General features: G+C 60.4%; 1 protein-coding gene across 1 annotated transcript; it reads left to right on the top strand.

The window, feature by feature from the left end:
- The first annotated feature begins 22957 nt into the window (after window positions 1-22957).
- Lpcat1 (lysophosphatidylcholine acyltransferase 1) lies at window positions 22958-67618 on the top strand. The gene is made up of 14 exons (XM_047555871.1): window positions 22958-23197; window positions 40721-40863; window positions 43037-43251; window positions 48568-48680; window positions 49746-49806; window positions 52686-52744; window positions 54741-54775; window positions 55903-55957; window positions 58265-58347; window positions 60979-61104; window positions 61497-61650; window positions 63268-63366; window positions 64558-64699; window positions 65859-67618. Exons 1-14 carry the CDS (start codon window positions 23063-23065, stop codon window positions 66041-66043), a joined length of 1605 nt encoding a protein of 534 aa, XP_047411827.1. The 5' UTR covers window positions 22958-23062; the 3' UTR covers window positions 66044-67618.
- Window positions 67619-68939: the final 1321 nt, after the last annotated feature.

Genomic DNA, 68939 nt, shown 5'->3' with positions numbered 1-68939 from the left:
TCTGCGGAGGGTCACAGCCTCCCACAGAGACGCGTGGCATGTGTGGGAGGCAGGCGGAGTCTCCAGGCCGTGTGCCTTGAGACGCGCCCATCACCTCAGCTGCAGGCATCCCAGGGTTTCTGCCTGGACACGCCTTGGCACAAGCCCCCATGCCCAGCCAACTAGCACCCACCATGGAGTCCCTGGGGGCTGCCCTGTCCTCAGCCTCAGCCCTGCCCTCCTGGACCGCTGCCCTGATCCCTGCCTCGGTCCCAGCTTTTCCTGGAGACAGAAACCCGGACCAGACCAGAGGCCAAGTCAGATAGCCAGAAACAGCTGCGTCAGGAGAGCCTGGGCCTGCTGCACGCAGGGACCTGAGTCCCACCCCTTCCCAACGGCGTCAGCCTGGAGGCTCCCTCGGCATCTCCCAGCAGACGTTACCCAGCCCCCACTGGCAGAACCCAATGGCCCTGCTCAGCACCGCCCCGGCCAGCAGGCCACGTCCCTCCCACCTCAGGCCCATCCTCCTCATCCAAGCCTCACTCCAAGGGGCCCTCCGGAGCCCAGCATCTTGGACACGCTTCCCCAAGCACATAGGAAATCCAGGATAGGATGCTGATGGCCAGACGCTCCTCGGGTGGACAGTGCTGGCCGCCCCCCCACGCGCAGGCAGGGCAGGTGCAGTCTGCTGTTCCCACACAGCCACACTCACACACTCCTGAAGTCAGAGGAGCTCTGCCAATGACGCGTGGCCAGAGACACTGTCCAGTGGGCGAGGGATGACATCCCACACCACGGAGACCCGGGGCCAGCCCAGCCCAGCTGTGTCTCCCTAATGGCAGAGGAACTGCACGTTGCGCTAACTCCAGGAGCTTCGTCCAGAGAGAACCCGTGGCCTGGCCCAGCAGCAGTACCCGGCAGCCCCCGCGCGGCTCCCCTTCCTGTGCACAGCGGAGTCGGGCTCTGTGTCAGAGCCCCTGGAGGACATTCCAGAGCCATGGCGCAGGGACTGCCCCCTTCCCCCAGAAACACCGAGGGAGCCCTAGGGCCTCCCAGCCTCCCTGGCCCTGCCTCTTCCTACCAAGCTGGTGACAGTTGGCCTGCAGGCCATGCTGGCAGCTGTGGTCTGGCCTGCAGCCCATCTGGACACGGTTCTCCAGACCTCTCTGCCCTCCATCAGGTTCCCATGGGCCGAAACTCCAGGCTGGAGCCCTGGGCTGTGGGCAGCCATCCTGACTCCATGGCTTCTGGGAGGCTGAGGCACTTTGCTGCATCTTAAAGGACTCCTGTGGTGCCCACCAGAGGGACGCGCAGTGCCCGTCAGCACCACAGGGAAGAGGCACCCTGTCTGCTGCTGGCTGCTGGCCCTCCCGGGTGGCTCCAGCCATCTGGAGAGCCAGTTCTGCCAGCTCATGAGTTCTCAGGGTCCAAAGAACAAAAATAAGTTCTCCAGGAAAGGCAACAGAGAGTGGCTGGGGAGCAGAGCTGTCCTGGGCCGCAGGACCCCCGCTGGTCTCCAGAGCACCCACCACACCTCTCCACAGGCAGGCATGGGGAGAAAGGCCAGGCTGAGGGCCGGGGCCTGTGCCTCCCTGGGGGCGTCCCCCTTCACCCAGCCCTACGCAAGAGCAGCCCTCCGCGCTCCTGGCTGCAGGCACCACCCTGTCCATTCTTTGGAATTGTACTTTCTTCCTGGGGAATCCAGAAGGGGGCTGCACAAAATCTGGTACAATTTCATATCGACAATCGTGTGACTTTCCTGTGGGTGTGTGGTGGTGTCCGGGACCCCAGTGCCGCGTCAGCACTGCTGCCTGAGACGGGAAGCAGGTCGGGCTGCGTCTTACCCCTGGATGCCTGAACGGTGTGATGAACATGCTGTTCAGACCAGGTCGGAGCTGTGGAAGGCCAAGTCTGTTACACACCAGGGGCCCCAGGAGTGTGCATGCGTGTGTGTGTGTGTGTGTGTGAGAGAGAGAGAGACAGACAGATGAGAAGGGAAGACCTGAAAGGAATTCACACCAGTGAGGCTCCCATGGACAATGCCCCTGCTCTGAGGGCTGAGCAGGCCTTGCTTCAGGCCCAGGAGCTTCAGGCCCAGGAGTAGGAGCCCTGAGGCCCCAGGGAGCTGAGGGGCTGGCTCACCCCAAGACCTTTGTCAGCCCAGGTCCCCAGCCTGCAGGAACCCAGTGAAGGAGGCCAGGTGAAGGAGACACAGGTCCACACAGCAGGGTGGGTCAGCCCTGGGGAAGCCCACAAGAAGGGAACAGACCCACTCTGTCCACGTGGAGGGCAGCTCGGCCACAGGGGCCACTGTTTGCACGAAGCAGAGGCATGTGTCCAGGAATGAGCTGGGGAGGACCCCGTGACGAGCTGTCAGGGAGCCTTCCCTCCCATAGTGGTCGTGGCTCTGCACCACGCCTCTGTGCTGGGAGCCAGGAGGGCTCCTGCCCGCACAGGTCCTCAGGGCACCAGCGCAACGTCAGCCAGACCCAGAGCTCTGCCGGTCAAATCGTCCAGCCCATGTTCTGCGGCCAACAGACACTGCGGTTGGTGAGCTTCTGAGGCCTCGCCAGGCAGGCCGCCGACCTGGGTGGCCCCTCCCGCGGGGCTTGCCTCGGGCGTCCCACCGCACATCCGCAGGTTCGTGGTTCCCCGTGGTGCACTTCTGCTCAGGGCCCCTGCCCCGTCTCGCTCCACACAGCGCTTGCACAGCTGCCCCTCCAGATGCCTCCCCCTCCGGCCGTGTGGACACTTCCCATCTTCTCATCTCAGCAGGACAAAGTCCTCCACAGGCCCTTGACCGGGCACAGCCTTGCAGGTGGCTTACTGAGGAGAGAGTCTGGGAGAAGTCCAGAGGGGAGACAGAGGACAGGGAAGGCAAGGGGCAGGACAGGGCAGGGGAGGTCCAGAGTCGGCCTGGCCCCGGGGATCTGCAGTGTGAACTGCATCCCAAACTGGTCAAGCTCAGGCCAGGGGCCAGCATCTTCCTGGCACCATCAGTCCCTGCCTTGGGCTGCCCCAGATAAGAACCGTGACCCCCAGGCATCTCCCAGAGGGGCACTTAGCCCAGCAGCGGGATCCAGGTCTGGGTTGTGCGTGCTGGCAACATCCTCCACAAGCCCTCCGTCCAGCCCAGGCAACCTGTCCAGCACTAGCCTACCTGCACTGTCCAGCAGCTGGCTCTCGAAGTGCAGGGCACACCGACAAGCTGGGCACCAGTGGCCCAGGAGTCTCAGAGGGAGTAGAGGAGGGCAGGCCACACCACTCCGTGAGGCTCAGCGGGGTTGAGGCCAGTCCCGGGCAGCAGGCTGGGACGAGGCACCCTGCGGTGGGGGCACGTTGACGGGAGCTCTGTTGCCAGGCCTTGGCCAGCACCATCCCCTTCCTGGAGCTTTTCCTAGTAAGTGAGGGACTCCAGGGACTCGGGGGTGTGGGAAGCTGAGAGCCCAAGGCCTGGAGGCAGAGTCCAGAGTTCAGGGCTGGTTCTGCCCATTCCCGCCGCCTCCGCTTGGATCGAAGCACATCTCAGCCCCAAGCTTCCCATCTGCAAGATGGGAGACCTGACCTGACGTGTCTGGGAGGATGTGGGCACTCTGGGCCTGTGAGTCAGACCTCAGAGGTCCTTGCAGGGACTTGACACTCCCATATTCTGCCCGTCCACTGTTTAGGACAAGCCAGGTTGCTTGTGCTGGCAGATGAGGGCTGGGGGTGAACAGGGCCTTTTCAGTTGCACGGACGTGGCGTAGACCAGGGAACTCCCGCCATGAGGCTCTCCACACCCCAGCGGCCTCCTCACCCCCTGCACCTAAAAAGCCCCAGCCGACCCTTTGAACAAGTGAAACCCTAGGTTGAGCAACAGTGGGATGAAGAACGAGAGCCCAGCACGTGTATTTACAGAAGAGAGAGTTCACGGAAAACCAAAGGTGTTTTCGGAAGCTGACCGTGTTTACGGAGGGGTGAAGTGGGGAGGAGAGCGGACGCCTCTTATCCAGAACTCTAGGGCCCTCCAGGAAGGACCTGCAGGCACCATGGCTAGCAAGTGTTGACCCAGCACCGAGCACCCAGGGCCGGATGCTGAGAGGGCCGGATGCCGAGAGGGCCGGATGCCGAGAGAGCCGGATGCAGGCATGGCTGCTCTCTGGGGCTGGAGAGACGCCTGGCCACTTGCAGCACCCAACAAGCTTCCCTCCCTGGGCACAGCCCTCCTGGCTCTCAGGAAAACACACCTCCCTGCAGGGTCCAGCTGGAGACCAGACTGCCCACCTTCAGGACAGCTGCCCTTCACTACCGAGCTAAGCGACGTGGTGGAGCCAGAGCCTGCCACTGTGAGCCCGGCCCCTTCCTGCCCTGCCCACGTTACAGCAGGTTCAGAGAGCAGAGGCCAGGCAGCAGCATGCCCACCGAGCATGGTGGGGAAGGCTTTGTGAGCAGATGTGGTTCAGCACTGAGAAAGGCACTCGGTGACGAAGCAGAGTCTCTGGGGCAGCTGTGGGTAGAGCGCCTACCTGGCATACATGAGGGCACCAGGCTCAGTCCCAGCACCATAAACCAGGACAAAGAAGCCTTATGGGACGACATCTGCTGGGTCGAATATCCTCCTTCTAACACCAAGTCTGCCTGACACGTGGCCACAGGGAGCACCACAACAGGTCGCACGGCAGCGGACGGGACAGTCAACCGTGCTGCTGCCTCGCGCGTGCCCGCTCAGCCTGCTCGTTTGACCTGGACTCTGGCACATTGCCTTCAGGCCGAGACTGGGACCCACGTGTGTCCTCAGCGGCTTTGTGCACAGTGTTTAGAATTCAGTCACCTCAGGCTGGGAGACCAAACCCTGCCCTTTGCAGAGAGGAGGCTGAGGTCCTGGGCACCTGACACCTTCATCACACTCAGGTGGTGACCGCAACCAGTACAGGTCCCCTGACCTCGCCTGCCCTGTGCTGACGTCCCATGCGGGTGGGCCTGCCCTCCGCCGCTCACCTCCAGAAGGCGCTGCCCTTGCACCCCGCCTCCGGCGCCCAAGTTCCTGTGGGCACCCACACACGAGGCGGTCCCCCCCAGAGCCACCTGACAGGTGCACATGGACCCAGGTGCCCTCCCCAGGGCCTGGCTGCCCTCTGCATGGGGCCTCCTTCCCTCAGCACCCGTCGCCCGGTGCATCTGCACCAGCCCTGGCCCTTCGCTCTCTCCTCACTGCACGTGAGAGGGGCTGCCTAAGACAGGGGTAGAAGCAGGGGGCAACACATGGCAGAGCTGAGGGTCCTTGCACGGCCCTCTGCACCCACGTCTCCTGGTGCTCACACTCAGGGCCAAGGGTGAGAGTCTGCACCTGCTATCCTCAAAACCAGCTGGCCTCTGAGTGAGGAGGCTGGGCCAAGAACCCAGAGGCCACCCACACGGGAGCCACAGCCTACTCCACCACCAGCCTAGCCTCTGCTGTGGGGTCTGGCCAAGGAGGACTGTGTCCAGGAAGGAGGGGAAACACCTACGCCCTTCTGCCTTACTGGTTTCCACAAATGGAGCCCAGCAGCTTCCTGACACAGTGCCTTAGCACCGTCACTGAATGAGAACATCAGGGTGCCTGCTTGAATAGTGGCCAAACTAAGAAGGCAGATGGTATCACGGCCAGCAGAACCCTGCACTGTGAGGCGGCAGTGTCCAGTGTGCCACCTTCGCAGAGCTGCAGCGTCTGAGGCCTGGCTGCGGCCCAGGGACGGCTGCCACGTGAAGGCTCCCCATCAGCAGACCAGCTTCTCCCTGCCAGTTCCCAGGTCCTGACCAGCTCCAGAAGGTTCAGAGAAGCCGTCACATCCTCCCAAGGGAACCAGAAGTCACGGCCCTCCTGCCACTGGGAAGCCTCCCAGCCCAGCTGGCTCAGACCCTCCCCAGTGCAGGCCTGTGTGGCCCGCGTGGCTGCATGGTATGTCTTCCACCCCCAGATGTGAGTCTGTGTGACTTCATCTGCTGTCCATCTCTCTGACCAGTACCATATGCTGGGCACTGGCCATCTTGCACTATGAGGGCAAGGGGCACTTTACTTACCAACAGGGTGAAGAGGCAGTGGTCAGAGAGCCCCTCCATCTGAAGGCCAGGCTCACAGACCAGCAGAGTGGCACTGGATGGCTTCTCTCTTCATGACTTCAGGGGTCCCACTGACCTTCCTCATGGGAACCAGCCCAACAGCCCAGGTCCGAAGCCACAGAAAGCCAGGCACTGAGCAGCCCTGCCCCACAACGGCAGCCCTCCCAAGGTTCCAGGTGTGGGTCACCTCTGGGCCTCACTGGCAGCAGGACTAAGGCTTGGGCCTACTGGATGACCAGGAGTAGGTGCCATGCACCTCAGGAAGTGAAGGAAGAGGGCCTCGTGGCCAGCCAGCAAGGTCAGGGGACAGGGGCTGCCAGGGGCTCCCTCCCCCAGGCCCACGGGCACCTCTTTCCCTGCAGAGGTAGAAGCACGGCTCCACCCAGTGGCTGACCCAATTACAGAGCTGCCTCCCCAGGCGCCCATCTGTGTGTCCATGGTGCAGGCCACATGGGGGGCGGGGGGGCTTCCTGGCTAAAGCAGGTCAGCCTGGAACAGAGGGTTTTTGTCACACTGACACTTTCAGGGCTGAGCTGGCTCTGACTGCATTGGCTAGGGCGCCTGGCCAGCGTCCAGCCTGGGACAGAGGGATCTGTGTGTGGTGTTGGGTCAACATCAGCACAGCCACGGCGGGAAAGTAGGGTGGCCGTTCATAAGCTCTGACTTGTCTGAATGAGGCTGATTTTCCCAGAGCAGCTACGGCGTCAGCCGCGCTGATCGCTGCCCACCCAGTGATTGTGTTTGGATTTCAAATGAAAGTATCAGAACCAGAGGCTTTGCTAACTCTCCCGTGCTCTCTCGCCTCCTTTAACAACGCTACAGAATAATTGGGATAAAATCCTACTCTTCAAAAATGCATTTGGCTGAGCACATCTGTGCCAAGTGCCATCCTGAAATAATCCTTTGCTGACATTACAAGCTCTACAAAGTCCGCCTGTCACAGAGGTGCTGACGCCCCCAGATGCCCAGAGGCAACCATCAGCATCATCCTGAAAGGGCTCAGCCACCACCTTGAGCTCCAGCCAGACGCCTGTCCTGACTGGTGGTCAGGGTGGAAGTTCTGTTCTCAAATAGAAAATGAGATCGAAAAAACTGAATTTAAAAATCAAATAAAATACAGCTACACCCCTGCAGGACTCTCTCAGCATGGCACCCCTCAGTGCCAGACCCCACCCTCCACTGGTGAGACTCCAGCAGGACCCCAGCCTCGCGTGGGGTGCACAGCCCTGGAGTCCACCAGGAAGAGGGGCCGGCTGGTAAGTCCTAGCAAGTCTCATTCTGAGCCCACAGGGTCTGGGTGGCCATCATTATAGAGAGAAGGAGGGACCAGACAGGAGATGCTGGGCAGAGGACCAGGTCAGTGGCCACGTTCCTGACAGCAGCTGGGTGGGGAGGGAAGGACGCCATGATGCAGTTCTCACCACCCCATTTCACCAACCAGGACAGAGACCCCAGAAAGGATCAGTCCATGGCCACCATGTTGGAAAGTTGAAAAGCCACTGGGTTCGGCCATATCTGCGAGAGGCTCTGGACGCAGGAGAGTGAGGGTCCAGTCCTATCTTGCCTCAGCTGCGACCTGTGGTGCTGATCGGATCACTTCCCAGGACCTGCTCCTCCTGGGAAGGACCCTGCATCAGCCGAGACCTGAACCCGCTTTCACGCTCTTGCCACCAGGACGTGGGCCCTTTGTGTGACTCGAACCTGGCTTCTGGGCAGGAACCAGCCCTGGCACCATCCCAACTGTGTCTTCACAGATGTGACCGGCAGTTCTGACCTCTGGGGGTGTCTGAGGGCCATCTTGGTGGGAGCTGGGGGTTCCTCGCGTGGGCGTGAGGCATGCCCAGTCAGAGCGGGTTCTCTGTGACTTTGAGAGTAAGAAGGAAGTAAGGCTGCAGGGTGGACTTCTGGCCCATCAGGAGTCCCGGGACAAGCAGGAGGGCCAGGGCAAGGCACACTCTGCAATCCCATCTGGGACTCCTTAGGGTAGCTGTGTCCCTTGCCCCACACACAAACTCAGCAGTCCCAGTGCCAGGGAGGAGCCAAGCGTCCTGGCCAGCTGTGGGCTACATTGACTGCGCTCGTCCACCCAGGGTGAGCGGTTGAGGTAGGCAGGTACAAGCTGGCCTCCCCACACTGCAAGTCTCATGCTGGGCCCATCCAGCCCTGTCCTAACCTGGCCACTCAGGTAATCCCACCATTGCCAGCTTTACTCCGAGTCTGCTCTCTGGTTCAGAACTCCCTCTGTGGCCCCTGACCTCTGACCTCTGAACTCTGTGGATGCCTATCCACCCTTGGGGAGAAATTCCCCCAGGACTCCTCTGCAGGACCTGGGTGCTCCTCCTTTCAGAGGATGCCAGTCAGCAAATGAGCTAAGAACTCAAGAGAAGGTGGTCACTCCACCATAGCCTCTTGCATGCTGGTCCACAGCCCTGGGGCCTGGCGACTTCTTCAAGACCAGGGGTGCACTGCCACCAGTGCCGCATGGCCGTGAGCTGGCGTCTCTATTCCAGACGAGATGGCGGCGAGGGTCTCAAGGCTGCGCCTTCTGCTGGACAGAAGAGCCTCCATTGCCACTCTGCCCAGGGCCAGCCTGGGCCCCCCGCACTGCCTCCGCTGCACTCGCACAGCAGGGCAGAGGCCCGCCGCTTGCCTGCCCGTGGGTCTGGGCAGACAGGTTGTGGGCCTGACGCCTCCGGAGGCGTCCTCCTGCCTAGAGCCAGCTCACCCTCAGAGCGAGCACAGCTTCGCCTCTGCGAGCCGCAATCCTGCGGCACTGGCCTCGTCCCTCTACCCTGCCCCTCGGCCAGGTCCCGGCAGGAAGCACACACTGGGCCCTTCTCCTGGGGTGCAGAGTCCATGTGGCAGATGGAACTGGGCACCAGGGCTACAGTGGGGAGGCAGGTCCTGCAGCCCAGGACCGCCAGGGAGAGGGTCCCTCCCAGACTGGAGCAGCTCAGGCCTCCTGTGGAGCCCCGCGAGGGATGGGCAGAGCTCAGGGGAGTCGGCCTGGGGTCTGCGAGAGGAGAGGGCACGGCCCTTCAGTGCTGCGTCTCCCTGGGACACCGGGACAGGTGCTCCAGGTGGGGGTGTGTCCGGAGCTCTCCGTGACGAGCCAGCGGGTAAGCATGACAAAGCCCGCCAAGGCGGGTGTGTCTCTTTCCACTCTGACGGAGGGTGTGGACTTCATGGTCAAGGACAGGACACTTCGAATGTACGTGCTGTGAATTACCCATGCCTACCTGAGACTCCCTGCCAGACGTCGGGTCTGGGGAAGCGTGGACGCCCCAGGCCAAGCACGTGGTTAGCTGTCCAAGAGGAGGAGCCAGGACTCACTTCACCTGGCTCTGGCACCCCTGGGCACTGCTCCTCCTGCACGCCGAGTGCAGGGAACGGCGATCCCAGACCCTCGTTTGAAGCTGCCACGGCCCCCAGCCCCTGGGCTGCCCAGCAACGGCCTCCTGGTCCTAGAAGCTGGTCCCTCATGCTGTGGCCAGCTGAGATGTGGCCCCTCATGGCAGGGCCACTGGCCACCAGCCAGGGGAGCAGCCGCTGCTGCAGCCTTTCTCTCCCTGCAAATGCCCTTGGACCCCACCTTCCACGAGGGGCACCCGCCCCTGCCAGCGGCCACCTGGTTCCCGGCTCTGCTTTCTCCTCCGTCCCTCTGCGCCAGCTCAGCCTCGCTCCTGCCTGGTCCCCGAGCAGTGCTGGCACCTCAGGTGTCCCTTGCACATTTGCTGGACAGAAAGCAAGTTTGCTTAGAGGATCTGAAAGGGAACTCTGCCAGAGCAAGTCGCCGCGCTCGCCAGCAGTAACCAAAGCCATGTTCTCACGCTCCAGAGGGAACTGAGATCAGAAGGCGCCAGAGAGGCGTGGATCTAAGAGACGCTCTGGGAGCCAGTGGTCAAGGACGCAGGGTCCACAGGCCCATCCAGTGACACCGTGGCCTCAGCTTCCATCTACTACAGGATTGTCTGTTAGGAACTTCCTCACTGAGTACAGAAAACATAACGAAGGAACAGAAGTCAGAGAGAACGATGGAGTCGGAGCACAGGCGGCTACACAGGGCGCTGTGGCCGCGTTTCCTGAGAGCTCCAGAGTCCCAGGCAGAACCCTATCCTAAGAAGGATGTTTCTGGAAGGACTTTGTGGAAGGTGTCGTGGCTCCATGTCTTCAGCACAGCAGAGGGAGCCTCAGCCACCGCGGGCAGCGTGCCAGCCCGTGCTCTGCTCCTGCAGCAAACGTCGAGGTGCTCGACCTGCAGAAAGAAGAGGGTCGCTCTGGCTGGCGGCCAGGAAGCCTTCAGTCCGTGACCCGCAGCCCCACTGCTCTGGGCCTCTGTCGGGTGGTGCGTGCTGGTGGGGGCACATGGCAGAGAAAACCCCTCACTTCACAGCCAGGGACGCGAAGGAAAGAGGAAGGGGTCAGGGACGCCAAGACCTGAGGACAGCCCACCAGACCCGTCTCACGAAGACGCCCCTCCTCTTGGTGACTATCCCAGGGGCCAAGCCTTTCACTCCTGGCCTCTGGGGGAGCCTTCATCCAGACTAGAGCCTAGTCCAACAGGCGATCCTGAACAGGAATTTCACGGATCCAGTCAACCTGGAAAGCTCTCCCCAGGGTGCCTCTTTGCTGAGCCTCACCCCAAAACACAGTTGCACGAGACAAGCACATACGCCTCGGCAGTGGGGTAGAAATGTGCTCACAGCCCTTTGGGGCCACCCGCCCGTTGCCAAATGTGAGTTTGTACAGGAGCCCTCCACCTACCTTCTGCAGCAGCTAGGTGCAATCTGGCTGCAGAAACTGGGAGCCTTATAAAAGAGCCCCTGCTTCCTGGCCAGCTAGGTCACATCACAGCTGTCTGCTTGTCACAGGGTCTGCACAATTCCGGGAAAGGGCCTATCTCACCTCCTGCTTGAAGAGCACACCGCAGAACTGGCCCTCGGGTCAGCAAGGCGCACTCCTGGAGGACCCTTGCAGAACAGCAGGGCATGAACTGCGCACTTGGATTCTGAGGATGCTGTTGTTCTGAGGAGTGACAGCTACACACGCCGTGTGCTGAAAACCCCTGCTCACATGTCCCTCCCAGACGCGGACTCCAGCGTCCTGCCGACGTTAAGCAGGGAGGCCCTCTCCATCGGCACAGAAGGAAAAGCCTCCAGCCCAGGAAGAGTTCTGGGTTTCGTCAGCTCTCACGGGAAATGGGCATGAGGGTCAGCTCGGACAAGTGCCTCAACGCAAGGGCCCAGACCAGGGGACCCTGAGCATCTGTCCTCAGATCAAGTGCTTCCACTCAGCCGACCTGAATTTGCTGAAGCATGAGCGACCTGTGCAGAACTGACCCTGGGCCACCACAGCTTGGGTGTCAGTGCACAGCGTGCAAGAACAAGACAGGGGTGTGTGCAGGTGTGTGTGCACAGGAGGAGGGTGTGGAGGCACAGGGGTGTGCACAGGGAGGAGTGTGCAGGTGCAGGTGCATGTGCACAGGAGGGTGTGCAGGTGCCGGTGTGCGTGCAGTCGTGTGCAGGTGCAGGTGTGTACACAGGCATGTGTAGCACACATGTGTGCATGTGCACATGAGGAGCACATGTATAGGGGCAAGTGTGTGCAGGTGCAGGTACAGGTGTGCGTGCAGGTGTGTGCACAGTGAGGAGGGCGTGGAGGTCCAAGTGTGTGCACAGGAGGAGGGTGTGCAGATGCTGGTGTGCACATAGGTGTGTGTAGGTGCAGGCGTGTGCACGGGGAGGAGCATGTGTGTAGGTGCAGTTTGCATGAAGGTGTGTGCAGGTGTGTGCACAGGAGGAGGTGAGCTCTTGCCCCGTCCCATGCTTCCCTGTGTCCTCGCCAGCCCCTCTTGACTGTCCCAGGGACCTCCTGACCATCCTAGTGGTTACTTCTGTCTTCCTGGAGCCCGGGGCCCACCCGCACACTGGAGCGTCACTCTCCAGCCTGCACCCAGCCTGAGATGGCCCAGTCAGAAAGGTCAGTCAGACATTGATGAAAACGCAGACTTCCGTAACAGTCCTGGGGAGTAAATTCTCTGATTCGCCAAGTGAGTCTGCCTTCTTTCTTTCCTCAGTGACTGCTGGGCAAACAAAGTGTCCTGGTAGTTCAGCACCCGAAGCTGACCGCTAAAGAACTGGCTGCTGATCCTTGGTGTGTCGGTGCGGTCCAGGGAGTTCTGCTGGACGGCCCAGGAGACCGTGAGAGCGGCAGGCTCCACGGGTCAGGACCAGTCGCAGGGCACGAACACTGAGCAGAGAGGAGGGCAGAACCCTGGGAGGGGCAACGATCCACACAGCCATTGGGAGGGCAAGGGCCAGGGGCCCACAGACAGTGGGATGAGAAGTCACCACGGGGCTGCAGAAAGCTGCAAACAGAGCTCAGAGGGACCCGGCGGATTTTCTAAATCCATTCATTATGCAAAGACAGCACCATATGGGCTCAGGCTTTGCTCTTCCAGCCTGTCACCCCCCCACCCGTGGCCTAAATATTCATTCAGATTAAGTTCACTTGCAAGTAGCAGGAAACTCTGAAACAATAACAACCTAAACAGGATAGAATTGCACTTCTCCCTCACTCAGAAAGGCCAGAGGCAACTGGTCCAGGGCTGAGAGGGCCCTACCTGCGCCAGGACCCAGACACCTCTGTGATTATTCCTCTGGCATGAGAGCTTTCATTCCTAAACATGTCTCGTGGCCCAAGATGGATGCTACAGCTCTAACTATCACATCTTCCTTCCAGCTAGGAAGAAGACATTCTCCCTTTAAAGGCATTTCCTAGAAGGTCCAGAAAACTTGTGCTCATATCTCATTCACTACCAGAACTTGGTTACATGACACTCAGATGGCAGACAGACTGGGAAATGCAGTCCATTCTGGGTAGCATTACTCCACTAAAATGTGTCTGTTGTATCACAGGAAGAGGGTGAGGATGGTGTCAGGAGGGAGCAGGCTTGCATGGCCTCACCACTGGCCCTTCCTTGCCGGAACTTCCTCCTTCAGAAGTTCACTTGCCTCCCACCAAGACAGTTCTGTCTCTAAACTTTGAGAAATGTCTTCTACGTTGAATTCCCTAGGACAGGGAACGCTATACTCAACCACATCTGATTTTTAGATAATACAAGAAAGTGTTCATTTAAAACAGGAAACTCTGGGCTGGGCTGGGTTCAGTGGTGGAGCGCTTGCCTAGCACACGTGAGGCACCAGGTTCAGTCCTCCGCACCATGTGAAAATAAATAAAATAAGGTATTGTGCCCATCTACAACTAAAATACATATATTTTTAGTTTGGTTAAATATATATATTTTTTCACATATATATATATATATATATATATGAAAACAGGAAACTCTCCTTCCTCATTCAGCAACAGGTGCTGGGACTCGGAAAGGGAGGTGCCCTGTGTTCAAGACCAGGGCCCCGGGCAGGGCGTCCTGACAGCCCCCTCCCTGTGTGCTGGGGTGGCTGAGGCCTCAAGCCACCTGCAGTCGCCACAGGGGATCCCTGAGAGTACTTGTTTCATGATTTTGCATTTCTGACATTTTCGGTAGCAAAGATACATGCAAACACTTGTGCAAATCAGAAGTGTGAGGGAGAAGCCCCCAGCTCTGCCTTCCCACCTGTGGGCACGAAGACCCCAGGAGCCTGCCTCAGCTGTGTCCGTGACGAGGGTCACTTCTCTACGCCCAGTGGTGATGCTCCACGCCACTGACTTTACCTTGGCACCTCGCAGGTGGCTGGTACTTACTGGAGTATTAAATGAGATCAAAACCTCCCAACAAAATATAAGAAGAGGTCTCGTGTTGGGTGCCTGTTCCATGACAAATGTCCACACTTGGGCTTGCGAAGCTGGACTAGCTAGTGTGTGACCACAAGGCAGTGACCACTAGGGCATCCTCATGCGTAAGCAGAAAGGTCAGCTCCTGGTGGAGGTGACAGCCGAGTCCTTCACTGGTGCTGGAGTGGCCTTGGCTGCAGCATCCCTGCCTCAGTTTCCCATCTAGGAAATTCTCCTGCTCACACGCACCAGGAGCCCTAAGGAAGTGGAACTCAACCTAGGTTGTGCAGAGTGCGCGGGGGTGTCCAGAGCTGGCCCCTCAGGGCTGAGAGCAGCAGGGCCGGGCTCATCAACCTGACACCCAAAGGAAGTGGTGGGGCTGAGGAATGGAGCGCTGAGGCCGAGCTATCCCGCCCTGGGAGCATTGGAGGGGAGGAGGCAGAGGGCCAGCCAGGTCTCTGACCCTTGCTGCTGGCAGCTTGTAGGAGGCCCATCCCACTTAGATCCAGAGGACCCCATGGCTGCAGGAGTGAAGAGCCTCTGGTCAAAAGAAGAGACCAGCAGGAAACTGAGCTCTCAGTGGTCAGGAGGGTGCTGGGCAGTGGGGCCTGGGGCACAGGTCCTGCGAGGCACTGGGGCTGCACTGTGATGTCTGGGGACTTCCTGCCCCTCTGGGCACCACCTCTCCCAGGCCTGGCCAGTTCCCAGAGACCAGGCAGCTTGCCTGTGAGTCCACCTGTCTCACCAGCTGCCCAGAGTCCTCCTCCAGGGGCCCCACACTCCTTCCAGGCCTGAGACCTGCCTCTGTACCAGAGCCAGTGCCAGAGGGCGAGGATCGTGCAGATTCTGGGGGTCCATGCTTCAGGCCTGCTGTGGGTTGATTGACGGAGTCCTTAAGAGTGCCACCCACATCCTCAAAGAGGGCCCAGGGAGCCGCCCTGCTCGTGGGACCACGAGCTGGCAGAGCCAGGAGGCCTGCTGTGGACCAGGATCGGCCCCCAGGCACCCGTCCTGCAGCACCTGGACGCCTGAGCTCCTCTGCGACGCTGGCCCTAGCAGACCAAGGCAGACTGAAACAGCTCCCTGAGCACATCAGCCCCTGCACGGGCACTCGGCGAGAAGGGCCGCTGGGGAGCACGGAGCTGCTCAGGTTCCAGCTACCTCAAGGAGCCACGGCTGATGTGAGTTCCTCGGCACAGACGGCAGTTCCTCTGGGTTTCCTGATGTGATCGTGTGCCTCAAAACCAAGTGGACAGAAAATGACCTGCTGCCTACTGGACAAAGCCCGCTGGGTGTCGTTGCCCCGTGTGATCATCCCCAACTGGTTAACAACGTGGTAACCTGACATTTTGCCATGGTGAAGCCCCTCTTTTTCCCAAAGCGCATCTGCGTTCAGTGGAGTGAGGAGCAGACAGAGCCTGTCACGCCGTCGACATCCTTTCCCTTGGGAAACCATGCTCCTTCGGTCCCTGGGGAGGCAGGGGTTTCCCTCAACTGCGGTGGGCCCTGGGGAGTGAGGGACGCAGCCAGGAACTGCCCTCTGCAAAGTGTCAGGGACACTGCTCCGGGCGGTGCACCAAGCCCACCAGGGACAGCGGGCCCTGGGCAGCAGGCCCTGGGGTCGTCCCCCCAGAGCCCCTAACCTGCAGCCCGGGAGAAGACAGAGTCTGCAGCAAACTGGCCATTTGGGCATTTTACGGCCAGAGTTGCACAGAACATTTCCACGGAGAGACTGCCAAGCTCAGGTGTCAAGGACACCGCAGACCCACAGCAAGGGGCAGGCGTGAGGGGAATGCCAGGCGCAGGGCTGTGGTCAGGAGTTCGCACGGTGTGCCAGCGCAGCTTGCTTGGCTGCTTTCTGGAAGTGGGCACGAGGCTCAGCTTCTCCCTCCAACAGTCGGACAGCTTCTTCCGGGACGGCCCAGCCTGGGAGGGAGGGAGCCCAGAACTGGCCTCGACGGCATGGCATGGGGCAGCAAAGGACCGCGTGGTGCCGACGGGGACTGCGCTGGCCTTTAGCTTCTGTTCATCTATCTGCCTAAGGCATCCAACACTTGATGGTGGGCTGAACTGTACCCTCTAAAAAGATCTGTGCCAGTCCCAGCCCCTGGTCCCTGGGCGGGTGATCTCAGTTGGAAAGCAGTTTGTGCAGATGTGATTAAGACAAGGCCATTAGTCAGACCATGCTGCATTTATAGAGGCCTTAGATCCAGTGACTGGTGTCCTCACAGAGAAAGGAGAGAGCAATCAGAGGACACTGACCTGAGAGAGGTGGCCACAGGCAGGGAGAAGAGGGCAGCGCACTGTGCCTGAGCCCAGGAACACTGGACTAAGTGCCCAGAAGCAGGAGACAGGCCTGCAGGCTGCTGGCCGAGAGGCTAGCCCAAGCTTGTACTCAAGGACACTCACAGGACACCAGGCCCAAGGAGGGCAGCACGCATTCTGAACAAGTCCACCAAAACATTCACCAAGGCAGACCACGTGCTGGACACAAACCCAGTCTGTCTCCATCACCTGGAAGATCTGAGTCGTACACAGTCGGTCCTCTCACCACCATGGAACCAAGCCAGCAGTCAAGAGGGGACTCTGGAAAACCCCCAAATACAGAGAAACCAAAAGATGGTTCTAAATCAGCTATGGGTCAACAAGTAAGTCGAAACAAAAACCAGAATTCACAGTGAACTAAATAAAAATAGTGATACCACCTGTCCCAGTCTGTGAGCGCAGGCAAGTGTGTAGCACTAAATGCCTACGTTACAAAAGGAAGAGCGTCCTCAAGTAAGTGACCATAGCACTCAGCTTAGGAAACCAGACGACAGAGAGCAAATTAAGCCCAAGGAGGTCAGAAGAAAGGAAGAGGTTAAGATCCGAGAAGAGGAGGCTGGTGGACCTCCACAGAACCAGGCACGTCTCTGAGACCACTGTAGCAGTCAGGGATGAGACGTCAGCTCACATCATCAACAATGGGAATCCAGAACACGTCTGCCAACCACCAGTACGCTGGACACTTACCCGAGAGGGACTAATCCTAGAAAGACACAAACGGCAGACCTCACTCCAGAGGAAACATAATCAGGAAACTGTCTATCAAACAGTTTGAATTTTAAGTTAGGTGTTTCCACAAAGGAAACTGCACGCTCACACGACTTCGCTGAAACAAACAGTCCCAATTCCACACAGACCATCCAGGAAGTTCAAAGAGGAAGGAGAAGTGGCCACCAGGTTTCACCTTAGGAGAAGGAAGGAGCCGCACTGTCCCTCACGAGGGCACAAGTGCAGGTTCTCGGGCATGTGCAGGGAGACATTGGGCAGAAAGGCCGCTTGTGCAGAGTGGGAGGGCATGGGGCTCGGCCTGGCCATGCCGGCCACAGGACGCTGGGCATGAGGGGGAGGAAAGGCTTCCCGCTGGAGAGGAAGCAGAACACTCACCCAGTGCTGCCCAGCATTCAGAACCCAGGAGAGGCCGCTAGAGCCTGCAAGGGGCTGCCCAGCAAGGCTCCAAGGCACCAAAGCAAGTTGCGTTTCTCTGTCTAGCAATAAACAATCACAGTTGAAAATTTAAAACTAGCATTTACAGTAGACCAAGATATTACATATTAGTGATAATCTGGTGAAGGAGGTGCAGGATTTGTACACTAAAGCTTCAAAACCTCATTGAGAGGAAAGAAAGAAATCACAGGTGGATTGGGAGATACGCATGGGAATGAAAGGAAAGACTCAGTATTGTTAAGATGCTCCAAAATTTCTGCATGGAGTAAACATAATCCCAACCAAAATGGCAAGCTTCTCACGAGGAAACCCCAAACCAGCGCCATGATTCACGTGCGAATGGCAAACACCTAGAATCACCCGGAATGACTTTCAAAAGGAAAACCAAGCTTGACGACCAACACGTCTGATCTCCAAACACATAGGAGAACTAGCAACCGCAAGGCACAGAATTCACAGCAAGGGGGACAGCGCTGCAGACGGAACAGGAGCACGCAGAGCAGACAAAGACAGCTCCGTGCAGGAAGACGCATCCTCACGACAAGCAGAGGGGACCACTGCATGTCCACGGGCAAAATCCAAAGCTCCCGTCTGTAGCCTCACAGTGGGCTGCAGATGCAGATGTGCAGTATGAAATACAGACACCTTGAAGAAACAGGGGAAAACACTGTGGCCTTGGGAGAAGCAAAGCAGCCTGGCTATGACACCAAAAGCACATGCCTTTAAAAAGGATAAACTGAACTTTGCAAAAATGAAGAACCGCTCCTCTCTGAAAAATATCTTAGCTGATCATGTTGATGTTAGCCTGAGGTCCCCACAGCTCCGAAGGCTGAGCCCAAGAGTTCAGGGTCAGCCTGTGCAACAAAGAGACCCTTTCTCAAAAAGAGAAAGAGGAAGGGAGGGAGGAAAGGTGAAGAGAAGAGAAAGAAAAACCCTGTTATGACAGCAAGAAGACAGACATCAGATGGCAAAAAGTATTTGCAGATCATATACATTAAACAAGAATTATATTCAGAATATATAAAATATTTCCAGATCCACTAATATGAAAAAATAAATGATTAAAATTTTTTTGGTACCAGGGATTGAACCCAGGGGTGCTTAACCACTAAGCAACATCCCTGCCCTTTTATTTTTTATTTTGAGACAGGGTCTTGCTAAATTGCTGAGGCTGCCTTTGAACTTGGAATCCTCCTGCCTCAGCCTCCCTAGCCACTGGGATTACAGGCATGCACCAATGCCCAGAATGAATAAACATTTTAATAAGAGAAACACTTGGACAGATCCTTGAAGATTTATGGATGGTGAATGGGAATATGATAAAATGCTCTCCAGCAGTACTCATTTGGGAATGCAAATTTAGGTCATAATCAAATACCTCTACACGCATCCTAGATTGTCTAAAATTAAAAAGTCTAAACATACCAACTATTGGCAGGAATGTGAAAGACCCACTGAAGCAAACAAAACACAAGCAGAATACAAACTTGTTTTAGAATTCTACGTGCATCAGGAAAAGTGCTACAAACACGAAGGCAAAACGGAAACCGCCAGACTACACGTCCAAGAGAGGAGCCACACTTCAAGAGTGTCAGTGAGACTTCTCTGGGAGAAAGGAAAACAGCAGGAGAAGAAAACTCAGCTCTAAACAGAGCAAAGGACATTCTGGAAATGGCAACTATACAGCAAATGCAAAAGCCTTCCCAGACGGATGTTTCTACTCTGGGGAAAAGTGACTGCTCAAAGCAAAAACAGTAACATTGTTTTGAGGAGTCTGCAGCATATGCAAAACTAAAATACACGGAAACAATAGCACAACCAGGCACAGGAATCCCAGTGACTTGGGAGGCTGAGGCAGGAGGATTGCACGTTCGAGGTCAGTCTGGGCAATTTAGTGAGACCCTGTCTCAAAATGAAACTTAAAACGAGCTGGGGTTGGGGCTCAGCAGTGGAGCACTCGCCTGGCATTGGCGGGCTCCACCCCAGCAAGCAAGGAACAGAAAAGAAAGCCGACCCGCGCAGAGGGGCTGTGACGGTGTTCATGGTGCTCACCGTGAGGGGCTTGGGCTCCGCGGGAAGCGGCGAGACAAGCCGACAGCTCTGGACACACACTCGTGGAGCCCTGAAGCAGACGCTAACTACTCTAAAGGGAGGACAGCCGACAGGCCAAACGCAGAGACAGTGACAACAGATCAAGTGGGTCCACAAGAAAGCCACACGGAGAGAGCCACCTGCGATGGCCAGGAAAGACAGGCGAGCAAGCAGGAGGGAAGGCCGAAGCCCACATGTGGGACCGTGGGAGGCCCTCGGGCCCATCCCCTCCTGTCAGCGCACTGCAGAGGAAGGGAAGCAAGGCGTGTCCCCACGCTGGCTACTGGAAACCCTCCTGAAGATACGGCCACAAAAAGATGTGACGCCCGAGGACAGGAATCATGCCACAGAGACTCTAAACTCAGGCAGCTGAGGTGACCATGCCAGGGTCAGAAGCCGCAGATTTCAGGATGGGACGTGCCACCAAGGTCCAAGCAGCATCAGGGTAACAGTGGGCTCACCCAGAAAACGTAGCTGCTCTAAATTCACGCACACCCAAGAACACAGCCTGAGAACACACGAGGCAGACACTAACAGGGCTCTGGTCAGAGTTGGTCTGTTGCTAACAGAACAGGCAACAGAAGTGATGAAGATACGGAAGCTTCAAGAAAAACTGACCAGCTGATCTGGATGGCATCACAGACCCTCCACCCAGACAGAGCACACACTTTTAACTGATGTGTAACTAGAGGCCACAGGAGGACTGAGCTCAGGAGACACTGTGCTGAGACCACAAAGGAATGCATTGAAGTCGACAGCAGAAATGTGTCTGGAACACCTCCAAATATCTGGACATAATATGCAACCACGCAACACCTGGGGCAAAGAAGAAACCCTACGGGGAGCAGAGTAAAGACTGATGGAAGTGAAAAACATCTGTGGAATCCAGGCAGAGCTGGCGGAGCAGGAAATGTCCAGCAAGAAATAAGAGCAGCCTGAAGTCACTCCCACCGTGAGAGGAGGAATTAAGAGCGGCCCCAGCCTGAAGGAGGGAAAGGACAGGAAAGAACTGCAGCTGCTGTCAAAAGGCTGTGAGGTGAGGCCCTGTCCTCGCTCGGCCACGTGAAGACATGGTGCTCCGGGGCCGTCTTGGAAGCAGGCATCAGCCACTCACCAGACCCATTCTTGCTTTGGTCTTGGACTTCCCAGGCTCCAGAACTGGGGGAACACACTTCTGTTCCTTACCCACCACCCAGTCTCGGGTGTTTTGCTACAGCAACACAAGCAGACTAAAACAGAGGACTTGCCCGTGTCACCCGTGGCATGCCCATCTCTGGGGATCTGAGTGACACGCATCTTCCTCAGGACACGCACTTCCTATCCGTGTGTCTTGTCACACCTGACTGGAACAAATTGCCTTCTTTAGCCTCCTCCAAAAGGATCCTCCTGACCCAAGGATCCATGCAGTCCACACCCAGCCTCACTTCCCATGGTGGCTCCAACAAAGGCTAATGGGGCAGGCAGCTGAAGGCCCTTTCCCAGGAGATGGGGCTTCTCTGCATGTGGCCCAAGGACACTGCCAGAGGACACCACCTGGCCTGCTAAGCCAGCTTAGCCTGCAGGGCAGGGCAGTGCCACTCACAGGCACTCTTGGAGACTACTGGGGCTCCCAACAGATGCCCACAAACTGGGAAGAAGCAGCAGCTTCGCAGACTCGGTTCTAACGCCAAAAGTCCAGACCAGGGGACCTCGGGGCCTCCTCTGCAGTCTCCAGGCAGCGGTTCTCCAGATCTCTAGTTTCCAGTGACTAATCAGCTTGTGGCAGCACAACTCCGGTCTTAGCATGGCTTTCATCCTGGGAATGTGTGGCCCTAGCCAGATTTCCCCAGTCATACTGGATAGGGCCCGTGGATTTCATCAACTGCAAAGACCCTACTTCCAGTAAGTGGACATCCGCAGGTCCTGCGCTGAGCACTCCAGCATCTCTGTGGGCTTGCAACCCAGCCCGACACACAGACAGCTCTCCAGGCTACTCAGATCCGCCCCGCCGCCAACAGTCATCTCTCTGTGTGCACGTGCCCAGGTCAATTCAGTGCCATCCCGGCCTCTGCAACTAGAAGGACCCTGACATTGGCACCAGCTTTTCTGTTTGCCAAGACCCAGTTCCGAGACTGCAGTACCCCCGGAACTGGGATGCCCAGGCCTCTCCGCCTGGGGGACCATGAGCCAGACTGTTTTGCCTGGGCAGGTGGGGGGGCGGGCAGCCCTGCCAGGGTGAGAGGCTTTTGTGCCCTGGCGCTTTCCTGACTCTCACATTTGGATGAGAAGCTGCTCCTTAGGTACTGGGATCTTGTTGCCAGAGAGTGGGGCAAGTGGCCACTGAAAGCCCCGAGGTCAGTGGGATGCTGACGGCCAGGCCACAGCACGACTGAAACAGACCCCATCAGCAGCAAGGTTCGTCCAGGCCCCAAGGGCTCCCCTGCCTCTCTTGGTGCACAGGGAGGGCACTGCTGTGTGGGTTTCATTTTACAGATGGAGATCCTAAGCTAAGGTCACTTGCTGAGGTCAAGAGTGAGGTTTTGAAGTGGTTGAACCAGCAGGTACCCTTCCCCTCTGAACACTGTAGGGTGCCATAGACCCTCACCTGCAGTTCTGTTTCTCTCTCCCCATCCAGGCCTGGAAACAGAAGGGCCTCAGAAGGGCCCACTGCCTGGCCACAGGTCTGTTTTGTTCAGCCAGCATATTAGCCAGTTAGCAGAGGGCTCAGGCCACCCCCTGAACAGCTGCCTAGGAAAGACATGGCTGGGGATCCTCAGAGCACTGATGTCCCCAGAAGCTTCCAGACCTTGGGGTCTCTGTGGGGGCTGGAGTACAGGGAGAGCTCTGGTTCGTTCCTCCTGCTTTCTGGTGTCAGTGTATGTTGGGGGCGGTGGGCTAGGAAGAGGGGGTGTCTGAGCCCCTCTTCACCCACAGCTTGCTGTGTGCAGTGGCACCGACAGGGGCACAGAGAAATTCAGCTGATGTTCTTGTAAACAATGTGCAATGGATTTTTCAAATTTATAGATTTTGACCAGAAAGCTATTTCGCTTTCGCTCTAGTTAATAATGAGTCACAAATTAGGGATCCCCAAATCCCCCCCCCCCCGCCGCACCCTCGGAGGTAACTGCAGGAATTCTAGGAGTCCAAGAAAAACTCTCGCCTCCCAGGACCCTCTGCAACCACTGGACCCGCTTGGAGCTGCCGCCTTGGACCGTGCCTCGGGGTAGGGGCGCGGCCGGGTGGGCGAGGACCCAGGAGGAAAGAAGGCTGCGCAGACGTCGCGGAGCTGGGCGGCAGGGCCCGCGGGGTCCCTCCACCAACCAACCGTCCCATGTTCCCTCTGTTCCCGGGCTCCGCACCCAGCGCCCCGGGAGCGCGCGTGCCCGCCACTTCCTCGGCCCCGCGCGGCCGCGCTGGCCGCCGCCCGAGCCCGCGCAGCCGCGGGCAGGCCTGGGCGCTGGGCCGGCGCGCAGGGAGGCGGAGGCGGAGGCGGACCCGCCGCCCCGCCCGGGCCGCCCGCCGCCCACGTCACACCGCCGCCCCTCCCGCGCCTGCGCCGCCCGCCCGCCGCGCATCCTCAGCCCGCCGCGCGTCCTCGGCCGCTGCTGCCGCTCTCCGCCAGCTCGGCGCCCAGCTCCGCGCCCGGTTCCCTAGCGGCGGGCGGGCGGCCATGAGGCTGCGGGGACGCGGGACGCGGGCCGCCCCCGCCTCCGGCGTAGCGGCGGGCGACGCGCGACGACTGGCGCCCCCGGGGCGCAACCCCTTCGTGCACGAGCTGCGGCTGAGCGCCCTGCAGAAGGCCCAGGTGGGTGTCCCGCGACGCACGCCGCGGACCCGGCGGGATGCGGGCCCGGGAGGCGCGGCCGCCGGTGGGGCTGGGGAGGGTCCAGGGACGCCGCCCCTCCCTCGCCGACCCTCGTCCGGTGGCCCCTACACTTCCCTGCGACGTGCCGCTCGATCCCCGGCAACCAGCTTCCAGCCGCCCTCACCCTGATCCCTGGGCCCCTGGCACCCGGTTTCCCGCAGCCCGCACCCTGATGCTGACCCCGCACCCCCTTTGCCTGCTGCCCGATCCCCGCCCCGCATCTCGGTCCCCGCTGCTCCTCCCAGACCCAGGCGGTTGCTCCCGCCGGCTGCAGGCCCCGCGCCGCCCGCAGAGCGGGCATCCCCTCCACGCGGCTAATCTCAGCGCGGGAGGCCGACTTTGAGTCTCCGTAGCCTCGTGTGCGGGACTTTGCCTGGTCATTTGAATCCGTGCCTGAGAGAGTGGGCGCATGGGGCGGACGGGCCAAGTGGGCAGGGGGATTTCCGCCTGTGTGTCTGCAAACAGTTTCCTGGCGCGTGTGCATCTTCACAGTAAGGAGGCTCCCCAGGGGCATCTGACCCAAGTCAACTTTGTGCGACCTGGTTCCCACGTGGGAGGGAAGGGTGTGTGGAGGCTTCCCTAAAGGTTTTGCTGGCCAGGTGGGTGGTGAGTGGGGACCTGGTCCAGGCAGGAAGGGACACTTGCCCCTTTTGTTCTTGTGGCTCTCCCTGTGGAACATGTCCCTTGCCGCGTTGGCACTCCAGTGTGACTCTGGGGCCAGTCCTTCACGTTCTGAGGACGCTCACCCAGGCCTCTCTGGTAGGAGGACTGCGTGCTGTCAGGGCTTAAGGAGGTGTGTTTCTGCGGTGAGGAAACTTCTGTGGGCAGAGGGAGTTTGTTCTTAATGTGTAAAGTAACTCGTCTGATACCACATCAGGGGGAGAAGTTGTGGGGTCCTGGTCACAGGTGAGGCTTTCCCAGGATGTCTGTCTTTCTTCAAGCCCTGGGTGGCATTGATTGTCACCTGTGGAAGGAAGTGGTGGGCAAAAGACTGAGCGCAGAGAGGGCAAAGGCAATGTTGTCCCCAGCTGGGCCCCCAGGCCCTGTTCCTGCACGTGTGGAGGCAGGCTTGGGGACCAGCCGTGCTGCTGTGGGGCTCTGCCTGGAACCTCCCTCTGCAACCTTCACCTCACCTGCCAGCTGCTGTGCCTGCAGGAGAAGGACACAGTCCCCTCTCCTTCACTCCCCACTGCCTCCCAGCCACTCCCTGGCCAGTACTCCTTCCTCTCCCCCTCCTGCTGCCACTCTGCTGCTTAGAAGCCCTCCCTGGACACAGACCCTGGGATGGAGCCCATCCTGTGGTTTTCTAGGGCCTTCCCTGCTTCACCTCAGCCTGGTCACCCTCTGCACCCTCCCCTACCCATCCTGATCATGCTGCCCCTGCCCTGGTCCTCCTGTTGGCCCTACTTCTCCCTGACCCTTCCCTCTGGCCTCACTGCTTCTCCCTCCAGTCTTGGTGAAGCATCCCTCTTCTAGGAAGCTAGTGCCTCCCTCCCTTTGTGTCCTGCCAGAGTCGCAGCCCCCTTAGGAGGAAAAGTCAGGGCCAGGTCCTCTGCCCTACAGGAAGTAGGGCAGAGGCCCCTGACCTGGGGAGAATCAGGTTGGGTTAGAGTGCCACCCCCAGCCTGCTTTTTGCTCCTGGAACTCATGCACCTCCATCCCAACTGCTCTCAGCAGGGACCATGGAGAAGCTTCGATCACTGTTGGGCTTCCCCAGGGCTGATTTTCGGAGGGCCCTGCCCTGCCGAGGCCTGGTCCTGGATATGGGTAGCCAGCGGGGCTGGCCTTCGGCAGGAACAGGTGTGTGTGTGCTCCAGCCTCCCAGGAGGTCCTGTGCACTCATGCTGCCAGGCTGCGGCGCCCTCAGGGTCTTCAGGGTACTTGGGACGGTTGTACCTGCTCTGGTGCGGCTGAGGGTTGCAGCCTGTGAATGCCCTCAGATTCTCGGTGGAAACGTTGGCTTTCACCAAGCCCTGGCCCGTGAAGCTCTTACCTCTAGGCTAGGCATGGCCAAACATTCTCTACAGGTGAGTGGCCTGTCTTCCAAGCAGAGAAAGTGTGCTTCCTGGATAAAGAAAGGCCCATTACCAAACACGAGGTGCTCGGAAACTCCCGTACCAGAACCCAGGTGTGTCCCTCCTGGGAGCCTGCTGCGTTGGCCTGGTGCCGGGTGGGCCACCTTGACCCCCATGGCAGTCCTTCTGGCGTTCACGGATCTGGTGAGGAGCGTAAGCCTCTCTGTGGTCAGAAAGCAACATGTGAGGGTCTGAAAGAGGGCCCGGGACTATTGGGGTCTATGAAACCTGCGGGGTACCCGGGCTGAAGCCAGGATCTGGGACTGGGGGTGATTGGTGTGTCACTGGGTCCCCAGCCCTGAACCTTGGTTCCTCCTAGTTGCCTGCTCATGAGGTGGTTTTTCATCTCCTGGGGTTTTGGGGAACTTCCCATGGATTCTGTGATGTGAGCACGTCCCCATCCCCAGCTCTGATGGGTTTTTCCTTTTCTGAAGTCCCTGCCTGTAACCAGCCTCTTGAGAGGTCACTTCCTGGAAAGCAGAGCCACTCCCTCTAGCCCTGGAGCTGAGTGCCGGCCGGGTCAGTGTTGGGCCCAGAGCAGGAGACTCTGGCCAACTGCCCGCTGCCTAGTCTGACCTGCAAAAGACAATAAGTGTGGATGGCCTAGCATCTGATGGGCCATCTCTGCCAGTGCATGTGGCCCAGGAGAGGCCGGGGGCCACTTCCCAGCCCCCTCACCTCTGTTCACTGCCAGCTGCAGCCCTGGGAGGCGATGGGAGGCAGGTGAGGTGTCCCAGTGTTGCTGACACGCTGTGGGGACCAGTGCCATGCTGTCCCTGACTCTGAGCCTGTGGGTCTGGCTCAGTGTAGAAGCTGACCTGGCCTCAGGCCTGAGGCCTTCCGTAACCCCTCCTGCCTCTCTGGAAAGGCAGGCACAGAAAGCTTGGTTGTGATTGAGTGGAACAGCAGGATCAGGGATTTGAGGCTGAGAAGGACCATTCATTGGTTCATGGCCTTCTGAGCTAAACACAAAGGTGTACACGTGTATGGTGTGTACACGGTATGGGTGCATAGTGTGCACAGTTTTATTTTACAGCTGCGAGCAACATGTAGTCAGTTTCGTGCATCCGTCACATGTCTTAGACTGACATTGAATCTTAGAATCGTTGTAAGTGTGCTGTGAATGCCCTGTGCTCGCACTGTTGATGGGGAACAGGTCCCTCAGTGTCTCCACAGCAGAGTCACGTGCTGATTTCTGAATGTCCTTTGCAGATTGCTAACAGGTCTCCATCCCAGGCCCCGAGGCTCATTTTCCTCTCTGATCTTTGGTGTTAGCAGCAGGAGCTGGCTCCTGTCCCACCCGTGACTGCTCTGCATGAACACCCTGGGCCCCGACCAGCCGGAGTTGGGCAATACCTTCCCTGATAGAGCAGCCTTGGAGAGTCTCTGTCCAGGGCTCTGGTCTGGGTTCTGGAATTCTAATCGAGATCATATTTTTACAGATTTGAATCTGACTCTGGCCTCTGCCTGGCTGGTCCCCAGGCTGCTGTTGACTTTGGGAGCCACGCTGTCCTCAGTGGGAACTAGCCACACTGTCCTAACCGCCCAGGTTAGGGAACTGAACTGGGTTCCGTTCAGTGCTGGTGGCTGTTGAGTTCTTCCAGCCTCGCTGGCATTGATGTATCAGGAAAAGAGCTTCCACTGGCGTCTCACATTCAGCTGTGTTGTTTTTTTTACAGTCCTTCCCTGCTTGGGCCTTTAGTCTACAGGGAACCTCACCTTTACTCTCTGTGAGGCCCCCAGAGTGGGCTGGCCCAAGCCCTTGACCTTTTGCATGAGGGACAGTGGCCCGTGCTCACCCTGTGAGGCATGCTGTCAGGAGCTGGACTTGCAGGAGGCTGCTGAATGTGCTGTGGGGACAGCAGTCCCTTGCAGGTTTGTGTCTTTGCTCTTGTGACCGAGCGGCCCGGGAGACTGGGACACCCACTAGCCAGCTTCACACTGGAGCCCGAAACTTTGCAGCACGAGCTCAACTCACTGCATTCAGGGTGCCTCCCGAGCACCACGTGCATTCAGGGTGCCTCCCGAGCACCACGTGCCCTGTACCGACCAGTGGTCCAGAAGATGTCGCGCCATCGTCCAAGTAAAGCTGGCCAGCTTTCATTTAAACGTGTTCTGCCTAACATTGGTGAGCTAGATATTTTTGCAATTGAATTATCTATTTCTCATTTTCAAAAGATCAGGGATTTGGGACCTGGAACAGTGGGTATCCTGCTGCAGAAACCTGGCATCAGGACTTGCCTGCTGTGCTTGCTGGGCATCCAGTGGTCCTGTACCTGTCCCCACACGCAGCAGAGTGACCTCAAGCCTGTGGTCCTTCCTGCCCTGCATTTCACTACAGGGGAGTGTTCAAGTAAGGCATCTACCAGGTCACTTTGCAGAAAGTCCCCTCCCTTCCCACCTGTCCCAGAGACCTCCCTGCTGTCTGTGTCTCTCCAGTTTCTGTTCCCAGACCCTTCTCCAAACAGCCCAGGATGAAAGAGCCCCACCCACATGACCAGGGCAGCAGTGGCTCCTCACCCAGGTCCTACAGGTCTGAACCGGGGGTTATTTTGAAACGAGCCCAGAGGGCAGGGCACAGTGCCGTGTGTGTGTGTGTGTGTGTGTGTGTGTGTGTGTGTGCGTGTCAGTACGTGGTTCTCACTGTGACCATGGTGTGCTTCTGTGGCCTCCGGCACGTCATGCCCCCTCTGCTCCTTCCCGCAGGCTCAAAGCCCACCAGTGCGTCCCAGGCTCCCCTGCTGCTGTGCTGGGTCTGGTGCTCTGGACATGCCTCTGTGCTGCTCTCAAGCTCACACCAAGCCAGTTCTCACTTCCCTGGGGCATGGTGTTGCCACTGCCCCTGTGTTTGGTGACCCCGGAATGCAGCCAGGACCATCGTGGGTGCAGACTGGTGGCCCAGCTTGTTCTGCTGGAGCATGGGCCATCGAAGCCTGGGGTGGCCCTTCTCTGAGCCCCTTGAGGGTCAGGTGTCCACCTTAGAGTTGAAGGGGTGATTTATTTTTCCCAAAACCTTATTTGCCTTATATAAGTAGCTCTTTAAAAAAGAAAATTCATAGTTTTAAGTATTTCAAGCCCTCCAGATAGCCATGGAGCTGGGCTGACCTGAGCCTCAGCAGCATCCTGAGGCCCGCAAGGCAAGGACAGGCATTGGCCATGAGGCAAGGCTCTGCTCTCCGTGTGTGTCCAGTCCCCCGGTAGAGCCCAGGGCTGGTGCTGGTCTGAGCACAGTGGGAACCCCACTGCCCTGAGGGTGGGGAGCACTGGGGCTGGGACTGTTTGGATCAGGCACTGACTGTCCCTTTGGGCTGTCTTGTGGAGGTCAGTTTGCTCCCCCAGGCCCCTGGGATAGAGCAGGCCACACACCAGTCAATCTGTCTTCCTCACCCACAGGACGGGTCACAGCCACTGTGGCCTGTGAACTGCTTTCGGGACATCTTCACAGCCCAGGGTTGGCTCAGCTTCTCCCCAGCTGGGCCCTCCTGCCCTCCACAGCAGGGTCTCTTCATTTTGCTGGTCAGTGGCCTTGAGATCACCCATGGCAGGAGGGTGCGGGAGCCCTGCCTCATACAGCCGTCTCCTGCCTCCCTCCATCTTCAGCTGTCCATCCTTCCCCACGCCGAGGAATGACCGCTTTTACCAGGGACACAGCACTGTCCGCTCCTGCTGTCCCTCTGACCAGCTGGGGAGCGGAGCCAGGATGCCCTGGGTGCTCCACGATCTGCGGGTGGCCTGGGTCAGGCCTGTGGGGTGGGAATGCTCTTGTCTCCCTGCAATCAGGCTGGAGCGCTCAGGGCAGGCCAGGACTGGGGTGCCCACAGTGGGCCTGGGGCTACCCTCTTAGCTCAGCGCCTGCAGCTTCCTGCAGGTGTTTACTGAGCAAATGAGGCTGTTAGGAATGCCGCTGATCTTGCGTTTCGGGATTCCTTGACTTAGGCAGCAGGCTGCTGAGGTTGTCCCAGAGTGGGGTTTGGAGGGTCTGCCTCCAGGCTCAGCATGCTGACTCCTGCCTCTCTCTGCATGTATTGGGACCACGGTGGCCCCTGCTCCCTGAGGCCCCTCCCCTGCCATATCGTCTGTCCCCCTCCCACGTTTTGCTGGGACAAAACTGAGTGCTACTGCCAACCTTGCCCCTCCTGGAGGTAACCCTTCCAAGTTAAAAAGAGACCAAATTACCACTAGGCTCACAATAAGCCCGAGGGCAGGGATCCTGCCATGCCCTGGACCCAGCCTGGAGCTGCGAGTGAGTAGTGGTTAATGAGCAGGTCACTTTGCTCTCTCTTGCTTGGGATAGCCCTTGTTCAGAGAGGACCCCACAGTGCAGGAACCTGTGGCCCTAGTGGACCACACCACCTGCAGGGGCGGCTCTGCCCACCCAGGCCCTTCACCCAGCGCTGTCCTCCGAGTCTCCTGTGCCCTGGGGCAGAGCTGCTACTAACAGGACAGCTGGGCCTCCTCGGGTGTGGCCCTGCTGTGTGCTGCTGCTGACCTTGGGCAGCTGCTGGTGGTGCTGCTCTGTGCCCCAGGGCTGCCCGTTGGCCACACTCCCATCCAGGCTTCTGCTCCCAGGCCTCCTGGGCTGTGCCCACACGTGGGCTCTCAGGGCTTTGAAAGCTGGCTTTCTGAGGAACATGATTACAGGGTGTCCTGCCCACAGGTGAGACGCCTGTGGAAGTAGGTCAGCTGCAACTGAGCCCTGCAGCTCTGAGTAGGGACTTGGGGCTGTGTCTACTTGGGGAGCCGTGCCTGGTTCCAGAGTGTGTCTATCCCCCACCACACACACCTTCTAGGTTTTCTGCTTCTGCCTCTGCAACTGCTTCTGCTGAACACCTTCTGTGAATCAGGTCCTGAGCCCTCGGGGTGCCACGCAGCCCTGGCAAGGCCCCCTCCAGGCCCCAGGGAGTACAGGGTGGCCCTGCAGGGCCTCTGGCTGTAGTTTGGCCTGTCGAGGTACTTCACATCTGGGGCTATGGGTTGGAATTGTGGGAGCCACAATTTGTGGTCCCTGGACAAAGGACCCCAAAAGCTCAGGAGAGATTTGTATAGAACTGAGTGGCTTAGGAGGACTGAGGAGAGTCCAGGCTTTTGGCAGTGTCCAGAGGTTCTGGGCCAGGACACAGGGAGAGGTACCCAGCCTGTGTCCACCAGGTGGGGTAGACCCTGGGTGAGCACCCAGACCCAGGCCCAGAGCAGTGGGTCCGCATGGCACTGCAGGGACGGCCTTGGGCCAAATGGTGGGTGCTGGGTAGAGGTCAAGGCCTCCCTGGGTACGTGAGGCATCTCCAAGGCGTGTGTGAGGCTGGTGAAGCCCAGGGGTCTGGTCCTGGGTGGAGGTGGCAGACCGTAAGCTAGGGCTTTCCCCGTGCCTGCTGTGCACGCTCAGGGCTGATGCGCTGTGCGGCCCTGGGAGCCCCAGCAGGACCCACAGTCCCCTCTTCATCTTCAGGTGAAGCCACTGAGGGCAGGGCTGCCCAGGTGGGCGAGGAGTGCCCCACCCCAGCCTCACAGTGCTGCCTTGAGCTCGTTCCCTGCAGCACGGGGGCAGCACCCGCCCCGACCAGGCTCCCAGCCCTCATTTAGCTCCTGGTGCTCCTGTCCTGATGGCCCCTGGGAGCCCTTTGGACTGTGAGGCTGCCCACGTTGTCCAGCCACCTCCCCTGCCCCATGTCCGCCGTGGGAGTTTCCCTGGTCCTGGAGTGCAGTGGCCGGGGCTCTGGGGGCTCTTGGTGCTCACGTGTGCGCTGAGTCGGCGACTGAAGTCCCTGATTTCAGCTTCTCTGGCTTTGTGAGCATGCCTTTGGATGTCCTGGACCTGGAAATGACCTTCTGTGTGTCCTGCGAGGAACTGTGCAACACGTAGGATCAGAAGCGAGTCCTCCCTGGCACAGGGTGGGCCTGTGCCAGGAAGGGGGTGCTTAGCCACACCTAGCTTCCCAGGGCCGGCTAGGCCATCAACTCCTGAGGGGACACGGTCTCCAAGTGCTGCTGGACCTCGTAAGCAGCAGTGTGAACGGCTGTCCAGCAGGGGTCTAGCCCCGCAGCTGACTGCAGGAACCCTGCGTGGTGGTCACAGCACTGCATATGGGCACCCAGGGAAAGGCTTGTGCTGGCCCGAGCATGTAGCCATGTGACTGTCACAGGTCCCTGCTCACATCTGTCCCAGGGCTTTAGAGCCGTCTCGGGCTGGGTAGTCTCAGGCCAGCCCTTCAGATGCCGATAGAGGACGCTCTGGGGGAGGGAGGAGCCCTGTCCTTTGCTCTCGTGTCCCAACAATGCCAGCAGCAGTGTGGGGAGCCAGCGTAGAGGACACTAGCCCTTCATCCACTCATGCTGCAAGCCCCTCTGAGGCCTCGCCTGACCCAGGGCCCTCTCCTACCTCTGCGGTCACTGCCAGTGTCCCCAGGATCCACTACAGATGCCCAGGCCGTGCTGCATCCCCCTGAGGATGCCACCCCAGTGAATCCATCGTGTGTCAGCATGGAGGCATTGGACGCAGACCCAAGCCCAGGCCCAGCCCATACAGTCTCTGGCAGCCTAGAACTGTCTGGAAAGGCAGGCGGGGAGGAGCCCTCGTCTGACGTGGAGTGCTCCTGGTGGGCTCCCATGGTTGCAGGGGTCCTGGTTTAGGCTTGCCTTAGACCAGCGTGGTTTTGGTCCCACAGAACCGGGAGTAGCAGCCACATCGACTCAGGGTGTCATTGCAAAGACAGCCAGGAGAGCTCTCCGCCGCAGTTTCCTGTGCTGACTGCAGGTAGGTCTGCAGATTCAGAGCCCGTCGCTGAGCCTCACTGCAGGAGAAGCCATACGTGCTCAGACTGCCTTCCAGGGCTCTCTGGCAGGTGGCAGGGACTGGGGAGGTGGGACTGGCTGAGGATTTGAGAGAAGAAATAGCTCGGTGTTAGGAAAGCGGTACTTAATTTTAGATTTGAGTGGGAGCGCTAAGAAGTGACTTATAGAGAGCAGCAAGCTCGGACTTGGCCACGTTCCCACTGGAGGCGAGGCCGTGATGGTGTTGAGATCTAAGGCCAAGGAGAGGCGGATGTCCACCTGTTAGTGGGAAGCAGGCGAACCCAGCTTGAAGTCCAGCAAAGCATTTATGTAAACAGCAGCTCACGCAGAAAGTAACAAAGCACCCAAATGTAAAACGTCTGCAGAGCTGCGCTGCAGATGTGGCCTGTGCCCGTCCTTGGTCCAGGCGGGGCTGCGCCCAGCAGACCATGCTCTGCGGTGTGTCTGTGTAAAGGGCCTGGGGCCAGAGCCTGTTTGAAGATGGCCGTGAGAAGGTAAAGCCACCACCAGAGCTGAAACGCCTGTATTGGTCACTCCTGGCCACGTGATGCCCTCTGCCACGTAACATAGCAAGATGGCCTTTGCCAGGTGTGGCCCTCCACGTCTGCCCGCCCCAGAGCAAGCCCGATGAACACGGGCTCTCCCACCAAGGCCCGCACACAGACCCAGATCTGGCCCACCACCTCTTTGTGGTCATGAGCTTTACATGATTTTTAAAAGAAAATTTTATGACGTGGAAATGGTGAAGTTCATGCTTCCACATTTCAAAATAAAGTTATGTTTGGAACACAGCAACAGCGAAGAAAGGGCCAGCACTCTCTGTGCCTCTTTTGCTTCTGGTGCTTCAACTCTTAGCATTGATTCTGGAAACCACTCTTCCCTCCCCACTTCAGAGCGGGGTCTGAAGGAGTGGACGCACTTCATCTAATCAGGGTGCTCTGGTGCGGGACAGGAGGAGACTGCTGGCCACGCACCCTGCGGGTGCCAGTTCCAGGGGCAGCCCTTGGGGCTCTGCTGTGGTCATGCGAGGCTGGCCGGAGGGCGGAGTCTCAGGGCCTGGCGTCCTTGCTCCAGCTGAAGGTGCCTGGGCCGCACCTGCCCAGGAGCTCTCAGGTGTGGTCTGAACCAGGATTCTCAAAAGGCGCTCACTTCATATGCACTTACAGAAACAGTGGAAAGGGGCAAGCTGATCCTGCCTGTTCCCTGTGTCCCTGCTGCCCCCGGATCTCTCGGAAGCCGGCCCGCCTGGCCTCAGGGTTTGCAGGTGGCCAGGCCAGCCTCCTAGGTGGCCTTCCAGGGCGGTGCAGCACGGGCCTCCTCCTCCTGTAGACCTGGACAGAAGGGAGCGTCTGGCTCCTCCCCTGCAATGTGCCTAGTACATCTCTGTGACCCCCTGCCCTCTGGGGTCCTGGAGCCCTCCACAGCCATCTTTAGTGGTCCCAGGAAGGAAGGGCCAGCGGCCTGCATTAGGCTTGGTTCTGGATGTGTTTTGGAGGTGAATCCAGTAGGAACTGACCAGAAAGGCAGACCGTCCCTTGGGATGGGACCTGAAGGACGTCCTGTGCTGGAGGGCATGGCTGTGCCAATGACCAGCCACCGGTCAGGCTGCTGAAGGGGTGTGTCAGGAGGCCGGCGTGGACGCCACTGGAGGCGTGTCTCCAGGTCAGGGCCATACCCGTCAGGACACGCGTGTGCAGAGGGACTTGGCCCAGAAGGGGGGCTTCCCTGCAGGCCTGCTGAGGCCCAGGTGGCCACGCTTCCCACCCTCTAAGTCTGTCCACTGTGGTGCTTTTCCTCTCTGGCTTGGGCATGCTGCGCCCTCCCCAGCAGGGTCCTCTGCCTCCACTCTGACCAGGTAGCCTCCATGGCCTGGGGGAGGCATGGCCTGGCCTCCCTCACTGTGCTAATGCCTCAAAGTCCAGTTCAGGCTGGCCTGCATGGTTTGGTCGGTTCCAGCCCACTGTCCTATGCTGCTCTCCCAGTTCTGCCCCGGCCCTGACCTCTGGACTGAGGAGCTCAGGAAGGTGGTCCAGCCCTTGACACGTGGCCTCGGGTCGGCCCTGGGCCCCAGCACCTCTGCACCTGGGTTGGGGAGACCTCGGGTCACATCCTGGCGTTCTTTATCCCCCAGGGCTCCCATGTGACAGCCCCTCCACAGTCCCTGCATGTCCGAGGCCCAGGCGTGCGCTCCGTGTGCCCGGGCCTGTGGCCCTGGGACAGTGCTGCCCTCGGTGCTGAACGCTTACTAGCCCAAGCTGCAAGCTCGTCCTGTCTCCTGCCTTTCCTCTGTCGTCCCCTCAGAGCCAGCCCTGGTGCCCTGTGGGACCCGTAGCTGCCCTTGACTGTCCTACAGATGGCCTTTGACCCACCTGCCTGCGGGTGGCATCGCTGGGTGGCGTCCAGCCTCTGGTCAGCAGCCTCACTGTCTTGTGACCCCCTGGACTGTGTACAGCTCCCCAGGAAACAACCTGAGTTCTAGAGCCCACCCAGGCCCTGCCCTTCTGCCTGGGGCTGTACACTTGTTAGACACTGTGGTGCCCCTGTCCCAGGTCCTGCTGGGCACTTCTGGGATCTCGTGTGTAGCCCTATGGGGCAGGGCAGCCCCAGGACAGACACTTCACATCCCAGCTGGGCAGGAGACCCTGGCCAGGAGGAAGGCAGACGCTGGCGGGACTGGTGGACCGGGTGTGTGTGTCGTAGGCTGCACCTAGCACAGGAGAGTGTCAGGCACTCAGGGAGAGAGGCAGGGCCAGTGGTTCATGGGTCACCCTGGTGCTGGCTCCAGGCAGGGACAGATTGGGGCTTCGTCAGCATGCACCTGCACCTGAGCCCCGCATAAAACTGGGCCACACGTATGCATGAGAGAGCTTGGAGGGACACTCCCAGGACCAGGACCAGTGTCCAGTCTTGACCTGTGACTGGTCATCTGTTGACCCAGAATGAAGAACAGGCTCTGAAGGGTCACCCAGGCATGGTAGGGCAAGGACCTGGCCAAGTGGGAACTCTAACTGGGCAGTGGGGCCAGTGGTCCTAGAGGAGCATGGCTCTCTGGAGGACGGCCCTGCGATGGTGTGTGGCGTGGGGCCCTGGGACTCTGAGGAAGAGGCAGGGCCGGTCCTTCTGGCTCCAGCCCTTGTGCCGAAACCTGGACTTGTTTCCTGAATGCCATGCCTCTCCCAGGAGCCCTGGCCTCTGCCCGCTGTCCTCCCGCAGGGCCCGCTGTCCCTTGGTCTCAGCCTCCGCTTTGCAGCACCCTGCAGTCTGGAGAGTCCTGGGCTCCATCCTGCACCCACCCCGAGTCCTCCCCGCCTCCCCGGACCTTTGGCAGACAGCGCGTTGACCTGGAGAGGTCTCCAGAGCCGCCGCTTCCGGGGGTGCGTTTGTTCTCCAAGGCGCTCGGGCAGGGGCTGACCCCAGGATTGGGACAGGTGCCCCGTGGGCTTCCACAAGGCACTTCTGGAGCCTTGGAGAGTCGTTCTCCCACTCAGAGGCCAGGTGACCTCAGCGGTACCCAGAGGTGAGCCTCAGGGAGCTGACCCCATGCCACACTGGTGGATCTCCAGTCTGTCCTTCCACCATTTTCTACTCTGGAGCCAGCTCTGTCCTACAGCAGCTGACCTCTGGAAACCGAGGGTCCTCCACCAGCCCTGGGCAAGTAGGTGAGGCGGCCTGGGGTCCTCTTGTTAGGGCTTGCTGGCCCTGGTCCTGCCTGATGTGGTCCAGTCTGCTCTGCCTGGGCCACATGGTGCCCTGCCCAGGCTGCCAGTGTTCAGCCCTGGGCACAGGTGACGGTCGCCTGGCTTCTGCTGGCCTCCTGTGCTCCCAGAACCTCACCATGGGTTTGGAAGCTGCAGCACAGAGGCCAAAAGCCATCTCAGGTCTCACTGGCCCTCAGAGCCCACGTGCCCTGCTCTCTCAGCAGCCCCCGTGGACAGTCCCTGAGGACCAGGGGTAGAGGGACCTCTCGCCCACCTTCTGCCGCGCTGTCAGGCCTTGAGAGAGAGGTGGGGAGAGTGGCGGCGGCAAGCCTCTCTGGGGCCGATGGGCGCCCGACGCATCCTGGCCGTCTTCCCTGCATCGAGGAGCCTGCTGCCCAGGCGTGTCTGCGAGAGCCGCTTCACCTGTCTGGGAACGTGCGGTCTCCCTGGGCCAAGGTCCTGGCCTCAGAATGCACCTTCAGGGAGGCTGGCCTGGGTGGAGGCCGCCTGTGCCACATGGGCCGCACTGCCCACCCTGCTGCCTGGCCGTCCTTGACAGGTGCTCTCAGGGTGCCCTCACTGGCCGGGCCTCAGCAGCACCACAGCACGCAGGCCTGGTGGACGGTCTGTCCAGGCAGGTGCTGGCCGCCGCATCCCTCTGGCCCCACGCGGCACCCTCGTGTCTGCGGAGGTCTGACCCTTCCACGGGTGCTGCTTGTGCGCCGAGCTCGCACGTGGCCGTGGCAGAGGGGAGGTCCAGGCGCCCTCTGCGTCCCTGACCAGTGCCTTGGACTCTCCATCCACACTCAGAACAGGCTCCGTCCCTCCACGGTTCTCATCCTGGGGCTGCTTCAGATGTACATGGACTGTGCTGGTCAGCCTGGCCCCTGACGAGATCACAGCCGGTCCTAGACCACAGGCATGCAGCGTCTGCATCCTGGAGGCTGGTGGGTCCGGGCAGCAGGCTGGCTCCCCAGGACCTCTCCCTGGACACAGGCTCCACCATGTCCCCACATGCCGTCCCTGTGTGTGTCGTAAGGACTCAGAGTGGATTAGGGCCACTCTGGTGACCTCGTTCTCCCTTAATCGCCTCTGTGAAGGCCCGTCTCCAAACGCAGGCTCCTGTGGGGTCCTGGTAGGGGCTGACAAGGGCAGGGCCCGCGGCCTCTGCCACCACCCCCGTGCACGGCCCTGGACTTGTGCAGGCCCCTCTGCCCCTGTCTTGCTTGGCCCCTGTGCTGAAGCGCAGCCTGGCCTGTAGCCCAGGGTCAGCCACCTGTGGCTGGGCCCTCCCTGGGCAGCAGTAGGCTCGCTGGGCTCCATCAGGGCTCTGCTGACCATGTGCTCAACTGGCCCACACGCCTGCTCCTCTGTCTGGGCCGGGCTGGGGTCCACGGGGCTGCCCTGAGGAATGGACTCTTGGGCCTTGCCTCCCACACCTGGACCAGGTTCACACGCGGGGTCAGTCAGGGGACATGGGGTTGCACGTGCGGGCGTGTGGCTGTGTGGGTGTCAGTGAGCAAGGGCATGTGTCACTCTGTGTGGGTGTATCAGTGGGTGTGTGCAAGTGTCACTGTTCGTGTGTGTGCATGTGTGTCTCTGGGTGTCAGTGAGCATGGGTCTGTGTCACTGCGTGAGTGTATCAGTGGGTGTGTGCATGTGTCACTGTGGTGTCGACATGGGTGTGTGTCACCATGCCTGGGTGTATCAATGGGTGTGTGCGTGTGTCACTGTTAGTGTGTGTGCATGTGTGTCACTGGGCGTCAGTGAGCATGGGTCTGTGTCACTGCATGGGTGTATCAATTGGTGTGTGCGTGTGTCACTGTGTTAGTGGGTGTGTGTGTGTCACTGCATGAGTGTATCAATGGGTGTGTGTGTGTTACTGTGAGTGGGTGTGTCAGTGGGTGTGTGCGTGTGTTAGTGGGTGTGTGGGTGTGTGTCACTGCATGAGTGTATCAATGGGTGTGTGTGTGTTACTGTGAGTGGGTGTGTCAGTGGGTGTGTGCGTGTGTCACTGTGTTAGTGGGTGTGTGTGTGTCACTGGCGTGAGCATGGGCACATGTCCCTGTGTGAGTGTGTCCATGGACATGTGTCACAGTGGGGTGCGTCAGCCGACATGGACGCGTGCTCACTGTCGCCTGGTTCTGACCGTACCTGAGGTTCGGCCGTGTGTCTGGTTCTTGCTGGAGCTCAACTGCTCTCTCTTGGCCTGTGGGTCCCGAGTCCTGTCACCTGCCACCCTCTGGATTCGGCCTTGGCAGGAGTTCATGCCTGTTTTTGCCCTGCCTGGCATGGTCGGCTGTGAGCCTGGCCCCTGTGGGCTGCTGCTTAGCAGCCGTGCATGGGGCCCTTGCTTGGCTGGGCGCCGCCTGGACTGGACCTGTCGGGATGGGGGCACCTGCCCCCAGCTCTGGTGCTGCAGGGCCCTGCAGCTGTGTCGGCCTGCAGGGGAGGGAGTCCTTCCAGGGACAGCCCGTCACAGTCCACTTCTGTGGATGGTTTAGGACACAGATCAGCCTCTGGTAGAGGAGTCCCTCCAGCATCTTGTCACAAACACTGGGCTCCCGGGGAGGTGGCCGTACGCTCGCTGGGCTGGCCCCCTGGGGAGACAGGCTCCTCAGAGTAAGGAAGGGCCCCACGCTCCGCTTGTCTGGGTTGGGCTGGGCTGCTGGTCTCCACCTCTGTGGCCTTCATGCTGTCCGCATCCATACCTTCCCGTGACCTGCAGCCCCGAGCCCCAGCCCGTCACCCTGGGGACATGGCCAGTGTCCTCTGCTCCGCGTTCCTCCGCTCCCCAGACCAGCAGACTGGTCCCTGCCCACTTCTGCACAGGTGTCCTCTGGAGGGATGGTGCTCTCTGAGGAGGTGTCTGGGAGCAGGACCCAGAGGACCCGCTCCGTGCTGGTGCCACCCGACTCAGTGTCCAGCACGAGGCTCGTAACACACCCCTGCCTCCCTCCCCAGCAGCCTCTGCCTCCTGCAGCTCCTGGGGCAGAGTCCTCAGTTCCCCAAGCAGCCACAAAGGAAGGGGTCTGCTGGGTCTCAGGGGAGGAGGACGCAGCCCCCAGTCCTGGACAGGACTCCACGGCCCTGAAAGGATTGGGGCCACTCAGGGATCGGAGGGTCTCAGTAAGCACGTCGCAGACGGCCCCTTTCGCCCCTGACAGCAGATGGTAGGGTGATAGCCGAGGGCAGAAAGGGTGCAGCCTTGAGAAGGGAGACGGGTGAGGGACGGCCCTTGCACTTGGGATCAGAACCAGGTGGAACCTGGAGGGCGCTGGGTCCCACGGGGGCGTCAGGAAGTGGGTGTTTCTGAAGACGACAGAGTGGCCCCAGGAACCTGAAAAGACTCTGAGTGGACTCAGTGGGGGAGAAAGAACCTCACAAGAGCTGAAATGCCAGACTCGGGCTCTCAGAGTGGATGGTCAGAGCTGCTGCAGACAGTTCAGCAAACCAGGAGCTGAAGAGCCACGAAAGACACAGTAGTGCTGGAAGCCTCTGGGACGCTCGGTGGCCCGCGGCCCTGCACTGCGTCCCGCCATCCTGGCCGTGTGACGCCTTGGGCTTGGTCATGCCTGGGTCGCAGGTTGGACTGGGCCCTGCAGGTGCTGTGACCCCCGCTCTGCCTTCCTGGGTGAGGCTTGGTTGATAAGCTAGTGTGAACGCAGACCCTTGGCATGTACCCTGCTGTCCTCGCACCCGCAAGGGCCCATGGTGTGCTTCCATGAGGGGGGCGCACCATGTAAGCCCCTGAGCCCCCGCCCGAGGTGCCCTCGGATGGCCCGTGGCCCTCAGAGACTTCAGGCAGTGGCACTTAACGGCTGGCCCCACCCTGAGGGACAGAGGGGAGTGTGCAGGGGCTGGGGCACAGGTGTGAGACTCACCATGGTTACTTGTTGGACCACAGTCGGCTGCAGGAAGTGAGAGCAGAACCTCAGGTGAGCGAGACCTGCTGGGAGGGTCTCCTCGCAGACACACCAAGGTCCACCCAAGAAAAGCAGACTGCAGGCCTACAGCCATCCAGGAGCCACAGAGCAGCAGAGGTCCCACAGGGACGGGGACGGGGACAGGGTTGCTCACGGGGAGACCTCACCAGAAGAGGAGGCGGTGACAGGAGGTCATGTCACTGCCTGGGAACAGGTGGGGAGTCAGCCCCAGGTCGGCCTCTTAGGGCGCTGTGTGCGCATGTGTCACGGTAGCAGAGTTGGTGACAGCAAACACACAGGTGCCCCGAACGCAGCAGGCAGGGTCGCTAAATCTAGCGCCACTCAGAGCCACGTGACAACTCAAGTCCCAGACTCGCTCCTGGTTAGGGGCCATCGCCAGCCCACCACCAGCATCCTCAGGGTGTGGGGGGTTGCGACGCCGTCGCCCGGGGCGAGGAAGGCTTGTGCTGCAGCACCGCCCAGCGGGCAGCCACGGGCACACGTGAACACGAGCCCTTGATGCAGATTAGGCAGATGGACACTAAGTCCGGTGCCCTGATGTGCAGTATGCCCTGATGTCTGAGCCATTGCGAAAACAGGTGGATTCCCCACGAGCCCAGCCTGTCTCCTGCGGCATCTTCTGACCTGAGGCCCTTGACTTCTAACCCCATGGCCTCCACTGCCCAGGTTCAAGGCCAGCTCCTGCCTCCCAAGCCCGTGGCCGGCCTGTCTTCCTACATGGCCACCCTCCATCCAGCACCCTCGCTGCTTCAGTTGGCCCATGGTGCCAGCTCACGTGCTGGGTTCCCGTGCAGGATCCAGGGGAGCGAGGAGGCCGTGGGTGCCGCCCTAACCCTCTGTGGGGGCCTCTGCTGGGGCCCTGGTCGGAGCAGCTGCTGCAGGTGCACGTGGCTCAGGAGGGGCAGTGGGGGCTCCAGGGAGGCACAGTGTCCCCATGTGTCTCTCCCTCCCCAGGTGGCCTTCATGACGCTGACGCTGTTCCCCATCCGCCTCCTGGTTGCTGCCTTCATGATGCTGCTGGCCTGGCCCTTCGCACTTGTGGCCTCACTGGGACCTGCTGAGAAGGAGCCCGAGCAGCCCCTGGCCTTGTGGCGGAGGTAGGCGGCTCTTGGCGGAGCTCTGCGTGGGGCGCACCACGGACGGCCGTGCCAGCTGTCCCAGCAGCTTCACCCTCCCCATGTGGACCCTCCCTCTTCCCTTCTAAGCCCACGTCCCCAGGGCTGCCCTCCAGGTCATGCCAGCCTCTCGCTTCTTCCTTTAAGACTTACCGTTTCCTGCGCGCCCCTGCCCTGGTTCTGCTCTAAGCCTGCTTCTTCAGGGTTCTGTGGGCCACGTGGCCACTGTCCCTCATCCCCGAGCACAGATCCTTGACGACTGTGGCTGGGCTTCCTCTGCTGCAGAACCTGCCGCGAGTCCTTGTTGCCCACAGACTGAGGTTGAAGGTTCTGCAGCCACCGTCACCCGCTCTGGCTCTGCCAGTGGGGATCTCTCCCTGGACCCTCCGCTCCAAGCAGACTCCACCTGTGACACAGTGACCCAGGCCTCCTGCCCAGGCAGGCCTCCCGCCTGGATCTTGCACTTGTGCCGTGGACCAGGAGGGGCTGTGGCCAGGCGTGAGTGCAGCAGCCATGGGGGCAGACGGTCCCGGGCACAGCCTGCCGACCTGGGCTCACTGGGAGTGGGCTGAAAGTAACACATCCTGTAAGTCCAGTGAAGACCAGAGGTTCTGACTGACCACAGACGGCCAGCACAGCCCTGGCCTTGTGCAGAACCTCGGGCCAGCCCAGGCTCCAAGGCTGCGCACCAGGCACCATCTCTGTAGGTTGGGTCCTTGCTGTGCTGCATAGACCCAGGCTGGTCCTTGCCTTTAAGCACTGGATAGAAACAAGCCTCAGCCTAGTACGCAAAGTGTGGTCCGCCCCAGAAAGACCCAGCGTGGACCGTGGGTCCACGTGTCACTTAAGTCCCCAGTCCTCAGAGCCCCACGCCAGCGCCTCCGCTGTGAGCATCTTGACAGGGTCAAGGTAGGGACGTGGGTGGTGTTGTCAGGAGGGCCACAGCTGCACTGCCACCACGGGCCCCAAGCGTCAAGTCTGCCAGAAGCAGCCTCAGGTACCACGGCCCGTGCTTCTTAGGCTTTTCTAATCCTCTGTGAAGAGCACACTCTGGCTTGACATCCTTTAAACGCTTGACCCTAGAAAGTGAACTTGGTATCAGATATAATGAGGCAGAACAGATCCAGACAAACCGGCACAGCTCTCCACTTGTTGGTGAAGCCCTGCTGGCCAGTGTCCTGGTGGGAGCCCGAGGACGCCTCTCCCCACGCCAGCACCCCCTGGCGGGCTGTCGCTGGGGTCCTGTGTGGCCTGGTGGCTCTTCTTATCCTCCAGCAGCTCTGCTTTCAGCCAGCCTTGCTCCGGGGTTGCTGTCTACACAAGACACGCGTGTGCAGAGTGCTTCACGGCAGAGCGGTGTGAGATTCCTGTGGCGACAGTTTCCTGAGAGCTTTGGTGTCTGGGTGTGTGGAGCCTGAGGCTCCTCCTGTGTGAGTGTGTATGCGGGGGGGGGGTGTGTGCAAGAGCATGTTTGTGTATGCAGGTGTGTGCACACTTGCACAAGAGTGTGTGCAGGTGTGTGTGTTTGTGCAAGGAAGGTTTTGGGCTCTCATTTTCTGTGCAGGGATCTTACCCAGTCTGGTCAGCTCTCAGTGCTTGTCCCAGCAGGCCCAACTCCTTCTGGGGGAGCCCTGCCCAGGCGTGCGCAGCTCAGACCCTCCTACTGGGTGCCTCGCTGACGACTCCGCAGGGAGGGCTTGTAGCCAACAGTGGGATTGCTGCACTCGTAATTCAGTGGGGAACGAGCTCCCCGATCCAGGCTGCTTTCCACCGTCTGCTGCCTTCCTGCCACTTAGCTTCTAGCAGAAGCAGCTCGTGGGACAGCGCAAGGCCTGGCTCCAGGACCAGAAGTGAGGTGGCCACACCCAGCCCAGCCCTGGGTCCACTCCACGTTTTCATGTGCTGGGTGTTCTCGTGGCTTCCTCCACTTGGACACAACAGAAGGCCATCAGGTGGACCACCGAGCTTGGGGTGTAAAGTCTTTCATCCCAATCGAGTGGTGGACAGGACAGAAACTTCAGTTGTCGCAGGGGAGTGAAGGGAAGGCCGACAGCTGGGAGCCCCTCGGAGGCTGCGCAGGCTTGGAGGCCTCAGCCCAGGCCCAGCACCCTCCCCAGAGCACCCACTCCTGCGTGACACAGCACCTCTCTTGCAGGGTGGTGGACCTACTCCTCAAGGCCATCATGCGCACCATGTGGTTTGCCGGCGGCTTCCACCACGTGGTGGTGAAGGGTCAGCGAGCACTGCCCACCGAGGCCGCCATCCTCACGCTGGCTCCACATTCATCCTACTTCGATGCCATCCCCGTCACCATGACCATGTCCTCCATCGTGATGAAAGCGGAGAGCAGAGACATCCCAATCTGGGGAAGTGAGTGCACCCCTGAGGGATTGGGCCAGGAGCCCTGGGACCCTGCCCAGGAGTGAGCCCCCAGCTAGGAGTGAATTCCTTCCTGCTGAGTGAGTCCCCTAGGAGTGAGTCCTCTTCCTGCTGAGTGAGTCCCCCTAGGAGTGAGTCCTCCTGCTGCTGAGTGAGCCCACCTAGGAGTGAGTCCTCCTCCTGCTGAGTGAGTCCACCTGGGAGTGAGTCCTCCTCCTGCTGAGTGAGTCCTCTTCCTGCTGAGTGAGTCCACCCAGGAGTGAGTCCTCCTGCTGAGTGAGTCCACCCAGGAGTGAGTCCTCCTGCTGAGTGAGTCCACCCAGGAGTGAGTCGTCCTGCTGAGTGAGTCCACCCAGGAGTGAGTCCTCCTGCTGAGTGAGTCCTCGTGCTGAGTGAGCCCACCCAGGAGTGAGTCCTCCTGCTGAGTGAGCCCACCCAGGAGTGAGTCCTCCTGCTGAGTGAGTCCTCCTGCTGAGTGAGTCCTCGTGCTGAGTGAGCCCACCCAGGAGTGAGTCCTCCTGCTGAGTGACTCTCCCCCTCCAGGAGTGAGCCCCCACCCAGGAGAGCAAGAGAGAAGCCCTCAGGACTGCAGCTGCCCCCTCCCTGTGGCCTGGGAAGCCCCTGCTCCTTCCTTGCCCCCGACCACAGGCCCCCCGTGCTGTGGGCTCCTCGGGTTCAGTCTGACGGGCCTGGTGCCCTCAAGGGCGAGCTTCTGCGGACGTGGGCATCCAGGGTCTCCTGCAGGTAGAAGTTAGTGTCCTGGGCAGGCAGTAGGTCTCCCTGAGCGCTGGTGACCCCCACGGCACCCTGAGCACCAGGGCTGCTGAGTCGACCTCCAAGGCTCGTGGCTCGACGTAACTGAAGTCTTTCTGTCACCTTCTGGGGCTGAAAGTCACGTCACATAGGACAGGCCCTGCTCCCTCCCAGGCTCCAGGGGAGGCCCTCCCACTCTTCGGCACCCTTGGGTGTGTGGCCCAGTTACTGCAGCCTCAGTGCCTGGTCCCTCGGGCTTCTCTCCTGTCCCTGCTCTGTGGTCTCTTGTAAGGACACTCATGCTGGGTGACCCGGGTGACCTTGTCTTGAGATCCTTAACTGCTGTACCTGCAAAGACCTTCCTTCCATGAAAAGCTACGTGCGCAGGTTCTGGGGTAGGACCTGGACACATCTTCAGGGGCCCCCACTAGCCCAGGGCGCTGCTGCTCAGCGGTCAGGAATCCAGACCGTCTGCTGGCCCCGAGTTACAGAGGGAAAACCTGCTGAGCCCCATGGCCTGAGGGCCCTGCCAGCATCAGGACCCATCGGGAGGCCCCAGCCCAGCTGCCCTCCTGCCCAGCAGAGGCCACGTCTGTACCTTGATCCTTTGCCACCAGCTGGGGTGTTCTTCTGGAGTGGCGTGTGCCTGAATGGACGTAGAGACGCCGAAGACGAAGGGCGGGGTGCTGACCTGCCGGGAGGGAGGGAGGACTGCGGGCCCAGCAGGGCAGGAGGGGCCCTGCTCCCCGGGTGGTGTTGGCGCTGCAGCGGGCGCTTCCTCCCAGCCCCGGGTGCCGTGGAGCCAGTACCACAGGTGTCCAGGCCTGGGGGAGAGTTGGGGTGGGATGCTGGTCAGGGTGGTGAGTGCCTTTCTGGGAGGAACAGGGTGACACCATCACCTGCGTCCGGGTGAGTGGACACTGCAGTGGACAACAGGCAGCAGACAGTGCGGGCAGCGTCCTCTGCAGCCCGCCCTGCTGGTCTGGCGGGGCTTGCGTGCTGGCTCTCGGTCGCCAGGCAGTCCTCACGGAGGCAGGCGTGTGGGGCTCCAGGGTGGACTGCGCCCCTTCCGCCGCTGGCCTGCGAGGTTCCGGGAGCACCTGCAGGGAGGGCGAGGACAGGTCCTGGCCCATGTTTCTGAGCTGTGCTTGGAGCCAGGCCACCTCCCTGGGCCTGGAACCTCAGGGGCTCCGCTCTGGCCTCATGGGGACAGGGCAGAGCAGGACCTGGAGTTGCTCCCAGCCCTCGCTGTTCCCTTGGTTCGTCACTGACAGGATTGGTGCTGTTGGTCTGCCTCCTGGAGGTGCTGCTGAGGGTGGACAGCCCCGGTGGGCACACACCTGTGCTTGTGGGCACTACAATGACAGCGGGCCTCCTGTTAGACCCCGTCTGCCTCCTTTGCTGGGAGGCAGGCACCTTCTCCTCCCCTCAGCCGTGGGGAGGAGACACGGGGCCCAGGCAGGTGACTGCAAAGCCCCTGGCAACACTCAGATCCTCCTAGCTCTCACTACGTCTGTGGCCCTGCAGGCTGCTCCCACCCCAAAGCTGCAGCCAGAACCCTGCTTCTCAAAGGGACAAGGCCACATCCTCACACAGTGGATTTGGGGACGCATGTGGCCAGTGGCATGGGCACTTGTTTGGAGACTGGAGGGATCAAGGACAAATTCCTGCACCACAAACCGCAACTCAGAGTCAGTGTCCGAGGAGCCCCAGGGGCTGAGCTGCGCCGTGGGCTCACCGCAGCTTGTCCTGAGCCAGAGATGCAGCTTCTGTCTCTGTTAGCTCATTTTGGTTTCACCTTGCCTTTCCAGGCAGCTGGTCCAGTGGAGAGGCCAGCATGGGGTGGCTGGTCAGACTGCACAGGCCTGTGCCTGGGGGGGTCACAGGTCAGCAGATCCATGTCAGTCACAGGGCAAAACCACCCTGAGTGAGGCCTGGAGGGAGGTTCGCGATGCCTGCGGCCGTGGGCCGTGCGGGTGAGACCAGCCCCCAGCCTGGCTCTCCAGTAGAGTATAAATGCCGAGTGCCTGGAAGTCGTAGGTTCCCTGGATTTCCAGAAAGCCAGGTAGATGATGACAATGTGCTAATTTGCAGTTTACTCTGATAACTCCAACAGGCCTTCCTGAGCCCCTCAGGGTGTGGTCCCTGCAAGGGGCCAGAAGGCCACGCTGGGTCTGCCAAGGCGGCGTTTGTTCTGAGTGGTCTTCTATCAAGGCTTCAGGCTGCGGGTTGCCGGCATTTCCAGGGAAAGACTGGGTCAGGGGACGTTGCTGTGCCAGCGTTCGCGCACACCTGGGCTTTGAGCATATGGCAGGTGATGCCTGCCCGTGCACACCCAGGTGCAGGCCCAGAGTCAGCGTCGGGGGGCCGGGTGTCTTGTCCTAACTCCAGACACCCGCCCTGTCAGGAGGAGCCATCTTTACCCTGTCCACTGTGCAAGTCCTTCCTATGCATTTCTCCATTATTTTGTGGACAATGCAGAGACCAAGGAGTGACAAATAACTATTAAAAATGTTAAGGAGCCAGGCATGGTGGCATGCTACTGGAGATGCTGAGGCAGCAGGATCTCTTGGCCAGGGGTTCAAGGCCAATGTTGGTAGCACAGCCAGACTAAACAAGTAAGTAAAGAGAAATGTGAATTAGAATTGAAACGTAGCCCAGCCCACACTCTGCCCCTCGCTGGCTGCGAGGGTTGATGTGTCAGGGAGGCGCTTGGCTACGCAGGAACCAGGGAGCCCCCAACTGCAGAGCTCAGCCACCTCACTGGGGTGCCAGCTTGTGCAGCTTCGGCCCCTCCTGGACCCTGGACAGCCCACAACTCTGTTGAAAAGATGAGTTTGACTATTCTGAGCTTGTACTCTCTAGAGCCACCAGTCCTGGTGAGAGCCACCAACCAGGGACGTCCTGGCTCTCTGCTTCCTCGGCGTCCTCTGCACATGCCTGTCCGCTTAGGAAGCCTCCTGTCGGTGCACAGGCAGGCATGCCCACCCAGCTGCTCTTGTGGTGCGCAGTGTGCTCCTCTGCGCTCTGGAGCATGCTGGCGAAGCTCCACCCAGTGACTCCTCCTCAAGCGCCCCTCCTCCCGCGCCTGCTGGCACCAGGCTGAGCTGGGAATGCCCTCCTTGGCATTCAAGACAGAAAAGGAGAATTCTGAAGCCCAGCTGCACCCACAGGACGGGAGGCGCTGAGTCCAGAGCCCTGGCGTGCCTCTGGGAAGTCCTCGGGCTTCCTTGGAAGACGGGGACGGAGCCACAGGATCCCTTCCTTCCTGCTCACATCACGCCTCCACAGTGTCCTCTCCCTTTATTCTCCTACCCACGCCTGGCCGGAGTCGCGCTGGTCAGGATGAGTGGGTCCCAGGATATCGGCACAGCCAAGTGACTCAAGATGTGGAAAACAGGACCATTGAGACCCACATGTGTCTCCAGCTGTGCAGAAGGGTCCAGGGACCAGCCGGTGACTGCAAGCTCAGTGGGATTTTCTTCTCGTTCAGTAAACTTTGTCTTTGCTCTTTGGAAGACCTCCAAGAAAGAAGTTGTGAAATACTGTGCTTTACAGTACCGAGGCTGAGCAGAGGACCCGAGGCTGAGGCCGGTGGTGTGCCCAGGGGGCCAGGGACGGGGGAGGGGTGATCCAGGGGGTCAGAGTGGCCCACAGGACGGGGAGGGGTGATCCACGAGCCCAGGGGGCCAGGAGGACGAGGAGGTGGCCCACGGGAATGGGGCAGGGAACAGCCGTGCTGTGGCATGGCCCGCCCTCTTCTCAGACGGAGCCGTGACTGGGGACAGTCATCCTGTCTGTTTCTGCAGTGATTTCCAAGAAGCGCCCCCAACTGTGAAGCCCCTTACGGCCGAGCTGGTGCTCTGGTGGGGCCATCACTTTCTGCTGAGTGTGGTCCTTCCCGCTGTGGGCCTCAGGCCACACCTGTGTGCATTTGTGGGGCTGCTCAGACGGGGCGCCTCTTACACCTGGAAGCCAGATACCCAGGTGCTGGCAGCCGCAAACCCTGGGGCTGCTGTCTAGGCACTCCTCGGCTGGCAGCTGCGTCACCCAGCTCTGCCCCTCCAGGGGCTCCTCTCCCTGCCCCTGTTTTCCTGATAGGATAGCAGTCCTTGGATAGGACCCCATAGGCCAGGTGACCTCCTGTTAACCTGCAAACCTGTTTCCACTCAGGGTCACGTTCAGCTGACTTAGGGTTCAGCTGGTCTTGTAGGGGACACCGTTCAGCATACAACAGGGGCCTGGGGTCTAAGCCACATGTGCAGGAGCCCTTGAACCCCTGCTCTGCTAATAGGGTGACCCCAAACTTCCTGCTGTTGGCAGGCCAGTCTTCTGCCCTTGCTCCCCGTCCTGGGTCATGTCCTGGGAACTCTTGTGCTTATAGCCTTGTGGATTGCAGGCTTCCTGCCAGGGCTAAGTTTGGGGGAGGTTCGTGTCTCACCCGATTGCTCACTGCCGGGCCCTGGGCAGCCTGTGGGTGTCAGGGTGCCATGGGACCTGCCCCCATCCCACTGTGTCCAGGCCACTCACTGACTCCACGGCCAACTCCTCCAGCTCTGATCAGGTACATCCGGCCTGTGTTCGTGTCTCGGTCAGACCAGGACTCTCGCAGGAAGACAGTGGAAGAAATCAGGAGACGGGCACAGTCGGGCGGCAAGTGGCCACAGGTAATGCCGTCTGCTTGTGTCTGGACGGGGTTTCCAAGGCATGCAAGCAAGGACACTCTTCCTGGGTGCTGGGCTTTGGTTTTGTCCTGGTGTGTGAACCCAGGAATGTACTCGCAGTTGCAGGGCTTGCTATTGGTTTTGGTGCCTGGGATTTAAAATGAGAAGAAATAAGAAAGCAGTTCTGCAGCGTGAGTGGTGCAGGCACGGTGCAGACCCTTTCTGTGTTAGCTGCCGGAGTGTGGCGGCTGCCTCCCAGAACCCTGGGCTGCGCTTCCGCTCCCTGGCTGCGCTCTCCGTGGGCAGCAGCTATGCCCTGTTCCCTGAGATGCTTTGGGTCTGGCCTATGCTCTGGTTTTTCCTTGTCAGTTGACCCAACGTTAGGAGCTGGGATTTCAAGGACCCAGCAGCCCACAGGGTCTCCTGACTTCCAGGGTGCCTGAGCTGCCCCCACACACATTAGGGCCTCCCTGCCTCTCTGAGCTAGGCCTCCGTGGGGACCAGGACTGAGCCGCGAGGCACTGGCTTTCCAGGGTGTGGGGAGGTTTTCCTTTGCTCAAGTCAATATGAATAAATCACCGAATGCCAGTGTGGACAGGGGTCCTTCCCTGTGGATTCTGTGAGCATTTCCTGTGGCCCAGCTTCCCCCGCCTGCCCGGCCCTTTCCTCAGGGTCGGGCCCGCCCAGGGTGCCTCCAGCTGGGTGCCTCCCTGCTGTCGGCCTCTGCTCTCCACCTTTTCATCATGAGGAGGACGACAGCCTTCCCTGGGACGCTTATTCCGGGCTGAGGACGTGTTGTATCTGATTTCTCCTGTGAGTTGGGCCCCTCGGGAACCCGTCTCCAGGAGCTGCTGTGACAAGTCGCAGGCTCTACGTCTGTGGCCTCATGTCTCCAGAACCAGGAGCTGGAACCCGTGTGTGCTTCCCCTGCGCGGCTTAGCTTTCCACCTGAATGCGACTAAAGAGCCTGAACTGCGTCAGGGCAGAGAAAATAGGCGGGAAGGACTGACACCTGTGTTCTCTGAATCACTGTTTGGTTTCATGCTGACTTTGTTTTTTCATTTCAAGATAATGATTTTTCCAGAAGGAACGTGTACAAATAGGACCTGCTTAATTACCTTCAAACCTGGTATGTGTTTTTTATTTTATTAATCTTTCTCCTCTGGGAGGGGTATACCTTAAAGTGATATTTTTAAGTAATGTCATATGTAGATAATAAAAATTTCTGCTCTTTTTGTGTATGCTGGAGTTCTCAGAAATATCCCTGAGTCACAAGATAATTATAATGCACCTATTTTTTTAAAAAAGAAAATATAATCAAATGAAGAACAATTTTTTAGAAATCCCAAGAATCCTAGAATTAGAGTCATCAACTCGGGTGCTTGGGGGAGGCTGTAGAAGGTGGGCTGAGACCGGGGTGCAGGTGTTTGCCCTCTCTCGGGTCCAGGCTAGGGGACCTGGAGTCAGTGGGCCTCCTGGCCTCCCAGGAGGGCTCCAGCCACCCACCCTGGGCCGGGCAGCCCCACCGCTCCCAGCAGCGCCTTCCCACCTGTGCTTTGCCCTTCGCGGGAACCCCAGGGGCAGAGCCCTGGGTTGCTCAGAGCCCCAGCTGGACTGTGCCCTTCTGCCCAGAGGGAGCACCGGATGCAGGAGAACCGGGGTCTCCTGCCGTGGCCCCAGGAGGGTGGCGGATCCTCTGGCGCTGGCGAAGTTGTTTGGCGTTCTGCACAGCCCTGTGTCCTCCGTAGCGGGTCATTTAGGAGGCAGGTGGTCCAGTGACCTGCATTCACCCTGGGTGTGTGTGCAGGTCCCAGGCTGCCTCAGGCCCTGGGGGTGCCACCTGCAGCACTGGCCATGGTGCTGTCCGGCCTTCAGACTCAAGAGCCCAGCTGCCCCTGCTCTCTGGAGAGCCGCTGCTGGGAGCCAGCTGTCTGCCTGTGCTGCCTGGTTCCTGTGTGCGATCACACCCTCTGCTCAGATGCACCTGGTCCTGTCCCCCGTGAGCAGAGGGCAGGATCCATGGGCAGAGGCAGGTGAAGGGAGCAGAAAGCTGTGTTCTGCACTGCTCTGATCCAGAGTGGGCACACCTGGCTGGGGGGTGCTCTACTTAGTGACCAGGACCAGGAGAAGACTGGCCCCAGCCCACGTGGGGCCTGTGAGGCCCCACAGTCTGAACCCCCTGCCCCGCACACAACCTGTAACCCAGACTGTGTGTCCCCAGGGCCAGTTAGTGTGTCCCCAAGGCTACCACAGACAGAGAATGACCCGAAAGTGAGTTTCAGGTCCCACCCACGCAGGGCGTGTGCGAGGGGCAGGTTCCTCGGGGCAGGCAGCCAGTCATGGAAGCACCGTCTGCGAGGAGTCTCCCGCTTTGAGGAGTGGCCACCAGCATCGCTCTTCAGGGGCAGCTGGTCTTCATGCATTTGAGGACTTGGGACATAGAGCAGAGCGAAGCCCCTGAGCAAGGTGGCAGCGTCTCAGAAGATGGAGCAGGGTCGGTGCCTCAGCCCCACACAGCAGGCGCAGGCAAGCACTCCCGGGATCCTCTGTGAAGACAACCTGGTAGGAACAGCGTTGGGGACAGGCAGGCTCCAGTCCCCAGGACCTCGCAGGCCAGGGTGGGTCACGGCATCACCTGGTGAGGCTTGTGGGTGGAGTTTCCAGGAAGGGAGTCTGTCCTCTGGGCTCAGTGAGGGTCCCTGTGTGCGGCACCCTATGGCGGCGGCATCTGGAGCGGCAGCAGCTTCCTGCGTGGCTTCTCTGACCCCACTAGGGCTCAGCCAGGCGGACCCAGGGGCCCTTGCTGGACCCCAGGTTGCCTGCGGGTCCTGAAACCTGGGAGGAGCTGCCCCCAGCTGGTGTCCATCTCAAGGACTCAGGCATCTCGTGCAAGCCTCTCTGCCAGCCCAGAGGTCTGATTCTGTCTGCGTCTACCCTCACCTGACCCCCACGTCCAAATGCACACTTTGCCTGCGTTCCAAAACGGACATATGGAACTTGAAACCAAGGTTCTTTCCTTTGGTTATTTCTGAGTTATAATGACGGCTCCATTACACATGGCCAAGATGGTCCCTGAGCCGGGACAGCAAACGCCATGCCCCACGCTCAGTTCCATGAGGTAGGACTGCTTTCACCAGCAAGTACTTCTGAGAGATCCAGGTCTGTCTGGCCCTGCCATGTCCCTCCCCTCTCCTGGCGCAGGGCCACCCCCCATCCAGGGACACAAAGGCAGGTGAGCTGTGTTCCTGCCTGCTGCTCAGCCCACAGGGAAAGGGGTCCCAGATGTCAGACCAGGGCCTGAGGCAAAGGCCAGACACGGGTTGCAGGTGGATGTCCTGCATGAGGCGGGACAGTCCTGACTGGTCAGCCACCAGGGAGGGAAGAGTAACCTCAAGACCGTGTCGGGGCAGCCCCGTGTGTAAGGAGCCATGCAGAAGCCCCGAGCCAAGACCAGCCCCAAATGCCTGAGCCGGTGAGTGGGAGGGCCCCTGGCGGCAGCTAGAAAACTTCAGGCCACTGTGTCCTCCTGGGACGCCCATCTGGGCCTTCTACCTGGGTACTCCTGACACCTAGGGTTTTTAATAGCTTTAAATGGAAATCAAGGTAGGGATCGAACTTCCTAAAGCAATTTGTGGAGCATGCCGTCAACTAGAGGACACAGTGCGCAATGAGTGGTGTCCCCGGCGGTGCTCCTGCAGGCCTCAGTACCAGGCAGCACCAGGGTCTGCCCCAAGCACAGGAGGCCTCGCCTCCCAGGATGCTTCCGGGCTGCTCACTTTCAGGAGGGGACCGGCCGCGGCCTGGAGGTGAAGGCCAGACACGCTCGGCCACCTGCCTCCTGTGCTTGCTGGTGCTGAGACCCTCGAGGCTCCCTGGTCTTCAGGGCAGCGCCCACCTTGCAGATGTGGCCCTGGTTAGAGAGCCCTTGCCCACTGGAAGGCCTGGTGGGAGGCTGGTTTGAACCAGGCCCCGCTGCCCAGCAGTGAGACTGCTGTCCTTTCCTGGCAGGTGCGTTCATCCCCGGCGTTCCCGTCCAGCCTGTGGTGCTACGATACCCTAACAAACTGGTGAGTGCTGTTTCCTGAGCTGGTGGTGTGCACTGCGCAGGACGAGACTGCAGCGTCCAGGTGCACCTGTGTGGCCATTTCTCTGCACCCCATGTCCACCTGACCTGGTGGATGGAGCTCCGCACACACCCCTGCATGGCCACGGCCCAGAGGGCAGAACTGGCTCACACTGGGTTCCCGATGTGAGTGTGTCGGCACCTGCACTGCTGATGAGCCCGAGTTCCAGAATATCCCTGGGGTGGTGCATCAAGTCCCACTCACAGGTCAGGAAGCGGTGGCCTCTTCCCCGTGTGGCTCGCCCTGACGTTTGGTGAGAGGCCCTCTCCCCCTGCAAACTCACATTCGGGCAGCTTTAAAATTAGGGACATCTGGGCTGGGGATATAGCTGAGTTGGTAGAGTACTCGCCTTGCAAGCATGAAGCCCTGGGTTCCATCCCCAGCACCACCAAAAAAAAAAAAAAAAAAAAAAAAAAAAAATGAGGAACATCTCACTGCTGGCAGGCTAGGGGCTCGGGGAAAGGGGCTCGGGGCTGTACGTGCCGTGCCTGCGCCGTGCCTCGGTCCACGCTGAAGTATCCCTTGTTAAGAAAACGTAAGAGGAGTCCTGGGGCTTCTGGTGGCCTTGGGCACCCCCGCTGGGAAGAGCCTGAAGGAGCTAGTGCCAGCCCAGCTGCGCCCTCCCCAGGCGCCTGGTGCTCCCACAGGTGTTCCTCAGGCCTGCCGCACCTGCACGTCTGCTGTGACCCCTCGGGCAGGTGTCCTCGTGCCTCGTGGGCTTCTGTGGTCAGGAGTGTGCGTGGGCTCTGCAGGTGTTTTGGGTGGAGTCGACCTCCCTAGAGGTGTGCTCGCTCTCTGCAGGGAGCACTTCCTGTGTGTGGATTGTCCTGTGCCACAGGAGCACTCCCAGGAGAGAAGCCTGTGGCACAGGACCCCATGGACCGTGTGGCAGAGACGCAGACCACGTGTGGGCACAGGGCGCAGCCCCACTCCACAGCCTGTGTGCTGCCCTGGAGGGAGACGTGGACAGGGCCAGTGCAGGCCATCCAAGCAGCCAGTTAGCAAAACGGCAGTCCCTGGAGCTGAGCCTCGGCCGTTCCTCACGGGTCGCGGAAGCTGGGAAGAGCCCTTCTCTGCCCACCTGTCCTGAGAGCCAGGCACCCCATGTATGCAGACCAGGATCCCCCGGGCAAGCCTGCCTCAGTGCAGCTGACTCCCCGGCTCACGTGCGCATCCGAGCCCTGTTCCTTCAGCTGCTCAGCTGCAGGAAGACCCTGCGGTGAAGGTCCACACACAAATCTGCGTGGAGGAGCCGGGGTGGGCGGGAGGGGGCAGGCGGGCGAGGAGAGGATCGCCCACACAAGGTGACTGGCACCAGCGTAGGAGCCTCCCAGGCAGTGACTGGCAGAGCTGGGGCTCGGGGGCTTCTGAAAGCCCACAGATGGTACACACCGATGGGACGGCCAGGTCCCAAGGCGGCCAGGGTCAGGACAGAGGTGGTCAGTCCCCAGCCAGGGACTGACCCAGGGAGCATGTCTGTACTGGAGAGTCTTGGTGTGGATGCCGGGGTGCAGGGGGCGCAGCATGGGAACAAAGCTGCCGACAGCACCCGCAGCCAGGTGTGGGCAGGACCTGCAAGGGAGGTCCAGCACGGGCAGGTCAGTGCGGGCAGGACGGGTGCTGGAGGGAGGCCGTGGGGCCTGTGAGAGTGCTCGAGAGGGGCAGCCAACGCAGCAGCCCCGTGCTGCGGCTGAAGGTCAGGACGCGCCTGGAGCTGGAGAGGCCAAGAAAGGAACCGGCTGGGCTGAGGCGGGCACTGGACTTGGAGCCTTGTTGCCAAGAGGAAAGATGGGTGTTTGTGGGGCGCGGGTCCTCAGGGACCAGGGGTCGGGCTGAGTTCAGCAGGAGGAGGCGAGTCTGCGGCTCTGCCAGGCGGGCTTGGGGGCAGATCTTGGCACCTGGCTGCAGGCCTGACCTGTCTCTTCCTCCTGTGCCTCAGGACACCATCACCTGGACGTGGCGAGGACCCAGAGCGTGAGTCTCCCCACACCCTCGTTTGTCCCGTGGCTCTGTGGAGACACGGGCCCCGGTAGCCCCTCTGTGCCTGCGTGCTTTTGCAAACGTGAAAGCTGCCATTTGGCAGCAGTCAGGTCCAGCCCACTGTGGGAGCTAATGTCCCCATAAGGCCCCCTCCCAGCGTGCCTGATCCAGGGACTTAGAGTTCCTCTGCTTCAGCACCTTCGGGAAGGTAACTGAGCTCTTCCGTTCCATCCCGCGTCGTCAGCTCAGTAGCTACTACCGTCCACCTGGTGGGCCCATGTTCAGGTGGGCACTTTGGTCAGGCATGCAGCTGGGTAGTGCTGGAGGAGGGAGGCTCTCTGGGGTTGCCATCCCTGACCCCTGGGACAGCCACCCAGTGATTGACAGCCGTACAGAGTGAGAGGAGCTGGGGGAGCCCAGGTGCAGGCTCCCAGGACACTGGTGTGTGAGCTGGTGTTTGGAGGGAGGAGATGGCTGGTGGTGCCCAGGACTGGGCAGCCTCCAGGCCTTGCCAAGGTCCCTGGACAGAATGCTAGGGAGGTGACAGGTCAGGTGTCAGCCCTTCTCGGGCTTGAGGGTGGACTGGGAGAAGGGCCAGGGAGGGACTGCTGTGGGTCCTGTGTCCTGGACTTGCAGCTGGCTCACATGGTGGGGCAGATGGGCCCATGCAGAGAGCCAGGCAGCAGCTGTGGGTAGGGCTGGAGCCGCTCTGGGGCCTCCCCACTTCAGAGTCCTGAGGCCAGCGGTAAGCGGGAGCCTTGGAGCCAGGCTGCAGGGGCAGCGGCATTTTCGGGGCTCTGGAGAGCGTGGCCTGTGGCTGGGGCAGGTGTCTGCAGATGAGGATCCCTGAGCAGGAGGCAGCAGGAGTGGGCAGCTTGTGGACGAGCCAGAGACAGGACACGCATGGGGACACTGAAGACCACTTTTCACTCCTCCCTGCGGGACTGTGGCCTGCACTGGGCCCCTCTGCGCCCTCCCGAGGGCCACTTCCTGCCCAGCAGCGCCCTCTGGGGGGCAAAGCTGGGAAGCGACCTGCAGATTCCAGCACTGCAGTAACTCAACTAAAAGGAACGGAGAAGCTTTTCACCCGTGTCAGCAGTCTGTTCAATGTTGTCTTAAAGGTTGGAAATCCTGTGGCTCACGCTGTGCCAGTTTCACAATCGAGTGGAAATTGAGGTACGTGTGGTCAGATGTTGGCAAGTTCTCGTCGGGTTCTGTCCAGTGGTTTATGGTTTATGCAGGAGCATGCCTCACTGGGTCTGTCCAGGGACACACAGTGTTAAAACAGTGTTTAACCTAGAGCCATGTAGACACAACGTTAAAACAGCGTTCATTTTAGAGCCATGTAGGCACAGTGTTAAAACAGTGTTCAGTTTAGAGCCGTGTAGACAGTGTTAAAACAGTGTTTATAGCCAGGAAAATGAGAAACTATACTCCATTATATATGTAACAAAGTGCATTCTACTGTCGTGTATAACTAATTAAAACAATTTAAAAACTTAAAAACAAAACATCATAAAAATAAATAAACTTTTAAGAAACACAGCTGTTTAGCTTAGTGCCTTGTAGATGCAATGTTATAAAATGTTCTTGGGCATCTACAGGTGCCCTGTTAAAATCGCTTTGACCAGCCGTGGAGAGCCTGTGTCATAGTGTTGTGCTCTGGGCTGTAGTGTCTCTTGTCATCTGTCTGACTCTCATCCACTTCTCAGGTCTCTTTAGAGCGTCTTCCTGGTTACTTTGCACCAATAAATTCATATTTTGCATGATTTTGGATCATTCAGACAGGACTTTTTAAAATCAATGAGGAAGCTAAGCCTTTATTATGGTTAGTCTGGGCTTAAGTGCATAGAAAACTGGCACATACGCAATAACTGCTTTTAATCTTACCTGGCACTGATTCCGCTGAGTTCATCCTGCTAAGTGTGTCTGGCCGTCACGCTGTGGCCTGCCTGCGGGTCCTGATGCGTGCTGTTGGCTGAACTGCTTGGCCATGTGTGTGCATGTAGGATTTAGCGTGAGTGAGGAATGGATGGAAAAGGGACCTGAGGCGGTGCGGTGCCTGGAGTCAGGGTGCGTCCTCTGCACCTTCCGCACCTTCCCATGAGCATCGCAGAGCAGTGCTAGCTGGACAGCTGACCCAGCCTTCTGCCAGGCTGCCCACTGCTGTGGGAGGTCAACCCCTGTGACAGCAACACCCTGAACCAGCAGGCCAGGACAGTCTTGGTGCGGCCAGGGAGCCCACAGCTGGACGCTCAGCGGCCTGTTCAGCCGCTCCGCGAGGCAGGACTGGGCTTCTGGTTCTGAGCAGCTGTCGGAGCCGATCGCTCATCCCGGGAGGAGACGGAGAGACTGAGACGCTCTGTCTGTACTCACGTGGCTCACGTAAGGGCTGAGGTGAGGCACCTTGCAGTTCAGGGCTTTAAATGAAACAGCGAGTCGGTGTGGAGTTACACCGGGCACTGACAGGCCTCAGGATGCTCCCGTGGCACAGGGTGAAGGTGTAGGGAGGGTCTCCACCTTTCTGTGCCTGACGGGGTCGCCCACAGTACGTGATCTCATTTAGGTCAGGCACCATGCATCTGCGACTTGATTCATTTTAATTTCAAGATGCAGTAGGTGACAGAAGGCTACCGAGAGTCTCTTCCAAATGTATAAACAAGTACAATTGTAGTTCATCGCATAAAACAGCAACCTAGAGGTGGAAACAAGGCCTCTTCCTCCCAAGACCCTCCCCTCGCAAGGTCAGACTTGACCGTGCAGAGGAGTGGGGCATCCTGTCCACGTGGGCGCTCCTAGTGAGCAGCAGGGTGGTGGGCGTCAGATGCAGGAGTGTTCACACGTGTGTGTGTGTGCATGTGGGTGTGTGCAGTGCATCCCTCATTGTGGGTGTGTGCAGTGCATACACTGGGGCATGTGCAGTGTGTACATTGTGGGTGTGTAGAGTGAGTACATTGTGGGTGTGTGGAGTGCATACATTGTGGTGTGTGCAGTGAGTACATTGTGGTGTGTGAAGTGCATGCATTGTGGTGTGTGTGGTGCATGCGTTGTGGTGTGTGTGGTGCGTCCATTGTGGGTGTATGCAGAGCGTCCATTGTGGGTGTGTGCAGTGCATACATTGGGGCATGTGCAGTGTGTACATTGTGGGTGTGTGGAGTGCATATGTTGTGGTGTGTGCAGTGAGTACATTGTGGTGTGTGCATTGAGTACATTGTGGTGTGTGCGGTGTATCCATTGTGGGTGTGTGCAGTGCATACATTGGTGTGTGTGCAGTATGTCCATTGTGGTGTGTGCAGTGTGTACATTGTGGTGTATTCAGCGCTTCCCTTGTGGGCACGTGCAGTGCGTGCATTGTGGGTGGGTGTGAGGCACTGCCAACTGGGCTTTGGCCGACCTCACCCCGCGGCCCTCAACCCTGTGAAGGCAGCCGGTGGGTGGCAGGCTGGGCTGCTGCTGCAGCTGACCCGCTTTCTCTGTGCTCAGTTCCTCCCTGTGTACAGCCCGTCCGAGGAGGAGAAGAGGAACCCTGCACTGTACGCCAGCAACGTGCGGCACGTCATGGCCGAGTGAGTGAGCTGCCCGTGCCCGTCCCCGCTCCTGGGAGAGCAGTGTCCGTGAGGTGAACGGGCAGCCACGTTCCTGGCTGGGGGTTTCGGCTCGTCCGCCTTGTAGAAGGCGGTCAACTCTCGCTTCAATGTGCAAGTTCCAAAGCTCCACTGGCGTCTGTCCTGTGTTCCCGCGGCAGCCCACCCGGCCCGCGGTAGCACCAGCCCTGGCAGCCTCGGGTCTGGGCCTCACACCCCGGGCCTCCCAAGTACACCACCCACATTGGCAGCCAGCGTTCCTGCCCCTCCCAGGCCCCGGGTGGACTTCCGCTGGGCCTCCTAAGAGGACAGTCCCTAAGGTGCCTCGTGAGTGGGCAGGCGGCGCCGCCCCCCTGGCTTCCTCAGGGTCCCCCACCAGGGCCACAGGCCTCGCTCTGCTTGCGTCCCGTGCCCACCCGTCCCCGGAGCAGGGTCTACGTGCCCTTCCCCTCATCCCCTCACCCAGGCCTGTCACGATGCCGGGGTGCCGCCGTGGCCTCCTCCCGGGACCGTGGGCTCGCACCTGAGCTGTAGCCGACGCTCCTCCCTGCAGCGCAGGCCCCGCCCATTCCTGACCTGAGTTGCTGACCCACCCCCAGCAGGTCGCAGTGCCCAGCCACACTGCCAGGTCCCCTGGCACGCTGGTCCTTACGTTCCCTCTCTCTCCCTCCCAGGGAACATGCCCGTTAGGATGGGGTGCACAGTCTCTGTCCCCCAAGTCCCTCGAGCCTCCGCCACAGGCAGCTCTGACCAGGTATCAGCCTTGGGCGGGAACAGGGCCAGACAAGGGTGTGCATGTCTGCCCCCACCCAGCCCCGCATGCGGCTTCTGCTGTGGCGTGAGCACTCTGGGGACCCCGCCAGGCGAGGCCAGCGTGCCTGTGTGGCTCTGGAGCGCTGCTAACAAGAGTTCTGAGGACCCCTCAGCTTGGCAGGGCCGGCCCCTCAGAGGCTCAGAACCCTCTTGAAATCACTGTGCAGCCCACTGGGAACCAGGCGTGCAAGGGTGCCCTGCGCTGGCCTCCGCCTGCCTTCCCTTGGTGGCCTGAGACGCCTGCCCTTGCGTACAGCCTGGGAAGTCGCTGCTCCCAGTGACAGTGACAGCACACCGTGAGGTAGCACCCAGGAGCTCCGGAAGTCACTACCCAAGCTGTCGCTTACAGAGGTTCCTAGGAGAGTCGTGCCTGCTTTGTTGTCTAGTTTTCCACGGGAAGCGTTGAGCAGGTAGAAGGTCTTTCATGGACTCTGACTCAGCCCTCTTAAACAGCCAGGGACTGGCGTGGGCAGTGCCCCCTGGCGAAGGACCGGGTGCTGTCCCCGTGTGCTCCCGGGAGGGTCTCAGGGCATGTGTGTGCCAGCTTCAGAGCAGGGGCACACGTGCCGCTGCTGCACAAGAGCCCTGTGGGCCCACGCCACCCACGTTTCAGTGGCTGGACTGCAGGGCTGGGGCCAGCGTGGCTGAGACTGGAACCCAGGGCCCCCGCGACACACACAAGTCCGGTGTGGACCTTGCACGCTCCTGTGAGCTTGTGGGAAGGTCCTGTTGGCTCTGGGAAGAGGCCAGCTACCTGGTGCCAGGTCTCCCGTCCAGAGAGCCCTCTAGTCTCCCCTCCGTGTTCCAGGTCCCTTCCTCAGACCAGGCAGGACTGGCTGGAAGGCCCATCCTCTGCTTCCCAGAGGATGGGTGCCCTTTCCTTTGGTCCCTTGCCTGCCACACAGCTCAGACCCTGCGTCCAGCTCCGTTAGACAGACGGGAGCTGCACACACCCTGAGACCCAGGGAGCAGCTGAGATCCACGCCTGCTCCTCCCCCAACCCCTCCAGGTTCCCACGTGCCCCTACGGGCGAGGGAGCGGCCTCGCTAGTACTCCCGCTGCGCGGAATGTCGCCTCAGGTGTGCATCAGGGGTCTGCAGCCAGATCCGGAGCCCAGAACCTGTGCTGCAGGGCTCGTGCCCGCGTGGCCTGCCTTGGCATCTTGGGCTTCAAGCCCTCGCTCGGGGTCTTCCTGTTAGTGCTCTCCAACTCCTGGGCTCCCCAGTATCGAGGGCCCCAAGGGTGGGCGGGCCCTCTTCAGACCTAGTGGGCATGTGCTCTGGCAGCCACTGGGCGGCAGCCGCTGGGCGGTACCCATGCTGGGAAGCCTGTCATGGTGCCCACTCTGATTTCGGCCTCCACCATGACCACGTTAAGCTCTTGCTCAGCCTTGAACTTAACGTCATTTTGCGTGGTGCAAATCAGAAGCCATGGAACCTTGGTGGCTCCCCGTCGGCAAGGCAGACCTGCCTCAGGAGCAGCCAGCCGCGTGTGGGGCGCGTGATCAGTGGGCGCCACTGCATGGACGTCTGTGATTGGAGCTGGCTTGGGAGAGGCGCCCCCGTGGGAAGGGGGTGCCCTGCTGCTCCCGGTGCCCCCGGCCGACCTCTGTGCTTCCCGCAGGCTGGGCAGGGTCCTGGCAGGGCTGAGCTTCGCTGTGGCTGCACGGCCGGGTGCAGCCTGCAGGTGCTGCTCTGTGACCGTCCACCTGGGTGCCTGGGACGCCCCGGCCCCTTGTCCAGCTGCTGACAGGTGAGGACTGGCCGATATGGGGAAGGCTGATGCACCCCTCTCTTGCAGGGCCCTGGGCATCTCGGTGACCGACTACACGTTCGAGGACTGCCAGCTGGCCCTGGCCGAAGGACAGCTTCGCCTGCCTGCCGACACCTGCCTGCTGGAGTTCGCCAGGCTGGTGCGGGGCCTGGGGTGAGTTTCCCGGGAGCCCTGAGTGGGGTTAGAACCTGGCGCTGCTGAGCGCACAGGACAGGTGGCCCAGGAAGCGATGCTTGACGTGCCTGCTCTGAGCTTCATTTAAATGCAGCTTCAGGCCACGTAGCAGGGCCCTAGAAGCCCTCCGTGGGGGCCCCAACCATCCCCACGGTGCCGTGGGCGTCCAGGGAACTGGCAGAGGCGCTGGACACAGTGCCTGCTTGCCAAGAAGCCCGGATGCCCCGCAGGCTGCTGGCTGGCATGCCTTCAACCTGGCAGCCAGCTCCCCGCTTGTCGCACAAACAGCCTGGGGGACTTGATGAGCTGCAAGACGTGACGGCGAGTCTCCTGATGGTCTTGAAAAAGAAATCTCTCCCATTTTTTTTTAGGCTGAAACCAGAAAAACTCGAAAAGGACCTGGATAAATATTCGGAGAGAGCCCAGGGGAAGAGCCGGGAGAAGATCAGCCTCCCGGAGCTCGCCGCGTCCCTGCAGGTGCCCGTCTCTGACACGCTGCAGGACCTGTTCTCACTCTTCGACGAGGTGGGTCTTAGTGGTTCTCACTATTCGATTTGAGGGGGTCTTGGGCTTTTCGGAACACAAGAGGCCTTCCCTGTGGCTGGAGCACACCTCACCCGAGTCTGAGACCCGAGGACCCCTGCCCGGGGCCAGCACCGCCAGGCCCGCCACGGCCCTCGGTGTGTGCAGGAGCTCAGCGTCGCGTGTTCCTTCCCCGGAACCTGCTGGTGCTCTGGGGTGTTAGCTGGTGTCTCAGAGGATGACACCGTGTGGCCAGCCCAGCCTCTCCTGCAGCCCAAGTCCTCCTCAATCACATGCTGGCCAAATGAGGGTCTGGTTCATGTCACCATGGCCCTGCAAGGTGGCCTCCAGGGCCCAGGCGGGTGTGACAGCAGGCGGAAGCCAGCCGCCTGCTCTTGCTGGGTGTCATCAGGGCAGGGTTGCCAGTGTGGGTCCTGCGGAGCCGACCTCAGGGCAGAGCAAGGGTCCTGTGTACACCACGGGCAGCCGCATGTGGTGCTGCAGCGCCAGGGCAGCCTGTGTGTGCTGGGGACACTTGTCCCTGGGTCACGGGTGTCGCCCTGGCCTAGGCGCTCCTGAGGACACGTCCTCTAGCCGTGGCCGGCTGACCGAGGCCCTGCCGCGAGGCTTGGCCGCTTTGGGCCCAGCTCTGCCTGCACAGCTGGGCCGCGGCTATTTCTGCTCAGGCCTCCCGGGGGACCCAAGCTCTCCACAGTGACCCTGGGTCAGCTTTTGCGTCCCCAGTGACCCACAGTGACATGTGGGTGTTGATTTTTATCTTCTGCTCTGTCTAATGTACGGTATCATATGAGGTAGGAGCATGCCCCACTTCACCCCCAGGGCTCAGACCCAGACCCAGAGGCCCAGCCGTCCCAGAGCTGGACACACGTAGCCATAGGGTCTGGTATGGGCTACACCTGCCTGGTGCCCAGGCTGCTTCCCGAGACCAGCACCCTGTGCCCCAGGCCTTGAGAGCCAGACCAGGGCCACTGCAGGATAGGCACCACATCCCCTCAGGGGGTACCCAGGAACTATGTCTTCCTGACCCTCGTCCTTGTCCCTGCCTGCAGTGGACAAGGAACATGGGCAGCAAGGGTCAGTCCACCCCGCCCAGCACCCTCACCCCAGCTGACAGGCATCTTCCTGCATGTGTCCTTCCATGCATCCCACCCACCTATGGTCATCTGTGGTCATCCCCCATGCAACCCTGTCTCCCACACAGTGACACGTCCTGCAGAGCCTAGGAGCCCGTGGCGGAGGGGCCCGCTGACCTTGCTCTGGGTGGCCGGCTCCACGAACTGAGACCTGGCCTCACTGTATTGTGAGTGCCCAGGTGCCCCACGAGCAGGCTGGTGCTGGGGTCCTGGCACAGCGGCGGCCTGACTGCAGGTCCGGCCACGCGGCCTCGGTGGGCAGCAGGCCTTGTTTGCCCAGGCTTCCTTGAGAAGCTGCACTGTGGTCCCCGGCCCTGAAGTCAAGCATCCTTCCAAACAAGCGTGCATAGCCGCTGCCACGCCGGGTGCCGTGCTGAGACTGTCCTTCAAAGCCCCCTGTGTGTGCAGGCCCGCAGGCACCGCCGGCTGAGGAGGGCGGGCCCCTGAGAGCCTGTCTCTCTTGCAGAGTGGAGACGGCAAGATGGACCTGCGGGAGTTTGTGGTGGCCTTGTCAGTAGTGTGCCGGCCGTCCCGGACGCTGGACACCATCCAGCTGGCATTTAAGGCAAGTGGGACCCCACGTGAACCATCTGTGGGGACGGTCAGACCCGTCACGTCGGGCTGTGACGCGGTCTCACAGCGCTCACCGTGGCGGGCTGCCTCGCCGCTCTTGCAGGCATCTGCAAAGGACCCAGGGCTCTCTGCTTCCTCCCCGCGTTAGCCAGCGCCCTCCTGAGAGGGCCCAGGACCATCCTCCCGCCCCTCAGCTGCTGACCAGCAGGCAGGGCTCTGGAGGAGGGAGCTGCCCCATGCCGCCCAGTCCTCTGTGCCTGCTGAAGGAGCGAGCGCGCTCATGGCCTCCTGGGGCCCTCGTCAGGTGGTGTCCGCCTGGCAGTGCAGCAGCCCCTCCACCTGGGCTCACCCTCCTGCCTGCAGGCGCCTCCTCACCCTGACAGCGGCTGGTGCCACCTCGGGCCCCCTGGCGTCCCTACCGCCACCTGCACCAGCACAGGCCACCTTTCCTCCTGGGCCGGACCCCTCCCCAGCCCTGGTCACGTGAGGGCAGCCTGGTGGACACACCCAGACCTGGCGGGGGAGTGCAGCCCTCTGTCAGCCCGGCTGCAGCCCTGCCCTGCTACCGCCTTTTCCCGCAGCCTCTAGGTCACCATCCAAATTTAGGAACTTGTATCTCCAGCCCTCCTCCCCGCCTTCAGCCCCGGCCTCGGGCAGCACATCCACGTAGCAGCACATCCAGGCCGAGCAGGCTCCCACCGTGCCGCAGTTCAGGCTGTGGCCAGGAGGTGGGGCCAGAGGCCCGCTGCTCTGCCAGAGCTGGGCTGGCCTGGCTCCTCCGGCCTTGTGCCGCCCAGGTGCCGCCCAGGTGCCGCCCCTGTGGATCCATCGATTCCCATAGGCAGCAGTGGTGTGGCGAAGTCTGGGCCCGGGCTTGCTTCCTGTTTCCTGACGGAGTGTCTCCTTCCCTGTGCTGATTGGTCTGGGGCTCAGTTGTCACAGTCCATCGGCAGCCTCCTGCTCTCAGGCCAGGGGTATCAGATGTCCAGGAGGTGGAGGTCAGAGGGCCTGAGGCACGACCTTGCCTGGACCTCAGCCTCCTCCCCAGAGCGCTGCCTGGCCGGGGGCCCAGTGGTTCTGAGGAGGTGGGGTATCGACCGCTGAGAGCTGGGTTTCCAGGGCGGGTGCACCAGGCCTGTCCAGGCCCGCGGAGGCCTCAGTGACGCCCTGCTGCTCCCTGCAGATGTACGGGTCCCCCGAGGACGGTGGTGTCGCTGAGGGCGACCTGTCCTGCATCCTGAAGACCGCCCTGGGGGTGGCAGAGCTCCATGTGACTGACCTGTTCCAGGCCATCGACGAGAAGGAGAAGGGGACAGTCACGTTTGGTGAGTGGGGAGGGGCCCCCTGCCCCAGAGCACTCGCATGGCTAGGCTGCCACCCCGATGTGACAGAAGGGTGAGCCCTGGGGACCTGGGCCCAGGACCAAAGCCTGTCCCCTCCTCCCTCCAGGCTGCCTTGTGGTGCCTCAGAGGTCAGGGTGAGCCTGGAGCGTAGAGCCGAGCTCAGCCTGCCTGGAAAGCTCAGGGCCCTGGGTGCCGTCCGCAGCGGTGGCAGCGTCACCCTCCTGGGGACACTGGCTGCGTACCCAGCAGCCACAGCCCTGGGTCTCACACCACCTGGCCCGGGAATGGTCTGTCAAGAAAAGCAGAGCAGAGTGGGGGTGTGTTCCCGAACGGTTGCCCGCGTGCCGGGCACGTGGTCTTCTCCCGGAGGACGGCTCCCTCGACAGGCTGAATGCTGAGGAGTAACCAGGGCGCTGCTCTGATTTCAGTGAGATCGGCAGACCAACACGGAGGCCCCTCCCTCCCTTGTTAAGGGTGACGCGCTGTCCTTCGTGACACTCGTGGGTTTGGGGCTGTGGCCTGTCACCCTCGGGCCCCCCAGTCCTCACTCCCTCATCTTCTAAAGTGGGTGCAGCAGTCTGTCCCCAAAAGGACCACCGCGCCCGCCTCTGCGCATGCAGGACAGAGCGCCAGTGGGTTCCGAGGAGCCAGGGCCCAGGCAGCCCGGAGCCGGAGTGCTGGCAGGGAGCCTCCGACGGGCCACACGGGCACCACGGGCACCACGGGCACGCCGCTTCTCTAAGGCGGCGTGTGCTCTCACTGGAGGAAAGGAGCAGACATGTTCAGGGAGACGGGGAGTCTCTGAAATGGCCACTATTCATCTCTTTGGGTATACCTTAAAAATTGTGTCCAAGTGTCAGCCCCCAAGCGTGAGTGTGAAAGTACGTGCCAGTGTGCTTGTGTCTGAGTGTGCCCGTGTGAGTGTGAGTGTGCAGGTGAGCGTGGTGCTGTCCGAGTGCTTGGGTCTGCAGGGAGCACGGCCACCGTGGACGCCCCGCTCCGTGGGTGAGGGGGAGCTGGGGTCTGGGGGTCCACTGCTCTCCCCAGAAGGGGGAGGGATAGCAGGTGGGCACAGGGGACGAGCCCGGGCCAGGCGTCCGCTCCTCCAGAGCCTGGTGACCCAGTCCTTTGCTTCTTGCAGCCGACTTCTCCAGGTTTGTGGAGCGGCACCCCGACTTTGCAGAGGAGTACCTGTGCCCTGACCTGAGGGGGCCCGCGTACGGCCCCGCGGCCCCACCCGTGCTCACCCCCAACGGCTTCTGTGCTGACTTCAGCCCTGACAGCCTGGGCCTGGGGAGGAAGCCTTGTTGTAAGAAGCTGGACTAGGACAGAAGGTCCCGGAGGACGAGGCGCCTGCCACCCTGCTCCAGCGGCTGGACGTCCAGGTGCTCTCTTCTCTTCTGCCCTTCAGACCCAGTCTCTGTTCCCTTGTGAGCAGCTGCGTCGGGAGCCCAGCCTCGGAGGGAACCGCGGGAGGGGCGCCGTCTGCCTGGGGCCGCGGGTGCCCCTGGGTGCCCCCCACCCTCACCTAGCACGCCGGGTCCCCTTCTCTGTGTGTGGCACAATCGGGTGGCCATGCTGCCCATGCTGCAAGCAGAGTGGCCCTGGCCCTGGTCCCAGATCTCCCGCCTTTCTGTGTCGGGAGCACCAGAGCGTTTTATAAACTTCATTTAGCTATTTTGGAACACATTCAGCATTTTTTTAAAAAAGAGAAAATTGTTTTTCTACTCATTTTTCCCGTTAGGGTCAGAGGATATTTATTTATCAGCCCTTTTTTGATAGACCGAGGCTGTCTTGGGCTTCGACATTTCTCACGGCCTCTCCCAGGGAGGTTCCCTGCGGGCCCAGGGAGAGTTTGGCCACAGACCCCTGGCCCCAGGACACCTCTTCCGCTTTCCTTGATCCTTTAACATCCCCTTTTTTTATGAATGTCACCAGTTTGGTATTTCTGTTTGAATATAATGCAGTCTACTTCTTCAGCGCTTAGACTCTGATCACAGCGAGGAACCCTGGTAACTGCACCAGCAGAGCCGAGCCGGACGCTGTCCGTTCACCTCCATGTCTCACCTTCCCTCCCTAAGCTGCTGACACTCCAGGTGGTGGCAGCCCCTCCCCAGCAGGGAGGCCCCTGTCCCTGGCCTCTCCCCCTTTGCTTGGTTTCTGTGGCGGCTCCAGCACAGCAGGACCCCTGAGTGTGGCTGACCCTCCAGTGGGGAGGGGACTGCAGGTGGCGTTTCTGGGGACACGGTGCCCGGCCCCTCCCAGGCTGGAGGAGTGGTGGGCGCTCCACCTCCATCCTGGGCAGGTGCAGACGCCCTCCTCGGAGCCTGTGGCGGCCACAGTGCCTCCTGAGCCGAGCTCTGCTCTTTTTTCCTGAGATGAGTTGGGTTGGGTTCCATATCTGGGCATTGTGCAGAGTGGCCGCCAGGCCAGCGAGTGCAGGACAGGTCACCGACTCCTCAGCGCTGCCCTGTGACTCTGCCAGGAGACATTGGGCACCACGTGGGCAGTGCCATCTCCACGGCCGGTTCAGGGCTGCTGGCTCCCGAGGGGAAGTTGGGAGGCAGCCTGGGTGGCCCACAGTGGTCCATTTCACAGCAATGGGTCAAGATCCACTTTTAGAAGAGAAAAGCCTGGGAAAGGCCTATGAAGGAGTTAAAGAGCTAAGATATTCCGAGGGCGGGCCGCGCCCTTCCCTGACGTCTGCAGATGAAGGGTTTTTAACGAAATGCCACGAGGTGCATTTTCAGGAGAAAATCCCTGAGACAGACTCGGAATGGATGTTTGTCCTCCTGATTCCCTTTCCCTCCACGGCAACCTGCAGTCCGCCGCCTTCACCCTGCGGTTGCCGCCCGTGAAGAGTGCGGGTTTTCTGTGGAATAAACGCGAACGTAGATACTTGAAAGCTTGGTGTCACGTGTGCTGTTATTGGAACGACGAGGGCGGGTTTTCCTGGGTGGTCGAGGTGCGGCTTCTCTTCACTCCTAGCAGTTCTGGAAAGCACAGCCCTGGAATCTGTAGAGAAGACTCTTGGAGCAGAGGGCGCCGGGTGGTGTGCCCGGCCTGGGCCAGGTGCTTCACACGGAGCCCTGGTCCTTTGCTGCCCTGGCCGGAAGCTGGAGGCCGAGCCACCCCAGGGGTGTGCAGCCAGCTCAGACTGTGGGTGCAGAGCATGCCAGCACAGCCCCCGCTGGCTGCTGGCTGTCCCCTCTCCCCTGCACAAGAGTGCCCCAGCGCCCCGCTTCCCACCCGTGGAATGGTGCCAGTAAGCACCTCCCAGGAGGCCAAGCCCCACCTCTGGGTGACACGGATTCTGTGCAGTCACCCATCCAAGGACTCTTGTGGGGAAACTGAATCAAAGTCTGCCGTCCCACAACTGTTGCCTGTGCGAACTGACAGGTGTGCTGCCCGCTCACACACACACACACACACACACACACACACACACACACACACACACACACAGGCACCCGCCTGGCCACGGTCCTAGTCACGAGGTCAGGCTAGTGTCCACGGCTCTCCTCCACAGCACATGCTCCTCCCTTGGCCCTGAGCAGCACCCAGGTGGCCAGGGGTCTTTGCCTGCAGCCTGCACCCACTACTGGCCTGTGTCACAAGAGACCAAGGGGGACCCAGCGGACCTGGGGCCAGCGGAGCATCCCCAGCCCCCGCCACTCATCGGCCACCCCATCCGTCCAGCAGCACTTGTCTCGCCCCTAGTTCAGGAGGAGGGAAGCCCCAGTTGCTGATGGCCACCATCCTTGGGAACAACCTCAAGCAGAAGAGCTTGTGTGGACGACCCATCACCCACAGGGCACAGGAGTAGCCACTGGGGGTCAGCAGTGGCTTTGCTTCTCACTTGTGCCATCCAGGGCGGGCCGGCTGCAGCAGCACCACCCTTCATGTCTCTGTCCTGGGTCAGCAGAGCACCACTGCCGGGCCCTGCAGCCAGGCAGCACAGGGAAGAGGGGACACAGCCACCCTGGACGTTGGGTCCTCCCTGTGGAAGCAAAGCAAATTGATCCCACTCCAGTCTCACATGGTCACACCTGAACCACAGACAGGGTGTGATCCCGCAGAGAAGGGGAAAGGGGCATCTAGGATGGTGGCCGCCAACCAGCAACCACAGGACGTGCCAGGGAGAGGAGCCATGCCTGGTTCCACCCAGCATGACACACTGGTCATGAGAGGACACCTGAGGGGACAGGACAGTGGCCAGTGT

Source organism: Sciurus carolinensis, chromosome 6, assembly GCF_902686445.1.
Source record: "Sciurus carolinensis chromosome 6, mSciCar1.2, whole genome shotgun sequence".
NCBI lineage: Eukaryota > Metazoa > Chordata > Mammalia > Rodentia > Sciuridae > Sciurus > Sciurus carolinensis.
The sequence above is the reverse complement of the archived record's forward strand: the minus strand, read 5'-3'. Positions and strand labels throughout refer to the sequence as shown.

Coding starts and splice junctions, on each gene's coding strand:
- Lpcat1 (XM_047555871.1), top strand. CDS start 23,063: ATGAGGCTGCGGGGACGCGGGACGCGGGCCGCCCCCGCCTCCGGCGTA. Junction 23,198..40,720: donor GCGCCCTGCAGAAGGCCCAG/GTGGGTGTCCCG, acceptor CTCCCTCCCCAG/GTGGCCTTCATGACGCTGAC. Junction 48,681..49,745: donor CGGGCGGCAAGTGGCCACAG/GTAATGCCGTCT, acceptor TTTCATTTCAAG/ATAATGATTTTTCCAGAAGG.